This window comes from Pecten maximus, chromosome 8, assembly GCF_902652985.1.
Source record: "Pecten maximus chromosome 8, xPecMax1.1, whole genome shotgun sequence".
Lineage (NCBI taxonomy): Eukaryota > Metazoa > Mollusca > Bivalvia > Pectinida > Pectinidae > Pecten > Pecten maximus.
In genome coordinates, this window is record NC_047022.1 from 21,688,988 (window position 1) to 21,761,076 (window position 72,089).

The 72,089-nt window shown below is 38.3% G+C and overlaps 4 protein-coding genes across 5 annotated transcripts in view; 2 read left to right on the top strand and 2 right to left on the bottom strand.

Moving 5' to 3' along the window:
• LOC117332765 (protein unc-93 homolog A-like) overlaps window positions 1-3,897 on the bottom strand; it is a 65,955-nt gene extending 62,058 nt beyond the window's left edge. Inside the window, exon 1 of the mRNA XM_033891793.1 lies at window positions 3,046-3,897. The gene's annotated coding sequence lies outside the window, so the exon portion shown is untranslated. The remainder of the gene's footprint in view (window positions 1-3,045) is intronic.
• A 6,695-nt stretch (window positions 3,898-10,592) lies between these two features.
• Window positions 10,593-23,592, bottom strand: LOC117332200 (adhesin Ata autotransporter-like). The gene is made up of 2 exons (XM_033891084.1): window positions 22,424-23,592; window positions 10,593-10,764 (listed from the first exon to the last, which is right to left on the bottom strand). Exons 1-2 carry the CDS (start codon window positions 23,590-23,592, stop codon window positions 10,593-10,595), a joined length of 1,341 nt encoding a protein of 446 aa, XP_033746975.1.
• Window positions 23,593-29,097: 5,505 nt separating this feature from the next.
• On the top strand, window positions 29,098-39,121 carry LOC117332766 (L-serine dehydratase/L-threonine deaminase-like). 2 transcript variants are annotated; one of them, XM_033891795.1, is made up of 8 exons: window positions 29,098-29,154; window positions 35,854-36,030; window positions 36,264-36,416; window positions 36,683-36,758; window positions 37,040-37,079; window positions 37,408-37,635; window positions 38,105-38,229; window positions 38,427-39,121. In XM_033891795.1, the coding sequence occupies exons 2-8, from the start codon at window positions 35,869-35,871 to the stop codon at window positions 38,612-38,614; spliced, it is 972 nt and encodes a 323-aa protein (XP_033747686.1). In that variant the 5' UTR covers window positions 29,098-29,154; window positions 35,854-35,868; the 3' UTR covers window positions 38,615-39,121. The 2 variants fall into 2 exon arrangements, with proteins under 2 accessions (XP_033747686.1, XP_033747685.1); XM_033891794.1 differs by having other exon boundaries at window positions 29,112-29,223.
• Window positions 39,122-59,446: 20,325 nt separating this feature from the next.
• On the top strand, window positions 59,447-67,537 carry LOC117332767 (L-serine dehydratase/L-threonine deaminase-like). The gene is made up of 7 exons (XM_033891796.1): window positions 59,447-59,706; window positions 60,361-60,513; window positions 60,824-60,899; window positions 61,166-61,205; window positions 62,423-62,650; window positions 65,926-66,050; window positions 66,312-67,537. The coding sequence occupies exons 1-7, from the start codon at window positions 59,545-59,547 to the stop codon at window positions 66,497-66,499; spliced, it is 972 nt and encodes a 323-aa protein (XP_033747687.1). The 5' UTR covers window positions 59,447-59,544; the 3' UTR covers window positions 66,500-67,537.
• The last annotated feature ends 4,552 nt before the right edge of the window (window positions 67,538-72,089 follow it).

Sequence of the window (72,089 nt, forward strand, 5' to 3'; positions counted from 1 at the left end):
GACGAATTAACACGACTCTCATTGCTAAATACATTGACGAAATAACACTGCTCTCATTGTTAAATACATTGACGAAATAACACGACTCTCATTGTTAAATACATTGACGAAATAACACTGCTCTCATTGTTAAATACATTGACGAAATAACACGACTCTCATTGTTAAATACATTGACGAAATAACACTGCTCTCATTGTTAAATACATTGACGAATTAACACTACTCTCATTGTTAAATACATTGACGAAATAACACGACTCTCATTGTAAGATACATTGACGAAATAGCACGACTCTCATTGTTAAATACATTGACGAATTAATACAACTCTCATTGTTAAATACATTGACGAAATAACACGACTCTCATTGTTAAATACATTGACGAATTACCACGACTCTCATTGTTAAATACATTGACGAAATAACACGACTTTCATTGTTAAATACATTGACGAATTAACACAACTCTCATTGTTAATACATTGACGAAATAACACGACTCTCATTGTTAAATACATTGACGAATTACCACAACTCTCATTGTTAAATACATTGACGAAATAACACGACTTTCATTGTTAAATACATTGACGAATTAACACAACTCTCATTGTTAATACATTGACGAAATAACACAACTCTCATTGTTAAATACATTGACGAATTACCACGACTCTCATTGTTAAATACATTGACGAAATAACACTGCTCTCATTGTTAAATACATTGACGAAATAACACTACTCTCATTGTTACATACATCGACGAAATAACACAACTCTCATTGTTAGATAAATGGACGAAATAACACAACTCTCATTGTTACATACATTGACGAAATAACACAACTCTCATTGTTAAATGCATTGACGAAATAACACTACTCTCCTTGTTAAATACATTGACGAAATAACACTACTCTCATTGTTAAATACATTGACGAAATAACACTACTCTCATTGTAAAATACATTGACGAAATAACACAACTCTCATTGTTAGATAAATGGACGAAATAACACGACTCTCATTGTTAAATACATTGACGAAATAACACTACTCTCATTGTAAAATACATTGACGAAATAACACAACTCTCATTGTTAGATAAATGGACGGAATAACACGACTCTCATTGTTACATACATTGACGAAATAACACAACTCTCATTGTTAAATGCATTGACGAAATAACACTACTCTCCTTGTTAAATGCATTGACGAAATAACACAACTCTCATTGTAAAATACATTGACGAAATAACACAACTCTCATTGTTACATACATTGACGAAATAACACAACTCTCATTGTTACATACATTGACGAAATAACACAACTCTCATTGTTAGATACATTGACGAAATAACACTGCATTGTCAATACCTGGTGACAGGATATATCATTATTAAACACAAAACACAAAATTTAAGCTTCAAAGTATCAACACGCAGAAGCATCCAAAGATAAAATAAACTCCGGCGTCAAATATAGGACAGAAGGAATACACCGTACCATTATCAACACTTATGGATACAAACTAACACACTTGTATCTGATTTACTTAATACATGACATATATGTATTAATAATTCAGATATTAACGTATATATATAATTATTATATAAACCTCGTTTGGTAAGGGGCCGCGGTGACCGAGTGGTTAAGGTGTCCCGACACTTTATCACTATAGCCATCCACATCTGGGATGCGAGTTCGAAACCAACGTGGGGCAGTTGCCAGGTACTGACCGTAGGCCGGTGGTTTTATCCGGGTACTCCGGCTTTCCTCCACCTCCAAATCCTGGCACGTCCTTAAATGACCCTGGCTGTTAATAGCACGTTAAACAAAAACAAACCCAACCAAAATCGTTTGGTAAACATAGTGCTTGGTTAATATAATTGTTGCCATCGTAATTATCTATCTGGAGTAACGCCAACGTCAGCAGGCTTTTCTACACGAGATAAATTTACAACAATAATAACTATTCCAGCTGTTTATAGAAATGTCACATATTAAAAGGGCGTGCCTTAATGTAACGACAACATGCCACACTATACCATAGAACATGTATTGTCAATAATCTAACAAGTGTTTTCTACAATAACTTATATATACATGTATGTAAACATTGTATTGTTGTTTATATATTGCCCATTGTTATATTGTTTAACCATCAAATTGCACGTGTATTTATAATAGTGTTAACATATTAATGGCTGTTGTACATCTAGCAGCTGCTGATAAAGTCATGTTCCATGTCATGTCCTCAGTGACCTCGTGGTGATATCACTACAGAAACCGCTATCTATACGTCATCGTGACTCATTACCTAGCAACGTTGTCGAATCAGATGGTACCACCAATATAAGCATCACAACCAGTGTTAACATACAATGTCACGGCTTTGTCACTTGCGGTGGTAGCAGAATTGTAATTACTTCACAATTCTTCATCAGAGACACAAAACTATACAAAGGTGTAAGTTGAGATACAAAAGGGAGAGGACTTATAGACAATAGCCCATGGCCCATTACCTACCGATTGTTTTCGATATATTCTTCGTGAAATAATTTTAATGAAATACAGAATAGAACAACTCGATTAAACCATATGCAATCCACTAACAGGTTGGCACATACACCATACATCGTGTATAACAGAATATACTACACGGAAAGGATGATACAAACCCAGCATTAAAGTGACACCAGATGACAGGTTTAAATCACCCCACCTCACCTTACAGCTATTACTTACTTTTATCAATACAGTTAACATCATGTAATATAGGTTACACTGGACTTAAAATATTATAACATTTTAAAGATTGAATGCCCTGATGTAATACACAGCTATGGCTGGTTAAACAGTTACTGCTTTTTGCGAAGAACGGTTCGGGATTTACCGATACAACACCCAACATCAGCACGCGCGTGGTCGTGGCGTATTCAGCGACCTGGTGTCTAAATAGAACTTTTTCTTAATCCAGAAACGTTCTGACAAGTGTGCGGCAACAAAACGGGACATGCAATACTTACTGTCTGTGGCAGAAGTTTACAGCATCTGTATCATCACGACTGTCGGACTTTCTCGCCCCACCACACATAACACTGTACATCAATTGTCAGCCAATGTGGCACCCGTCTATACGGCGGGGTATGCTGTAAGAATGCTGACAACCGTTTGTCTAACGTGTTAACAAACAGCACTCAGCCACTAGCTGTCCGTCATCATAAATGATGCTGTCATGGACTTCTCGGCCGATAGCCAACAGCCAAACAGACATGCGTACAACGCTGCCAAATGTAACGGGTATTGGTCACTACGCTGGGATTAAAGTGATTTTACTTCGAAAACATTTCGAAGACGTTTTAACATAGATCCTCAAGACAGTTAGGGTAGTAGATTGTCCAGCTGTTGATTAAATCGTCGTTGCATGTTAAAACATTATATACGTTGTGAAAGTAATTTCGGTTCCAATCTAACATGTATTCCAGTAAAGTTGCTGATGTCCTATTCACCTGACGGACGGCCTGCCTGTGTACGGTAACGATTGAATCGTAGTATCCTTAGGGAGCCAATGTCCTTTGGTCAAACACTCACTCTCCCTCGGCTGCAGCTCCTTTATGCCATCACCAAGCCATTCAATCTGTTTAGCACCGTCCCAAAGGTTACTGACGTCCGGACCGAAGTGCCTGTTTTACTGATAGAAACCGACTGATGGCCTCGTATCCGTTGAGTGAACGTGTATATTCCATTACAGCACAACGCTTACCAGATTCCTGCGATAAAAGCTGACAATTCTTGGCCTTTTCCACATCATCAGCTGAACGCGAGAATCAGGACGAAGTGAGAGAAATTCCGGATACCAAATCCCGTATCCACTCAATGTTTAGTTACAGAGATGGTCTATAAGTCACAGTGGCTGGGCTAGCATCATGGCCTATATGTAATTACAGGAATAACAAACAATATTTAACTGAAAGTCGGTATACATTAGACTACCGCAATAATCAATGACAACTACCGTATCTGCACGGCTGTACTGAAGGCCTGGCCTGCCTGTTGATATAGATCTCGTACACACACATAGCACTCGATTTGTTCATGCCATAGTTTATTGCTGCTTTTGTATTCTAAAAGAGAAAAAACATCCTGTGCTCGAAATTTATTTATAACCACAGCTTTATAATATATCTAACATCAATTTTCTTTATATATCGGTAGATATACCATAACACCAATCATTTCCCTGTGTATCGGTAGATATACAATAACACCAATTATTCCCCGTGTATCGGTAGATATACAATAACACCAATCATTCCCCGTATATCGGTAGATATACAATAACACCAATCATTTCCCCGTGTATTGGTAGATATACAATAACACCAATCATTCCCCGTATATCGGTAGATATACAATAACACCAATCATTTCCCCGTGTATTGGTAGATATACAATAACACCAATCATTTCCCCGTATATCGGTAGATATACAATAACACCAATCATTTCCCCGTATATCGGTAGATATACAATAACACCAATCATTTCCCTGTATATCGGTAGATATACAATAACACCAATCATTACCCCGTATATCGGTAGATATACAATAACACCAATCATTACCCTGTATATCGGTAGATATACAATAACACCAATCATTTCCCCGTATATCGGTAGATATACAATAACACCAACCATTTCCCCGTGTATCGGTAGATATACAATAACACCAATCATTTCCCTGTATATCGGTAGATATACAATAACACCAATCATTACCCCGTATATCGGTAGATATACAATAACACCAATCATTACCCTGTATATCGGTAGATATACAATAAAACCAATCATTTCCCCGTATATCGGTAGATATACAATAACACCAATCATTCCCTGTATATCGGTAGATATACAATAACACCAATCATTTCCCCGTATATCGGTAGATATACAATAAACCAATCATTTCCCTGTATATCGGTGGATATACAATAAACCAATCATTACCCTGTATATCGGTAGATATACAATAACACCAATCATTTCCCAGTATATCGGTAGATATACAATAACACCAATCATTTCCCTGTATACCGGTAGATATACAATAACACCAATCATTTCCCTGTATATCGGTAGATATACAATAACACCAATCACAATCATTTCCCTGTATATCGGTAGATATACAATAACACCAATCATTTCCCTTTATATCGGTAGATATACAATAACACCAATCATTACCCCGTATATCGGTAGATATACAATAACACCAATCATTCCCTGTATATCGGTAGATATACAATAACACCAATCATTTCCCCGTATATCGGTAGATATACAATCACACCAATCATTTCCCCGTATATCGGTAGATATACAATAACACCAATCATTACCGCGTATATCGGTAGATATACAATAACACCAATCATTTCCCCGTATATCGGTAGATATACAATAACACCAATCATTTCCCCGTATATCGGTAGATATACAATAACACCAATCATTACCGCGTATATCGGTAGATATACAATAACACCAATCATTTCCCCGTATATCGGTAGATATACAATAACACCAATCATTACCGCGTATATAGGTAGATATACAATAACACCAATCATTTCCCTGTATATCGGTAGATATACAATAACACCAATCATTTCCCCGTATATCGGTAGATATACCATAACACCAATCATTTCCCTGTATATCGGTAGATATACAATAACACCAATCATTTCCCTGTATATCGGTAGATATACAATAACACCAATCATTACCGCGTATATCGGTAGATATACAATAACACCAATCATTTCCCCGTATATCGGTAGATATACAATAACACCAATCATTTCCCTGTATATCGGTAGATATACAATAACACCAATCATTTCCCCGTGTATCGGTAGATATACAATAACACCAATCATTTCCCCGTGTATCGGTAGATATACAATAACACCAATCATTTCCCTTTCTATCAGTAGATATACAATAACACCAATCATTTCCCCGTATATCGGTAGATATACAATAACACCAATCATTACCCTGTATCGGTAGATATACACTAACACCAATCATTTCCCCGTATATCGGTAGATATACAATAACACCAATCATTTCCCCGTATATCGGTAGATATACAATAACACCAATCATTTCCCCGTATATCGGTAGATATACAATAACACCAATCATTTCCCTGTATATCGGTAGATATACAATAACACCAATCATTTCCCCGTATATCGGTAGATATACAATAACACCAATCATTTCCCCGTATATCGGTAGATATACAATAACACCAATCATTTCCCTTTCTATCAGTAGATATACAATAACACCAATCATTTCCCCGTATATCGGTAGATATACAATAAAACCAATCATTTCCCCGTATATCGGTAGATATACAATAACACCAATCATTCCCTGTATATCGGTAGATATACAATAACACCAATCATTTCCCCGTATATCGGTAGATATACAATAACACCAATCATTTCCCTGTATATCGGTGGATATACAATAAACCAATCATTACCCTGTATATCGGTAGATATACAATAACACCAATCATTTCCCTGTATATCGGTAGATATACAATAACACCAATCATTTCCCTGTATACCGGTAGATATACAATAACACCAATCATTTCCCTGTATATCGGTAGATATACAATAACACCAATCACAATCATTTCCCTGTATATCGGTAGATATACAATAACACCAATCATTTCCCTTTATCGGTAGATATACATAACACCAATCATTACCGATATCGTAGATATACAATAACACCAGCATCCTGTATATCGTAATATACATAACACAATCATTTACCGTATATCGGTAGATATCCCTTCAACACCAATCATGTTTCCTTCTATATCGGAATTATCGATTAGTACATAACACCAACTTACACGCGTATACGGTAGATAACACTAACACCATCATTTCCGTTTTGTAGATACAATAACACAACATTCCGTATATAGTAGATACAATACACAATCATTACCGTAATCGTAGATATCATACACGAATCATTCCTCGTATCGTAGATATACAACCCAACAATTCACCGAAGTGGTAGATTAAATAACACCAGTCATTTCCCGATATCGAGTATACATACACCATCATTCCGTACGGGTATAAACACCATCATTTCCCCGGTAATAGGTCGGTAGAGATACAATAACACAATCGTTTCCTCCCCGTATATCGGTAGTAGATATGACAATAACACCAATCATCATTTCCCTTTATATCGGTAGATATACATAACCCCAATCATTTTCCCCGGATATCGGTAGATATACAATAACACCAATCATTTCCCTGTATATCGGTAGATATACAATAACACCAATCATTTCCCTGTATATCGGTAGATATACAATAACACCAATCATTTCCCCGTATATCGGGAATAATGGATTTAAGTTCGAATTTATTATAGATTTTTTTATCAGAACAGGCTATAAAAACCATACAAAGCAGTTAAAATTTCTTCGAGATATCCTTTATATAAACGATCTGGTACCTTCATATAACAGGACATTTATCGATTGGTTACAACTTAAACGTTGTATACTGAAGACCTAAGACTATACCATTACATCGGTCTTTTAACGAAACTGATTAGTGATCATATTTCAACTTACGTAATGTGAATTTCGAACTCTCGATATTCCTGCTTCCCCAACAGATTCAAGTTCTTTATTAACCTTGAGTCTTCCGACTCATCAGTGTCATACACACCTACGAGGGTTGATTGATATGTTGTGAGCCTGATGTTGAAGGATTTGAATTTTGACAGACATATTATATTATTTTACAACATAATCAGCAGTGTTTAAGGGCATCGATGGCACTTTTATAGAACTTATTTTCTTGGCTGTTCAGAAAGTCATCCACTACATATATGACGTCATCACTGGAATGAAAGTGGGTGCCTGAAATAGCTGTTTTCAGTTTTGGAAAAAGATGAAAGTCTGATGGAGCGAGAATAAGGCGGATGCTCAATTAATTTAAAACCACAGTCGTGAATGGCAGCCATGACAATAACAGACTTGTGAACAGGAGCATTTTCCTGAGGAAATAACACACCTTTATGCCCCTGTCACACTTTACCGGATTGGGCCACCGGACGTGAAACGGATAACATTTTTGGATATCCGGTGATGTTCGTCAATATCCGTTTTATGTCCGTTTTATGTTCGGTTCATTCGTTTCATGTCAGGTGATGTACGGTGCGTCCGGTGGTATCCGTTGTAAAGTTTTGTGCATGCACAAACTTGAAACGGACAGTAACGGATAAGAATATTCGTTGGCTGTCCTGTGCATGTCCGTTTTGTCCTGTATATATCCTGTCATTGTTCGTTTATATGCGGTAGGTGTACGGGGGGCATGCGTTACCCAGTCCGTTGATGGAACTTGAACGCATACGCCACGCATAGACCGGACCTTCAGCGGACACATAACGAACACATAACGGACACATAACGGACAAACACAGGATGCTTGCAGGGTAACATCGGACACGACAAATAGACAAACGGATTGAAAACGGATAACACGCACAGAACGGATGCATACCTACAGGATATCTACAGGGGGGGGGGGGGGGGGGGGGGGAACTGACTACCGACAGAAACTGATTAATTATCGCAGGCATATAAAAAGGTTCTTGGAAGCTTCCAAATAAGATTCACAGACAGTTGTCAGCATGGAATGTCAGAAGTTCACTTCACCTGCATTACAAGTATCAACTTCTACTTCGCCACCTTCAACTGGAATATCATCACCACCTTTATCATGCTCTGTTTCAGTTTCAGTTTCGGTTTCCTGTGCAACAGACAGACACTTCTTCTGTGTCTTGCGCTTTTGCAGGAACGTTTTCTTTTTTATTTTTCTACCGCGAGGCATTTTGGCGAGGCAGTCAGCACTGTAACTTTTTGACAACTGATCGCCGGAGAAATGCATATATCTTGTTTTTTTCTGCACGCTTGCGTTAATGTCCGTTAGGTGTTCGGTTTCCTGTACACGTCCTGATTCACCGGTTTATGTTCGTTTGTTGTTCGTTACTCATTCGGAGACACCCGGTTGGTAGTACGGTAGCCGTATGTACATGTTCGTTATTGGTACGTTTTATCCGTTCCATATTCGGTGCAAGTACGTCGTCAGTTTGGATTTTTCTACCGGACTGACAACTTTGCCACCGTATACCACCGGATAACAAAAAATTCTATCCGTTGATGTCCGGTACACCAATCCGGTCAAGTGTGACAGGGGCATTACTGAGATTTCCGATGCGCTTAAGTTTAATATTTTCCCGTAACTGCCTCAGAAGTAAAGCATGGTATGTGCTATTGATTGTTTGTCCCTTTTGGAGATAATCTATCAGCAGAATACCATCTGCATCCCAGAAAACCGAAACCATTACCTTCCCAGCTGATTGAACAGTATTTGCCTTCTTTGGCGGGGGTGAGCCAGGGTGCTTCCATGGTTTCGATTGTTTTTGGGCTCCTGTTTCATCCATAGTGACAAATCTCTGAAGAAAGTTGGCAGGATCTTCCTCAAAAGGTTAAGATTAGCACGCGATAATGTGCGTCTGGTGTGCTTCTGATCATATAATTAACTGTCAGAAGTCTTGGTTCCCATCGGGCCGAAAGCTTTCTCATTGCAAGATCCTCGGTCAGAATGGAATGTACTCTTTCCTGTGAAATGCCAACTCTACTGGCTATATATCATTCTGTGACTCGTCCGTCAGGCATACCAATAGCATGGACTTTATTGACAATTCTTGGGGTTGCAACATTGACAGGCCTTCCAGGACGGGGGTCAACCTCAACCTCAACCTTTTATCGACCGGGTTAAAATTTCGCCACCTACCTTTTCACTGTAGCATTAGAAGGGGTATCTTTCCCTAGTGTTGCTACCATATCATTATGGATATCTTTAGGTGTTAAACCTTTTTATGCAAATATTGGATCAATGCTGTTTCACCGATTTTGTTCATTTTGTAAAAGCCGCTTATCTTGTTTACTTAAGAATGCTACCTCGTCAATATAAACTAGCCAAATGAGACCAGACCTTGGGTACAAGGCCCTATATAGTAAGAGAATAGTAAGAGCTAAAAACAATATCCTTGAATACCTCATTTCGAGGCTCACAACATATCATTCATCCCTCGTACATAATATACACATTTTATAAAAACCAAAACAAAAAACAAAAACAAAAACAACATTGCCACGATTCTCAAGACTGATGGTGACTGTTGATTAAGGAAATTATTGACGTATGGATTTAAAGGGATTCTTAGAAGTTGATGAAGGGAATGTGTGATGGCTGTTATCTTAAACTCATCGTCTATTGTCTTGTTCGATATGATGATGGATGTATTATAGTATAGTCACGCCATGTAGCCTGATTATCATTTGCGATACCAATGAAACAAAATTAAGACGCTTACTCTCCCAGTACACATGGTCCTATCGTTTAAGGGTATCCGTGTTAATACTTCTTTACTTGTTTTTGTTTTTACGCATGTACACATCAGCATTGTCCTTTTGTTTCCGTACTTTCACCCTACTCGTCAAGATCGTCACTATTACGAGCACAAATATACAATCCTCGTCCACAGAAACATATAATGGTGTCTGGTTATGGGTATTGATCAGTTCTGGTCGTGTGCAGCTACAGAAGAAATACACATATTAAATTAGTGGTATCAAAAGTATTATTGGACGTAACAGTTATAGGTCAATACGCTGTTCTGTCAAAATATATAACTATTTTACTTTGCTGCCAAGTTTCATCTGTAACCATAAACATGTTTGATCGACCTAATCTTTGCGGTTCAGAATATTAAAGAACATTTATTCATTGTATATTCAATTAACATCCCAGTAGATTTGCCGTAAATCTTATTGTCAGTGAAAGGTGGATTCTTAGTGTCGGGATCAATTTTGAAAATAGCATGTGTGATTTATTCCTTGCAATGAATATAATTTTCGGCAATATCGCTTTCAAGGCATTGTATGTTGAAGTATCTCAAAACATTTGAAATAAGTGTACACACCTGTAACAGGTATATAAACCAGTAATAGGTATACACACCTGTAACAGGTATATAAACCAGTAATACGTATACACACCTGTAACAGGTACTGTATATAAACCAGTAATAGGGATACACACCTGTAACAGGTATATAAACCAGTAATAGGGATACACACCTGTAACAGGTATAAAAACCAGTAATAGGTATACACACCAGGTATAGGTATACACACCAGGTATAGGTATACACACCAGTAATAGGTATACACACCAGTAATAGGGATACACACCTGTAACAGGTATATAAACCAGTTATAGGTATACACACCAGTAATAGGTATACACAGCAGGTATAGGTATACACACCAGTTATAGGTATACACACCAGGTATAGGTATACATACCAGTTATAGGTATACACAACAGTTATAGGTATACGCACCAGTTATAGGTATACACACCAGTTATAGGTATACACACCTGGTATAGGTATACACACTAGGTATAGGTATACACACCAGGTATAGGTACATGTATATACACCAGTTATAGGTATACACACCAGTTATAGGTATACACACCAGTTATAGGTATATACACCAGGTATAGGTATATACACCAGTTATAGGTATACACACCAGTTATAGGTATACACACCAGGTATAGGTATACACACCAGGTATAGGTATACACACCAGTAATAGGTATACATACCAGTTATAGGTATACACAACATTTATAGGTATACGCACCAGTTATAGGTATACACACCAGGTATAGGTATACACACCAGTAATAGGTATCCATACCAGTTATAGGTATACAAAACATTTATAGGTATACGCACCAGTTATATGTATACACACCAGTTATAGGTATACACACCAGTTATAGGTATATACACCAGGTATAGGTATACACACCAGTTATAGGTATACACACCAGTTATAGGTATACACACCAGGTATAGGTATACACACCAGTTATAGGTATACACACCAGGTATAGGTATACACACCAGTTATAGGTATACACACCAGGTATATGTATACACACCAGGTATAGGTATATACACTAGTTATAGATATACACACCAGTTATAGGTATACACACCAGTTACAGGTATACACACCAGTTATAGGTATACACACCAGTTACAGGTATATACACCAGTTATAGGTATACACACCAGTTATAGATATACACACCAGTTATAGGTATACACACCAGTTATAGGTATACACACCAGTTACAGGTATACACACCAGTTATAGGTATACACACCAGTTATAGATATACACACCAGTTACAGGTATACACACCAGTTATAGGTATACACACCAGTTACAGGTATACACACCAGTTATAGGTATACACACCAGTAATACGTATACACACCAGTTATAGGTATACACACCAGGTATAGGTATACACACCAGTTATAGGTATACTCACCAGTTATAGGTAGACACACCAGTTATAGGTATACACACCAGGTATAGGTATACACACCGGGTAAAGGTATACACACCAGTTATAGGTATACACACCAGGTATAGGTATACACACCAGTTATAGGTATACACACCAGTTATAGGTATACTCACCAGTTATAGGTATACACACCAGTTATAGGTATACACACCAGTTACAGGTATACACACCAGTTTTAGGTATACACACAGTTATAGGTATACACACCAGTTATAGGTATACACACCAGGTATAGGTATACACACCAGGTATAGGTATACACACCAGTTATAGGTATACACACCAGGTATAGGTATACACACCAGTTATAGGTATACACACCAGGTATAGGTATACACACCAGTTATAGGTATACACACCAGTTATAGGTATACACACCAGTTATAGGTATACACACCAGTAATAGGTATACACACCAGGTATAGGTATACACACTAGTTATAGGTATACACACCAATTATAGGTATACACACTAGTTATAGGTATACACACCAGTTATAGGTATACACACCTGTAACAGGTATATAAAACAGTAATAGGTATACACACCAGGTATAGGTATACACACCAGTTATAGGTATACACACCAGTTATATGTATACACACCAGTAATAGGTATACACACCAGTTATAGGTATACACACCAGGTATAGGTATACACACCAGGTATATGTATACACACCAGGTATAGGTATACACACCAGTAATAGGTATACAAACCAGTTATAGGTATACACACCAGTTATAGGTATACACACCAGGTATAGGTATACACACCAATTATAGGTATACACACCAGTTATAGGTATACACACCTGTAACAGGTATACACACCAGTTATAGGTATACACACCAGTTATAGGTATACACACCAGTTATAGGTATATACATCAGTTATAGGTATACACACCAGTTATAGGTATACACACCAGTAATAGGTATACACACCAGTTATAGTTATACACACCAGTTATAGGTATACACACCAGCTATAGGTACATTGTTTGTATATACACCAGTTATAGGTATACACACCAGTTATAGGTATACACACAAGTTATAGGTATACACACCAGGTATAGGTATACACACCAGGTATAGGTATACATACCAGTTATAGGTATACACACCAGTAATAGGTACACACACCAGTTATAGGTATATACATAAGTTATAGGTATACACACCAGTTATAGGTATACACACCAGTTATAGGTATACACACCAGTTATAGGTATACACACCAGTTATAGGTATACACACCAGGTATAGGTATACACACCAGTTATAGGTATACACACCAGTTATAGGTATACACACCAGTTATAGGTATACACACCAGTAATAGGTATACACACCAGGTATAGGTATACACACTAGTTATAGGTATACACACCAATTATAGGTATACACACTAGTTATAGGTATACACACCAGTTATAGGTATACACACCTGTAACAGGTATATAAAACAGTAATAGGTATACACACCAGGTATAGGTATACACACCAGTTATAGGTATACACACCAGTTATATGTATACACACCAGTAATAGGTATACACACCAGTTATAGGTATACACACCAGGTATAGGTATACACACCAGGTATATGTATACACACCAGGTATAGGTATACACACCAGTAATAGGTATACAAACCAGTTATAGGTATACACACCAGTTATAGGTATACACACCAGGTATAGGTATACACACCAATTATAGGTATACACACCAGTTATAGGTATACACACCTGTAACAGGTATACACACCAGTTATAGGTATACACACCAGTTATAGGTATACACACCAGTTATAGGTATATACATCAGTTATAGGTATACACACCAGTTATAGGTATACACACCAGTAATAGGTATACACACCAGTTATAGTTATACACACCAGTTATAGGTATACACACCAGCTATAGGTACATTGTTTGTATATACACCAGGTATAGGTATACACACCAGTAATAGGTATACACACCAGTTATAGGTATACACACAAGTTATAGGTATACACACCAGGTATAGGTATACACACCAGGTATAGGTATACATACCAGTTATAGGTATACACACCAGTAATAGGTACACACACCAGTTATAGGTATATACATAAGTTATAGGTATACACACCAGTTATAGGTATACACACCAGTTATAGGTATACACACCAGTTATAGGTATACACACCAGTTATAGGTATACACACAAGTTATAGGTATACACATCAGTTATAGGTATACACACCAGGTATAGGTATACACACCAGGTATAGGTATACATACCAGTTATAGGTATACACACCAGTAATAGGTACACACACCAGTTATAGGTATATACATCAGTTATAGGTATACACACCAGTTATAGGTATACACACCAGTTATAGGTATACACACCAGTTATAGGTATACACACAAGTTATAGGTATACACAACAGTTATAGGTATACACACCAGTAATAGGTATACACACCAAGTATAGGTATACACACCAGGTATAGGTATACACACCAGTTATAGGTATACACACTAGGTATAGGTATACACACCAGGTATAGGTATACATACCAGGTATAGGTATACACACCAGTAATAGGTACACACACCAGTTATAGGTATATACATCAGTTATAGGTATACACACCAGTTATAGGTATATACATCAGGTATAGGTATACACACCAGTTACAGGTATATACACCAGTTATAGGTATACACACCAGGTATAGGTATACACACCAGGTTATAGGTATACACACCAGTTATAGGTATACACACCAGGTATAGGTATACACACAAGTAATAGGTATACACACAAGTAATAGGTATACACACCAGTAATGGTATACACACCAGTTATAGGTATACACACCAGTTATAGGTATATACACCAGTTATAGGTATACACACCAGTTATAGGTATACACACAAGTTATAGGTATACACACCAGTTATAGGTACACACCAGTTATAGGTATACACACAAGTTATAGGTATACACACCAGTTATAGGTATACACACCAGTTATAGGTATACACACCAGTTATAGGTATACACACAAGTTATAGGTATACACATCAGTAATAGGTATACACACCAGTTATAGGTATACACACCAGGTATAGGTATACACACCAGTTATAGGTATACACACCAGGTATAGGTATACACACAAGTAATAGGTATACACACAAGTAATAGGTATACACACCAGGTATAGGCATATACACGAGCATTTTATACATTGGATACTTGTTTTGCCGGTACATTAATAAGTTAACTTTCGTGATGTCTAATGTTTCTTCAAGAATAGTTTTATTGATGAATCAGCGATTTCGTTCAGCGTAACCTTACACGATTTATGTCACTTTTCTTTGTTTAAAAAAACATCACAAAGCAATACAAAAGTATTTTGTAATTATCCGAACTATTGATTACAGATAAAATGTCGCCAGAAGTTCTACAATTAGGGGACAGTTCCGCGCTATTCCTCTCTACGAATCAAGGTTACATTTCGTAAAAACTCCTGTTTGTTACCAAATCTATATTGATTAATGCATTTTATCACCAGGCAAAAATCTTGAATTGGAACGCAGATTTTCTGTTTCATTAACGGAAGGTTGTTAGACACTGATCACTTTTCGAAATGAATCATAGAAACCAATTCCATCTCAATGTTAAAAACCACGTGATTAAATAAATTTGTAATCACGGCTGGATGGTATAATTAAAACATGAAAATGCTTACTCTTCATCAACGTGATTAATAATACAGTGTATGTATAATTTAATTATTGTATCAAGTCATGTGATACTTGTGACAGTACATATATAATAAACGTACAATGTATTGCGGATACTTATCAACAACCGCTGTTTCTTGACGTTTCATTGGTTGGTTTAAACAACTCAGGGTATTTGATCCTGGATTATGCTTAGCTTTGTACAATGTATGGAAATCTGCTGAAACTGAAATAATTAATGGCGTATTGAAAGCATCAAATTAGCTTACGAGAAAGTAAAACGTTACTTGTCTTCCCCAAAGAAACAGCGAAGGAACGGCGAAAAAACGAACGACTTATAAACGGTGAGAATGCAGTGTGGTCCTACGAACAGTGATTTAGTGTAGCGTCCATAACACAGGAGAGAAAGTGATGATACAGGACAAGTAGATCTCTGAAAGGTGCTCTTATATCGTTAGAAATAGTAAAATATCGCGAGAGTAAGAACACAAGTAGTAACAAAGAAATAGTGATATATCGCGAAGGAAATACGACAAGTAGTTATTTTCTGTGTATTTCAAGATAAAAATCATTGTTCCATTAATTACTATACATGTCGCCTGCAGCAGTACATTGTCTCATTGCGTAACATTGTGATTTTCCAATGGGGGATTGCAGTAAGCTAGTTTGTCACTTTTCTGTATTCATTTTTAGACGTGTTATGTCCGTTTGTTTTTGGTTTTAGGTGTTTAGCGTCCTCGCAACGGCCAGGGTCATACGAGGACGGGTGTCAAGGTCACAACAACAGCCAGGGTCATATGAGGACGGGTGTCAAGGTCACACCAACAGCCAGGGTCATATGAGGACGGGTGTCAAGGTCACACCAACAGCCAGGGTCATATGAGGACGGGTGTCAAGGAGACACCAACAGCCAGGGTTATATGGAGACGGGTGTCAAAGTCACACCAACAGCCAGGGTCATATGAGGACGGATGTCAAGGTCACACCAACAGTCATGGTCATATGAGGACGGTGTCAAGGTCACACCAACAGCCAGGGTCATATGAGGACGGGTGTCAAGGAGACACCAACAGCCAGGGTTATATGGAGACGGGTGTCAAGGTCACACCAACAGCCAGGGTCATATGAGGACGGGTGTCAAGGTCACACCAACAGTCATGGTCATATGAGGACGGTGTCAAGGTCACACCAACAGCCAGGGTCATATGAGGACGGATGTCAAGGAGACACCAACAGCCAGGGTTATATAGAGATGGTGTCAAGGTCACACCAACAGCCAGGGTCATATGATGACGGGTGTCAATGTCACACCAACAGCCAGGGTCATACGAGGACGGGTGTCAAGGTCACAACAACAGCCAGGGTCATATGAGGACGGGTGTCAAGGTCACACCAACAGCCAGGGTCATATGAGGACGGGTGTCAAGGAGACACCAACAGCCAGGGTCATATGAGGACGGGTGTCAAGGTCACACCAACAGCCAGGGTCATATGAGGACGGGTGTCAAGGAGACACCAACAGCCAGGGTTATATGGAGACGGGTGTCAATGTCACACCAACAGCCAGGGTCATATGAGGACGGGTGTCAAGGAGACACCAACAGCCAGGGTTATATGGAGACGGGTGTCAAGGTCACACCAACAGCCAGTGTCATACGAGGACGGGTGTCAAGGATCCATTTTGGTCTCTTTAGTCCCCTAAATATAAGTCAAGGAAGAAAATACATGGTTCAACATTCATTGAGATACTGCAGGCATAGTCTTGACTCTTGACCCTTGACCCTCTCCTTGTCCCTCTCCTTGACCCTCTCATTGACCCTCTCCTTGACCCTCTCCTTGACCCGCTCCTTGACCCTCTCCTTGACCCTCTCCTGCACGGGTTTACATCCGCTGGTCTTGATCGACTCCATTACACAAATGTAAACATGAACAGCTTGTAATATTTCCACGGGATAATAATGTTGAGAAAGATGGATTTAAACGGAGTGGATTGGAACTGATTCACCTCGTAATTAAACTGGATAGTGATCACTGGTACATAGGCATTGGTACTCCAGGACAGTAAACGTAGCCCCTGGTAACTCAATAGTATAAACGCCACGGTTTTACGTTGTAGGTATAAACGTTACGGTTTTACATTGTAGGTATAAACGTCACGGTTTTACATTGTAGGTATAAACGTTGTAGGTATAAACGCCACGGTTTAACATTGTAGGTATACACGTTACGGTTTTACATTGTAGGTATAAATGTTGTAGGTATAAACGTTACGGTTTTACATTGTAGGTATAAACGTTGTAGGTATAAACGTTACGGTTTTACATTGTAGGTATAAATGTTGTAGGTATAAACGTTACGGTTTTACATTGTAGGTATAAACGTTGTAGGTATAAACGTCACGGTTTTATATTGTAGGTATAAACGTTGCGGTTTTACATTGTAGGTATAAACGTTGTAGGTATAAACGTTACGGTTTTACATTGTAGGTATAAACGTTGCGGTTTTACATTGTAGGTATAAACGTTGTAGGTATAAACGTCACAGTTTTATATTGTAGGTATAAACGTCACGCTTTTACATTGTTCATTGTAGGTATAAATGTCACGGTTTTACATATGTACATTGTAGGTATAAACGTTGTAGGTATAAACGTCACGGTTTTACATTGTAGGTATAAACGTTACGGTTTTACAATGTAGGTATAAACGTCACGGTTTTATCTTGTAGTTATAAACATTACGGTTTTACAATGTAGGTATAAACGTCACGGTTTAAGGATTGATTGTCAATTTTGTTGCTTGCATGGACTGATGAAGGGAAGTGAACCTCGTGCAAATGAAGTGAACTGCGAAGCAGTTCATGTACCATTTGCACGAGGTTCACTTCCCTTCATCAGTCCATGCAAGCAACAAAATTGACAATCAATCCTTATATTTACGTTAACCAAATTTAAAACTTCGCCACCAGATTGCAAAATTCGGTCGCAACAGTGTGACGTAAGTGCGTCACTTTGTAACATTGTTATACTTGTCGTACATGTGTGCACAGTAGTGGAACAGCAGACAGTCAACTATTCTAGTCGCCAAGGCAACGCAAAATATAGTGCCATACACGTTTTGATTATTACGATGTTGATACACATAGATACGATATTTTCAAGGTGAAATATTCATTTATAATAAATATTTATGATATTGTATAATAAAAACTTAGTAATACCTATATAAATACGAATTTAAAGTGCAGTGTTGACAGTATAGTTAGTGTGTGATTTGGTCACTCGAGACACAGGGACTCGGTTAAAAAAATGATGTGATGCAGTCTAATAGCCGGGATATTCAGAGCTCGGGAAAAAGTGTAACAATGTGGATTTTAGTCGCAGGTTAGCTGGTGATATACAAGGTGTTCTTGAAATATTGGATTTCATTGTCGCACTGGAGTTTTGGGATGTAAATTCTGGTAATAGTAAGTAAAGAAACATTGATTTGAAAATAGGCGGTATTCGACGGCCGGAAACTTGTGTCCTCCATATGTTTAGATTGAGTCAAATTACGACAATAATGTGTCCCTGTTCTCGATATAGCATACTTCTGCTGCCAGTCTGTTTTGTGTTGTTAAATAGTGTTTAAATTGAGGTTTATTTTCTGTGACCACTGAAATGGTATTAAGCATGACATTCGAGATACAGCTAACGTTAGACCTACTGCGCTACGTAGGTCATGAGCTCGGTGCTATCGAGAGTGTCAGTGTTCTGTCAGATCCTGTTTTCTAAACTGTCTGCATTATACTGGCATTTTTATTAACACATAAAGCGGCTATTCCACTTGTGTTCATATATGTTTATAACAATGTTACACAATTCACAAAGTGAAAGTGTATTCAAGTCTGAGGCGGTACAGAACTCGATCGCCATTGTAAACTCAGTGAATGTATTCACACGCCGGCAAGAAAGTGATTCGTCTCTCAGAACAGAAGCACGCGACCCAAAATCTTCAACGGGAAATGAAGTGATCTGAGTTTACTATGTTCATTGAGGCGGAGCGAAGTGAAAATGTAAATATTTTACAATGTAGGTATAAACGTCACGGTTTTACATTGTAGGTATAAACGTCACGGTTTTACATTGTAGGTATAAACGTCACGGTTTTACATTGTAGGTATAAACGTCACGGTTTTATATATGTACATTGTAGGTATAAACGTTGCGGTTTTACATTGTAGGTATAAACGTCACGGTATTACTTTGTAGGTATGAAGTATAACTGTTAAACGTCACGGTTTATATATGTACATTGTAGGTATAAACGTCACGGTTTTACATTGTAGATATAAACGTCACGGTTTTACATTGTATGTATAAACGTCACGGTATTACTTTGTAGGTATAAACGTCACGGTTTTACATTGGAGGTATAACATTGTAGGTATAAACGTTGCGGTTTTACATACTTTTGTTTGGACAGAATGGTTTGGCGTACGACCAGAAGGACTTGCTATTAAAAAAAACCACCAGCTACCACAAAGAGACCCCACCTCGAAATAACCCCTGGCTATTCAAGAGGGGATAAACCATACAAACTGAGCGGATGACCAGATGGCGTGTACTGACCCATCACGTGACTTTGGAAAATCACGGACAAACAACACAGCGGTAATATATTATATGATGTCAATAAATACAGCCAATAGAGAATGTAAAACTGTAACATACAGCTGACCCGCCGTCCCATGGCTTACAATCAGTGATACAAATGTACTGGATCGGGTCGATCATCCTCGACCAGGTAGCTCACAATTGGTAAAACATCCGGCTAATGTCCAGAGGTCCGGGTTCGAACCCCGTCCTGGCCGGACATTTCCCCACTCCTCTTACACACAAGTATGGAAACTCAGAACGGAAGTCGGGCCAGGAAAATCAAAACTAACATAAACACGTGTTAACAATAGGAGAAGATATGCGGAAGGACATCTAGACTAATGCAATCGTGATGTTTACAATGTAAGGTTATAGAGCGGTCGAATATATTCTGTTTTCTAGAATGAAAGTGATATAGAAATGCCATTCACATTTCCCTGTTCAAATGACTACTCGCTGTATATCTCTAGTTAGACATCCAGCAAAGACACACAAACCATCAACTGATCATCTGATGGCTATCTTCACCTGCTACTTTGTGTAGTTGATATGTGTTCCGTTGTCGTTTATGCGTTACTGATGTCGTTGATATGTGTTCCGGTGTAGTTGATATGTGTTCCGGTGTTGTTTATATGTGTTCCGGTATAGTTGATATGTGTTCCGGTGTTGTTTATATGTGTTCCAGTGTCGTTGATATGTGTTCCGGTATAGTTGATATGTGTTCCGGTATAGTTGATATGTGTTCCGGTTTAGTTGATATGTGTTCCGTTGTCGTTGATATGTGCTCCGGTATAGTTGATATGTGTTCCGGTGTAGTTGATATGTGTTCCGGTACAGTTGATATGTGTTCCGATGTCGTTGATATGTGTTCCGGTATAGTTGATATGTGTTCCGGTGTTGTTTATATGTGTTCCGGTGTTGTTTATATGTGTTCCGGTGTCGTTTATATGTGTTCCGGTGTCATTGATATGTGTTCCGGTACAGTTGATATATGTTCCGGTGTTGTTTATATGTGTTCCGGTGTTGTTTATATGTGTTCCGGTGTCGTTTATATGTGTTCCGGTATAGTTGATATGTGTTCCGGTACAGTTGATATGTGTTCCGATGTCGTTGATATGTGTTCCGGTGTAGTTGATATGTGTTCCGGTATAGTTGATATGTGTTCCGGTGTCGTTTATATGTGTTTCGGTGTAGTTGATATGTGTTCCGGTGTCGTTGATATTTGTTCCGGTGTAGTTGATATGTGTTCCGATGTCGTTGATATGTGTTCCGGTATAGTTGATATGTGTTCCGGTACAGTTGATATGTGTTCCGGTATAGTTGATATGTGTTCCGGTATAGTTGATATGTGTTCCGGTGTTGTTTATATGTGTTCCGTTGTCGTTGATATGTGTTCCGGTACAGTTGATGTGTTCCGGTACAGTTGATATGTGTTCCGGTGTAGTTGATATGTGTTTCGGTACAGTTGATATGTGTTCCGGTACAGTTGATATGTGTTTCGGTACAGTTGATATGTGTTCCGGTATAGTTGATATGTGTTCCGGTATAGTTGGTATGTGTTCCGATGTCGTTGATATGTGTTCCGGTATAGTTGATATGTGTTCCGGTGTAGTTGATATGTGTTTCGGTACAGTTGATATGTGTTCCGGTACAGTTGATATGTGTTTCGGTACAGTTGATATGTGTTCCGGTACAGTTGATATGTGTTCCGGTATAGTTGATATGTGTTCCGGTACAGTTGATATGTGTTCCGGTGTCGTTGATATGTGTTCCGGTACAGTTGATATATGTTCCGGTGTTGTTTATATGTGTTCCGGTGTTGTTTATATGTGTTCCGGAGTCGTTTATATGTGTTCCGGTATAGTTGATATGTGTTCCGGTACAGTTGATATGTGTTCCAGTGTCGTTGATGTGTTTTCCGGTGTCGTTGATATGTGTTCCGGTGTCGTTGATATGTGTTCCGGTGTTGTTTATATGTGTTCCGGTGTCGTAGATATGTGTTCCGGTATAGTTGATAGGTGTTCCGGTGTCGTTGATATGTGTTTCGGTGTTGTTTATATGTGTTCCGGTGTCGTTGATGTGTGTTCCGGTGTCGTTGATATGTGTTCCGGTGTCGTTGATATGTGTTTCGGTGTTGTTTATATGTGTTCCGGTGTCGTTGATGTGTGTTCCGGTGTCGTTGATATGTGTTCCGGTATAGTTGATATGTGTTCCGGTGTCGTTGATATGTGTTTCGGTGTTGTTTATATGTGTTCCGGTGTCGTTGATATGTGTTCCGGTGTCGTTGATATGTGTTCCGGTGTCGTTGATATGTGTTCCGGTATAGTTGATATGTGTTCCGGTATAGTTGATATGTGTTCCGGTACAGTTGATATGTGTTCCGGTACAGTTGATATGTGTTCCGGTACAGTTGATATGTGTTCCGGTGTTGTTGCTATGTGTTCCGGTGTCGCTGATATGTGTTCCGGTGTTGTTTATATATATTACTGATGTCGTTGGTTTTGTCCAAGCATTTTCCTGACAGCAGGCCAGTCCACTGACAACGTAAAACATCAGATGACATTTAAACATGTCTGAACAGCTCCAACTATCTAAAAAATGGAGATTTTGTAGCCTCATTTAGTTTAGAATTGTCATGAGAGCCAGCGTGGTAAAATATGTCTGCTAGCGTCTGTAGTAGAGTCTATACGTGTTGGTAGTAAATCTTATGTAATCTGCTTCCATATATCTACTGTCACAAAGACAGAACGTGGTTAAACTTGATCGATTTTGATGTTTTGTTTTCATCAATATTTCACAGAGAAAGTATAACGGTATATATGGCTTCAAATACTGGAGAGTAAAGTGATGTTGAGGTCCAATACACGAGGGTTGTTTTACTCTAATTTACCATCTTCGCTTTGCCAGTCAAGGCTTACATGTACGATCCATTTACTGTCCAATAGTAGGCGGATCGTGACCCCTATTCCTCATACAGGAGTTGGCTGAATTTTTCCCTTATTCATCAGAGAGGAGTAGGCGGATCGTGACCCTTACTCCACATACCGGAGTTGGCGGATCGTGACCCCTATTCCTCATAAAGGGATAGGCGCATCGTAACTATTATTCCTCATAGAGCAGTTGGCGCATCGTTACCTTTCTCTTCATTGCGAAGTTAGCGGATCGTTACCTTTTTTCATCACAGAGGAGTTGGCGGATCGCTACTCTGATACATCATAGAGTAGGCGGATCGTTACTCTGATACATCATAGAGTAGGCGGACCGTTACTCTGATACATCATAGAGTATGCGGATCGTTACTCGGATACATCATAGAGTAGGCGGATCGTTACTCGGATACATCATAGAGTATGCGGACCGTTACTCTGATACATCATAGAGTATGCGGATCGTTACTCGGATACATCATAGAGCAGTTGGCGCATCGTTACCCTTTCCCTTCATTGCTACGTTAGCGGATCGTTACCCTTATTCATCATAGAGTAGGCGGATCGTTACCCTTATTCATCATAGAGGAATATGCGGATCATTACTCTTCATTGCCATTATTCCTAATAGAGGAGTAGGCGGATCGTGACCCTTATTCCTCATGAGAGGTTGGCGGATCGTAACCCCTATTTCTCATAGAAAAGTTGGCGCATCGTTACCCTTTCTCTTCATTGAAATGTTAACGGACCCTTATTCATCATAGAGGTGTAGGTGGATCACTACTCTGATACATCATAGAGTAGGTGGATCACTACTCTGATACATCATAGAGTAGGTGGATCGTTACTCTGATACATCATAGAGTTGGCGGATCGTTACTCTGATACATCATAGAGTAGGTGGATCGTTACTCTGATACATCATAGAGTAGGTGGATCGTTACTCTGATACATCATAGAGTAGGCGGATCGTTACTCTGACACATCATAGACTAGGCGGATCGTTACTCTGATACATCATAGAGTAGGCGGATCGTTACTCTGATACATCATAAAGAAGGCGGATCGTTACTCTGATACATCATAGAGTAGGTGGATCACTACTCTGATACATCATAGACTAGGCGGATCGTTACTCTGATACATCATAGAGTAGGCGAACCGTTACTCTGATACATCATAGAGTAGGCGGATCGTTAGTCTGATACATCATAAAGAAGGCGGATCGTTACTCGGATACATCATAGAGTAGGCGAACCGTTACTCTGACACATCATAGAGTAGGCGAACCGTTACTCTGATACATCATAGAGTAGGCGGATCGTTACTCTGATACATCATAGAGTAGGCGGATCGTTACTCTGATACATCATAGAGTAGGCGAACCGTTACTCTGACACATCATAGACTAGGCGGATCGTTACTCTGATACATCATAGAGTAGGCGGATCGTTACTCTGATACACCATAGAGAAGGCGGATCGTTACTCTGATACATCATAGAGTAGGCGGATCGTTACTCTGATACATCATAGAGTAGGCGGATCGTTACTCTGATACATCATAGAGTAGGCGATCGTTACTCTGATACATCATAGAGTAGGCGGATCGTTACTCTGATACATCATAGAGAAGGTGGATTGTTACTCTGATACATCATAAAGAAGGTGGATCGTGACCATTATTCATTATAAAAGAGTGAGTAAATCGTAACCATTACTCCTTACTCAAAGAGGAAGAGACGGGTCGTTAATCTAGCTCTTTTAGAGTCGACAGCGGATTGTAAGCCTTACTCCACATACAGAAGTTGGCGGATCGTGACCCTTACTCTACATACAGAAGTTGGCGGATCGTGACCCTTACCCAACATAGAGGAGTAGGCGGATCGTGACCCTTACTCCACATAGAGTAGTAGGCGGATCGTGACCCTTACTCCACATAGAGTAGTAGGCGGATCGTGACCCTTACTCGACATAGAAGAGTAGGCGGATCGTGACCCTTACTCCACATAGAGGAGTAGGCGGATCGTGACCCTTACTCCACATAGAGGAGTAGGCGGATCGTGACCCTTACTCCACATAGAAGAGTAGGCGGATCGTGACCCTTACTCCACATAGAGGAGTAGGCGGATCGTGACCCTTACTCCACATAGAGGTGTAGGCGGATCGTGACCCTTACTCCACATAGAGGTGTAGCCGGATCTTGACCCTTACTCGACAGAGAGGAGTAGGCGGATATTGACCCTTACTCGACAGAGAGGAGTAGGCGGATCTTGACCCTTGCTCGACAGAGAGGAGTAGTCGGATCTTGACCCTTACTCCACATAGAGGTGTAGGCGGATCGTGACCCTTACTCCACATAGAGGTGTAGGCGGATCGTGACCCTTACTCCACATAGAGGTGTAGGCGGATCTTGACCCTTACTCGACAGAGAGGAGTAGGCGGATCTTGACCCTTACTCGACATAGAGAAGTTGACGGATCTTGACCCTTACTCGACAGAGAGGAGTAGGCGGATCGTGACCCTTACTCTACATAGAGGTGTAGGCGGATTGAAAATCTTGGTTAGGAAAGATGAAGTTTATCCTCATTAATGTTTTTTCTCCCTGCAAACGTTATCATCTAGAAATAAGCTGATGAATTAATGCAGCCAAGAAGAGGTTGAACACTAATTTACCATCAAAAACAATCGCAAACATAAATCTGTAACAAGTACTAATTGTAATGGGAAACCATTACAGAAGTCCCCCAAACGCCCACGCAGTCGTACCATTATGTTCGGCATCTCTCAATATACCTATATACCAAATTTTATTGAAATCGAACAACATCTAAAATTCGACCAATCAGAAGCCTCCGCCTCCGTATGGTTGCTATGGCAACGCAACTCATTCAGTTGATTTTGCAGTCCCCTAATACCCCTTACATACAATGTACCAAAATTCATCAAAATCGGACAATATCTAAATTTAGACCAATCAGAGGCCAGGAAATGGCGGCCATTTTGTTGAAATATGAAAGTGAGGTTACAAGAGTGACCGGTGTCCTATGATGTACCTACATACTAAATTTCAATAAAATCAGACAATATGTAAATTTAGACCAATTAGAGACCAGGAAGTGGCGGCCATTTTGTTAAAATGTGGAAATGAGGTTACGGGAAGAAGAAGAAAAAGAAGAAGAAGAAGAAACTGAGCAAAACAAATAAGTCCCCCACTTCGTTTGGGGGACTTAATGAGGCTTAGGATGCACATCATTTCCTCATTCAATACCACTTTAGTCACTGTTTTTCTTTATTACAACTTTAGATTGAATCGCTATGATACATGTTATTTCTTCACTGTCTGTGTGTTTTCATGTGTACATAAAACTCGGAACGATCAAATTGCTGATATTTACTTTAGATTTCAGAAATACATTTGCATACAAAATTAAGACGTCTGCGTGAGACTATTTTTCATGACGTTAGGGGTGAAATTGGAGCACTATACATATTGCTGTTAATATGTAATAATATATTTCATGAGCTCGCGCGCGTGTTTGTGCTGGGATAGAGGGTGTGAGGAAGGGTGTGATTGTGTGTTGGGAGAGAGGGTGTGAGGGAGCGTGTGATTGTGTGGTGAGAGAGAGGGTGTGAGGGAGGGTGTGATTGTGTGTTGGGAGAGAGGGTGTGAGGGAGGGTGTGATTGTGTGTTGGGAGAGAGGGTGTGAGGGAGAGTGTGATTGTGTGTTGGGAGAGAGGGTGTGAGAGAGGGTGTGATTGTGTGTTCTGAGAGAGGGTGTGAGGGAGGGTGTGATTGTGTGTTGGGAGAAAGGATGTGAGGGAAGGTGTGTTTGTGTGTTGGGAAAGAGGGTGTGAGAGAGGTTTAGTTTGTGTGTTCGGAGAGGGTGTGGGAGAGGGTATGTTTGTGTATTGGGAGAGATCATGTGAGGGAGGGTATGTGTTTGTGTGATGAGAGAGTGTGTGAGGGACGATGTGTCTGTGTGTTGAGAGAAGGTGTGAGGGAGGGTGTGTTTTTGTGTTGGGAGAAATCATGTGAGGGAGAGTGTGTTTGTGTATTGGGAGAGAGAGTGTGATGAAGGATGTGAGGGAGGGCATGATTGTGTGTTGGGAGAGAGGGTGTTAGAGATGTTGTGTTTGTGTGTTGAGTGAGTGTGTGGGTGACGGGTGTTTGTGTATTGGGAGAGAGGGTGTGAGGAGGGGTGCGTTTGTGTGGTATACATATCTATTGGGTTTATATATGATGGTATCGTACCTCACATACACTTGAGAGAATTGGAAAAGAAGATTATTTCTAAGATAATGTAGAGCCTTGCTAGGTATTTACAACACATTTACAGTAAAGAAATGTTTACAAGAATCTTTATTTTATGATGTATATCAGTTAATTAGAGACGTTCTTTTCCTTTGAGGTATTGATTGGTGTCAATGATATAGTTTCTTATCGGAAACTAGATCGCATATGGAGCACATGCATACAGTACGTACCTTACCGACGCTTGCGAGTACGTCTAATGGTACAGTATAAACAAGATCGCTATATATAGCCGTAGTTTTATGACTTATTTTATCTGATGATTTATTGTAGTAAATTGAGTTTATTGAAATTTCAGTGTTGAGAGATGTTGGCTTAATTGATCGAGCCGATTTCCTGATATGCAAACATTGAATTGCTGGTTTAATGAATGTATTGATCCGTTTTCTGGAGTTGTCCTAATTCACCGCGTCACCACTGAAAATACCTTGGAAAATTTCCGAAGAAAAGTGAATGGTTTACATTTGAATTTAACATAAATTTCACTCGTATGACAGAATATTTCGATATTTTTCACTCGTGCTTGGCACTCGTTAAAATATGATGAAACGATGTTATATTCAACGGAAAACCATTCAATATACTCCAGATATATATATCACTGGCAAAAATGCAATAAACATATATGGATATGTACGTAACTGAGAAAGGAATTGAATGACAGTTGTCAAAAATTCCGATTCAATATTGTCAAGAAAATCAAACAAAACAAAATAAGCAAACAAATCAAAAACTTTGGCACCACAACATGTATAGTAAAAGAGAGATAACTCCAACAAAACTTTGGCACACGAGTACACACCTCCAGAATCAACCAATCAAATTAGTCGTTACAAAAAATCGTCGTAACACATATGGCTCACACTTGGACATGTATATCACCTTGTAAGAGGTAAGCAGCTATATCTTTGCGGTAAAATATATAGAGACAGGCAAGTCGTCCACCATATATATTCCGTTGGTAAGTTGTCATTCAGTATGCAAAATAACAATAGTTATAGATCAACTGATTACTGACGAGGACAATTTGGACATACTTATCGTTATTTTAGTTTGACGATCACTTTCAAGAATTTTGTTTGATCAAAGAACAAACCCTTATATAAGTAACATTTCATTTACATTATATTGTGTTCAATTCGAAAATACAGAAACTAGTGTAGTATAAATACAGGTTTGGTTTGATTTATTTTGTTTAACGTCCTATTAACAGCCAGGGTCATTTAAAAACCACCGGCCTACGAACTCGCAACCCAAAGGTGAAGGGCTAGTGATAAAGTGTCGGGACACTTTAACCACTCGGCCACCGCGTACTATACAGTATGTAGTCTACTGTCATGCATGTGTATAGATTGTGTAAGTGCAATGTTAATGAATGTACAGGTAATCTGATGCATCCAATATGAACATCTGTATGTACATGTGTATAAGAATAGCCTACATGTACCTCATTTTGACTGCGTATACCTTAGTATGCCCGCAGTTGCATTGACAACGAACATTTCCATATGGTTAGCGCTTTAGCCCTCCATAGGATATGTTCGTTGGCAACTGCGGACATACTAATATAAAGTATACGCAGTCAAAGTGAGGTATTATCCTTATATTTACACCAGACAAATCGTTTAAGTACAATACGAAGAAAATACAATTCAGGATGTGTTGCAACGTTGGTAACTACGGCAGCCGTGGTTGCTAAGATGGTATAATTCCAGTGAATCTTCGCAAAGACACCGGTATTGTTAATAAAATTAAAACAAACAAATCAACATTTTTGTTTAATACCCTTTGCGTTTTTGATAAATTAATATATTCACAATGCACAATTTTAACCTAGTTGTGACGTGGTCAAATGTTCTCTTGTTAGCTTACCTCGTGGAGAAGTTAAATATGCACCAATTCTGCAATATTCAGTTTAGTTTTTGACAAAATACTCACTTGAAGTTAGCTTTTTGTGCAGAGATCATCGGGTTACAGGAGAAAACGCTAAAATTGCGTTTATCAATCCTTTCAAAATGGCGCCGTCTAGTTGACGTTCCGGTAACGTCACAAATAGACGACGTCATTGCCGATTCCCACGCTTATTAATCCGGGATCTGCCGAGGCTTTTTTCACTGCATATACGCTAATTTAAAGAGGCTTGCCCGCAGAGAGATCAGAAAAATTGGCTAATAGAAAAAGATTTTTTACACATGACAAATTGTTGGAATTGTTGAGTTTTTCATTTTATTTTCGTTATAAAACGCTGAAAAGTGATATTAAACCTCATTTTTTAAATATTATTTATTTAATCGCAACCCGCAAATAAGTCCCCGCTATAAAGTGGAGTCTAATTTGATTGACACATCAAAGAAACAAGCACGTGCACAGTGCCGCATAGTGATAACTTCAAAGGCAGCGGCGATTTACAAAGAAGATTTGCCGTTATATTCCATACATTTCCCTCTCAGGTTGAGTTTTAAAACGTCTTTTAAATATATATTCTGTAATTGATTTCAAGAAATAAAGTCAGAAAGCCTCTAATTTTGTCACATAGAAACGTGTACTGAAGTTTATTTAGTGATCGGAGATGTGTCGTTTACCGGTCCGTCTGCGGGTAAGCCTCTTTAATGGTAGTCCGAGTTTACTAAGCCGAAGAGGGGATGAGATATAAATAATGACAATTCGAGTGCTAGAGAGGTATATGTATAGAAGTACATGAAAGGCTAATATACTGTAAGGATTAGGCAGATTTAAAGAATGAAGTAGATGTGTTAGATAAAATAGTGCCTATTGGGGAGAATTACCATCAGAAATTGTTCGTGGGAAGACAGATTTGTTCGCACCTTTATATGAGTTCTACAACACTGTGCCTATGTACTGGTGTGAATGTGCGGAGGGGTGAGGGGTATGTGTACTGGTGTGAATGTGTGGAGGGGTGAGAGGTATGTGTACTGGTGTGAATGTGCGGAGGGGTGAGGGGTATGTGTACTGTTGTGAATGTGTGGAGGGGTGAGGGGGTATGTGTACTGGTGTGAATGTGCGGAGGGGTGAGGGGTATGTGTACTGGCGTGAATGTGTTGAGGGGTGAGGGGGTATATGTACTGGTGTGAATGTGTGGAGGGGTGAGGGGTATGTGTACTGGTGTGAATGTGTGGAGGGGTGAGGGGGTATGTGTACTGGTGTGAATGTGTGGAGGGGTGAGGGGGTATGTGTACTGGTGTGAATGTGCGGAGGGGTGAGGGGTATGTGTACTGTTGTGAATGTGTGGAGGGGTGAGGGGGTATGTGTACTGGTGTGAATGTGCGGAAGGGTGAGGGGTATGTGTACTGGCGTGAATGTGTTGAGGGGTGAGGGGGTATATGTACTGGTGTGAATGTGTGGAGGGGTGAGGGGTATGTGTACTGGTGCGAATGTGTGGAGGGGTGAGGGGGTATGTGTACTGGTGTGAATGTGCGGAGGGGTGAGGGGGTATGTGTACTGGTGTGAATGTGTTGAGGGGTGAGGGGGTATATGTACTGGAGTGAATGTGTGGAGGGGTGAGAGGGTATGTGTGCTGGCGTGAATGTGTGGAGGGGGTGAGGGGGGTATATGTACTGGTGTGAATGTGTGGAGGGGTGAGGGGATATATGTACTGGTGTGAATGTGTGGATGGATGAGGGGGTATGTGTAGTGGTGTGAATGTGCGGAGGGGTGAGGGGTTATGTGTACTGGTTTGAATGTGTGGAGGGGTGAGGGGGTATGTGTACTGGTGTGAATGTGTGGAGGGGTGAGAGGGTATGTGTACTGGCGTGAATGTGTTGAGGGGTGAGGGGGTATGTGTACTGGTGTGAATGTGCGGAGGGGTGAGGGGTATGTGTACTGTTGTGAATGTGTGGAGGGGTGAGGGGGTATGTGTACTGGTGTGAATGTGCGGAGGGGTGAGGGGTATGTGTACTGGCGTGAATGTGTTGAGGGGTGAGGGGGTATATGTACTGGTGTGAATGTGTGGAGGGGTGAGGGGTATGTGTACTGGTGTGAATGTGTGGAGGGGTGAGGGGTATGTGTACTGGTGTGAATGTGTGGAGGGGTGAGGGGGTATGTGTACTGGTGTGAATGTGCGGAGGGGTGAGGGGTATGTGTACTGTTGTGAATGTGTGGAGGGGTGAGGGGGTATGTGTACTGGTGTGAATGTGCGGAGGGGTGAGGGGTATGTGTACTGGCGTGAATGTGTTGAGGGATAATGGGGGTATATGTACTGGTGTGAATGTGTGGAGGGGTGAGGGGTATGTGTACTGGTGCGAATGTGTGGAGGGGTGAGGGGGTATGTGTACTGGTGTGAATGTGCGGAGGGGTGAGGGGGTATGTGTACTGGTGTGAATGTGTTGAGGGGTGAGGGGGTATATGTACTGGAGTGAATGTGTGGAGGGGTGAGAGGGTATGTGTGCTGGCGTGAATGTGTGGAGGGGTGAGGGGGTATATGTACTGGTGTGAATGTGTGGAGGGGTGAGGGGATATATGTACTGGTGTGAATGTGTGGATGGATGAGGGGGTATGTGTACTGGTGTGAATGTGCGGAGGGGTGAGGGGTTATGTGTACTGGTTTGAATGTGCGGAGGGGTGAGGGGTATGTGTACTGGCGTGAATGTGTTGAGGGGTGAGGGGGTATATGTACTGGTGTGAATGTGTGGAGGGGTGAGGGGTATGTGTACTGGTGTGAATGTGTGGAGGGGTGAGGGGGTATGTGTACTGGTGTGAATGTGTGGAGGGGTGAGGGGGTATGTGTACTGGTGTGAATGTGCGGAGGGGTGAGGGGTATGTGTACTGTTGTGAATGTGTGGAGGGGTGAGGGGGTATGTGTACTGGTGTGAATGTGCGGAAGGGTGAGGGGTATGTGTACTGGCGTGAATGTGTTGAGGGGTGAGGGGGTATATGTACTGGTGTGAATGTGTGGAGGGGTGAGGGGTATGTGTACTGGTGCGAATGTGTGGAGGGGTGAGGGGGTATGTGTACTGGTGTTAATGTGCGGAGGGGTGAGGGGGTATGTGTACTGGTGTGAATGTGTTGAGGGGTGAGGGGGTATATGTACTGGAGTGAATGTGTGGAGGGGTGAGAGGGTATGTGTGCTGGCGTGAATGTGTGGAGGGGTGAGGGGGTATATGTACTGGTGTGAATGTGTGGAGGGGTGAGGGGATATATGTACTGGTGTGAATGTGTGGATGGATGAGGGGGTATGTGTAGTGGTGTGAATGTGCGGAGGGGTGAGGGGTTATGTGTACTGGTTTGAATGTGTGGAGGGGTGAGGGGGTATGTGTACTGGTGTGAATGTGTGGAGGGGTGAGAGGGTATGTGTACTGGCGTGAATGTGTTGAGGGGTGAGGGGGTATGTGTACTGGTGTGAATGTGCGGAGGGGTGAGGGGTATGTGTACTGTTGTGAATGTGTGGAGGGGTGAGGGGGTATGTGTACTGGTGTGAATGTGCGGAGGGGTGAGGGGTATGTGTACTGGCGTGAATGTGTTGAGGGGTGAGGGGGTATATGTACTGGTGTGAATGTGTGGAGGGGTGAGGGGTATGTGTACTGGTGTGAATGTGTGGAGGGGTGAGGGGGTATGTGTACTGGTGTGAATGTGCGGAGGGGTGAGGGGTTTGTGTACTGTTGTGAATGTGTGGAGGGGTGAGGGGGTATGTGTACTGGTGTGAATGTGCGGAGGGGTGAGGGGTATGTGTACTGGCGTGAATGTGTTGAGGGGTGAGGGGGTATATGTACTGGTGTGAATGTGTGGAGGGGTGAGGGGTATGTGTACTGGTGCGAATGTGTGGAGGGGTGAGGGGGTATGTGTACTGGTGTGAATGTGCGGAGGGGTGAGGGGGTATGTGTACTGGTGTGAATGTGTTGAGGGGTGAGGGGGTATATGTACTGGAGTGAATGTGTGGAGGGGTGAGAGGGTATGTGTGCTGGCGTGAATGTGTGGAGGGGTGAGGGGGGTATATGTACTGGTGTGAATGTGTGGAGGGGTGAGGGGATATATGTACTGGTGTGAATGTGTGGATGGATGAGGGGGTATGTGTACTGGTGTGAATGTGCGGAGGGGTGAGGGGTTATGTGTACTGGTTTGAATGTGTGGAGGGGTGAGGGGGGTATATGTACTGGTGTGAATGTGTGGAGGGGTGAGAGGGTATGTGTACTGGCGTGAATGTGTTGAGGGGTGAGGGGGTATGTGTACTGGTGTGAATGTGCGGAGGGGTGAGGGGTATGTGTACTGTTGTGAATGTGTGGAGGGGTGAGGGGGTATGTGTACTGGTGTGAATGTGCGGAGGGGTGAGGGGTATGTGTACTGGCGTGAATGTGTTGAGGGGTGAGGGGGTATATGTACTGGTGTGAATGTGTGGAGGGGTGAGGGGTATGTGTACTGGTGTGAATGTATGGAGGGGTGAGGGGTATGTGTACTGGTGTGAATGTGTGGAGGGGTGAGGGGGTATGTGTACTGGTGTGAATGTGCGGAGGGGTGAGGGGTATGTGTACTGTTGTGAATGTGTGGAGGGGTGAGGGGGTATGTGTACTGGTGTGAATGTGCGGAGGGGTGAGGGGTATGTGTACTGGCGTGAATGTGTTGAGGGGTGAGGGGGTATATGTACTGGTGTGAATGTGTGGAGGGGTGAGGGGTATGTGTACTGGTGCGAATGTGTGGAGGGGTGAGGGGGTATGTGTACTGGTGTGAATGTGCGGAGGGGTGAGGGGGTATGTGTACTGGAGTGAATGTGTTGAGGGGTGAGGGGGTATATGTACTGGAGTGAATGTGTGGAGGGGTGAGAGGGTATGTGTGCTGGCGTGAATGTGTGGAGGGGTGAGGGGGTATATGTACTGGTGTGAATGTGTGGAGGGGTGAGGGGATATATGTACTGGTGTGAATGTGTGGATGGATGAGGGGGTATGTGTACTGGTGTGAATGTGCGGAGGGGTGAGGGGTTATGTGTACTGGTGTGAATGTGTGGAGGGGTGAGGGGGTATGTGTACTGGTGTGAATGTGTGGAGGGGTGAGAGGGTATGTGTACCGGCGTGAATGTGTTGAGGGGTGAGGGGGTATGTGTACTGGTGTGAATGTGTGGAGGGATGAGGGGTATGTGTACTCGTGTGAATGTGTGGAGGGGTGAGGGGTATGTGTACTCGTGTGAATGTGTGGAGGGGTGAGGGGGTATGTGTACTGGAGTGAATGTGTTGAGGGGTGAGGGTTATGTGTACTGGTGTGAATGTGCGGAGGGGTGAGGGGGTATATGTACTGGTGTGAATGTGTGGAGGGGTGAGGGGATATATGAACGGGTGTGAATGTGTGCAGGGGTGAGGGGTTATGTGTACTGGTGTGAATGTGTGGAGGGATGAGGGGGTATGTGTACTGGTGTGAATGTTTGGAGGGGTGAGGGGATATATGTACTGGTGTGAATGTGTGGAGGGATGAGGGAGTATGTGTACTGGTGTGAATGTTTGGAGGGGTGAGGGGATATATGTACTGGTGTGAATGTGTGGAAGGTTGAAGGCGCTGAGCCTCAGTTGTCAGTTTCTGGGCCGTTATACTCTTTATGTTGTAACATTTAAATTTCAATTTGAATGAACACTGACAATAGCTCTACTCACAGAAGATACAGAACAAAATGGCTGACTCAGGAGATGGCGATCTAGACCTTGTCATTAGGACACCTTGTATAAACAGTATCCCGATGTCCAAGGGACGCTACTCTGTTTACCTCAAACTGGAGAACCTTCAGATACCAGGCTCTTTTAAACAAAGAGGAATCAGTCACTTCTGTAAAAAGGTGGGTAGTTTTGATTACATATCTAGACAAGATGAAGTTAGATAACCTATATTAGCTAATCTAGCTGTGTCATTCGTTACATTGATAGAACATTATCAAAAAAAGTCCCATCAGTCCAGATACATGAAGAGGGAATTGGAGAAATGCATTTAAACCTGAATAGAGCTATACAGAATGTGTGTATCAGATATAGAGAAACCCTGTTAACATTTAAATAACTTATTCCTGTATAGGCAGTAAAGAATGGGGCCACCAGGTTCGTTTGTGCCTCTGGTGGAAATGCAGGACTGGCTGTTGCCTACACCGCTCACTGTCTGAAAGTGCCAGCAACAATTATCCTTCCTACCACAACGCCAGAGTTCGTCGCCAATAGAATCAGGGACATGGTAACGATTGCTTCTTCTGTCGTCACGGAAAGTATTGTATTCTATTTCTGTTGCCATGGTAATGTAACAATTGTCTTCTCTGACGTTATAACATATTCAAGAGATAAGTTTGGATATATTTTTTATACAATTTCTTAATAACAATTCATAAAGTCAGAACTTTATCTTTGTATAAGCCAATATAAGTACTGGAATGTTCTGGATGCTAATGATTGCATTTAACATTAGATAAGTCATTGAATTCTATCTAAAATCTTGCAACTCAGGGAGCCATTGTTGAAGTACATGGAGATGTCTGGGATGAAAGTAACGAATATGCCCAGACACTGACAAAAGACTCAGGTAAGTCTCGGTTGCCTCCCTTGATGAATATCACTACATAAAGGGGTGATTACAATGTTCTGTTTAAAGTGTCAATTGGGCCATATGTCCTTAACATAAAATGCTTATGCAATGGAATATTTTGATGAAATTTATGACTATTTATAGATAATCATAGGAAGATAGTTCATTGATTCATTAAGGTCACATGTAGATTGTCCGAGGTCAAAGGGCGAAGTTTAATTTTAAGGAGCATTATTTCCTTTAGCGACAAATAGTAACGGGTATTTGCTATTTTTCAGGCTGTGTACATGTACACCCAAGTGATCACCCAGATGTTTGGTAAGAAACCTGCAGGTTCATCTGTACTCGAAGTGAAATGTTGATATTAAGTGTTAAATATAAGAATTATAACCAGGAGATTATGATTTACTTGTAAATTGATGATTTCCGGGAAGGTCACAGCCCAATGATTTTATTATTAATGAGTATTTCAGGGAAGGTCACAGCCCAATGATTTTATGATTAATGATGATTTCAGGGAAGGTCACAGCCCAATTTTAGTATTAATGATGATTTCAGGGAAGGTCACAGCCCAATGATTTTATGATTAATGATGATTTCAGGGAAGGTCACAGCCCAATGATTTTATGATTAATGATGATTTCAGGGAAGGTCACAGCCCAATGATTTTAGAAACAAAGGAACAGATGCCTTGTCAGCCAGACGTGGTTGTGACATCAGTTGGGGGCGGGGGACTGCTGACAGGGGTAGTGCAGGGTATGTGGAAAGCGGGGTGGAATGATGTTCCTGTGGTCGCCATGGAAACCGAGGGGGCAGAGAGCTACAAAAAGGCAGTAGAAGCAGGGAAACTTGTGACCTTACCAGCCATTACCAGGTAAAATTATGCCAATGGTACTGTAACCAGGTAAGATAAATTGGAAAGTCAGCTTGATCAAGTTCAAAGTCACCGAAGATCAATATAAAAAATGTTAAACTATTGTATGAATCAAATTTGATCAATAGTCATGGTCACCAACTAAAAGTTAATGGTAAAATTTTCTGTCTTTTAATTTGTACATATATGTTTTGACTTTAGTAAAACAAAGATAACTGGAGTCAAATAGGGTTAAAATGACCAATCAAGGCACTTGCATATGGGTCAAAGTTCAAGTTCAAATAATTCATCTCTTATATCTTGGTGTTAGTATTAAATGGGCCAAACGTTTTGGAATATACCTGTATCTTTTTCACATATTTGTAAAATATTTAATTTTTTGTACTTACATAAGATAGATGTCATCAGAGTTAAGTATATCTATTTATGTTTACTTAATATAAAGGAAATCATGTTTCATGTTCTTCAGTGTTGCGAAATGTCTAGGAACATTGACTGTGTGTGCTGCATCCCTTGAAAAGTCCACTCAACATAAAATCTATCCTGCATTAGTAACAGATGAACAGGCTGTGGATGCCTGTATTAAATTCGCAGGTGGGTAACAACATTCTCTTGATGACAAATAAGAAACAATCTCTTGTCTAGTCCTGACTCCGTATCATTCTGCGATATGTAAAATGTTAGTGCTTGTAACACATCCTCCTAATTACTGAGAGTAAATATTGTTTCCTTTGACTGATTTAGAGAAGGATTGGCTGTTGCATTATATAACAATCTGGCTATGATTACAGATGACCACAGGATGTTAGTGCAGCCCGCTTGTGGTGCTAGTCTAGCAGCGGTATACAGTGAGGTAATTCCTCGTTTACAGAAGGAGGGAAAACTAGGCGTGGTGAACTCCGTCCTGGTCATCGTGTGTGGAGGAAGTGCAGTTACTATCGACAGACTCCAACAAAAATTTGGACTACAAGTTGTTTGATAATGTGGATAACAGATATTGAAATTTGATTCAGCCACAAAATTCTATCACATTTTTAATTATACATAAATGTATATATTGTTTGCTTTTCGAACCATATCAATGTATTTCTGTATCTTGTTTTATTGACTTGGAGACAAAGTGAGATGATTATTGTGAGTAGTGATATACATGTACTCATGTACTCTACAGACGCTACAATAGTTACGATGTCCAGTATGTAGCCTTAATTACAAACAGGTGGTGGCACTTTTATCAATTTTATATCATCACAGTTGACGAGTTATATAACTCGGTGTATATAAACCCCAACCTTTTTCTGTAAAATAACCTAGTTTCTGGAACTATATTCGTGCTGCTATATCGCTTGTTCTCTGTACAACATTACAAGTTTGTTAGCCTTGAAATCCCATCACACCAAAGAGATATCAACGCTATACTTTTTGTCGTTTAACATCATCGAAAATAAGGTACGTATAATCTTTTTGAAAATAAACATAAGCTTTATGTTGAAATATTTATTTTTTTATCACAATTGTATTATGATTATTTACTTTTTTGCGTTGAGAAAATAGCCCGAATGGAAATTCATACCACTTATTGATATCTTTACATGTATGACTTATTATATTTATCATGTATACAATGTATATACGGTGTATATGATATTTGCGTATCGGTACTTCTTTATATTCAACAGAGAAAATGGCATTTACATCTGCAAAAACCGTAAAAGAATTTTGCTGGGTACTGGAAGGGTAATCCAGGGACGAGGAGGGATCGCCTGTCTTTATATGTCGTTCAAAGGATTGGTTCTTGAGCGAAGTGGAATGTTTTAAAGACTTCCAGAACTTCAAAATGAGTGAGGAGCTGTCTACGTGACCCAGTCGCGGGAATTAAGGAAACCCTTTCTCGGGGAAGTTGAGCAATCAGACCGGGAAAAGGCAATAGACATTCTAAACATAATGTGTGTAGAAGCAATATTAAGTCTAGTGGAACCAACTTTACAGAAACACTGCCAGGGATGTAAAATTGACTATTCGTCCCAGACGAAGCATGACTGATGATAAAAGGATATCTAATTTATTTATTGAAGTTTACATGCAGTGACTTGGTAAAATAGACTTCAAAAATGAAGAATGTCACGAACAGTTGCTTGATATGTGTATACAAATGTATCTGTCTATACAGCTGATGAAGTGGAATTCAGATAGGCGAATCAATGAAGATGATGATGATGATGATGATGATGTCCAGATGATGATGATAAAAAATTGAAATGTTTACAATTGCCTGTTTTTGTTTTGATCACATGATAATAGGGAGTATTAAAGATAGGATAAATAATACATGTAGACTAGTAAACAACAAACCAGACGAAACGGCGGACAATGTCGACAAGTACCTGAAGAAAATTCACCAAAACCCTGAAAATGGTTTTAATGGAGGCGAAGGTCTTTATCTGAAAGCAATAAAAGACGGTAAAGAGGTTACGCTTTATAAAGTTATACATTTCTACACTACCAAGTTTCTTGCAGCTTGCAGAGAAGAAAATTCAAACGTAACAGAGTTATTATTGATGGTATTGACGCTCAGTCGGATGTAGATCTAATGTCAGTTGAAAATATACAGAATACAATGAAGGCAGTAGGTATCTACTTATTGTCATAGATTTTCCCCCCATGTATATCTGGGTTAGGCCGGTTAAAAAAAGGCTTGGCCCTACTATAGTTGATGCTTTTCAAGATATACTGAAGAAAGGTAGAATTCCTTTAAATATAATAACTGTTCCCATTAATGCTTCTGAGGATTTTGAGAAGAGAATTCATGGTGCTTCTGAAAAGGATATTGTACACTCTGGGTTAGAATACACAATGGAAAGATCGACAAGGAACATTATGAGGACAGCTATGAAGTACAACCTCGGCCTGGATCTGAGAACAGCTGCATTCATCACAGCCATTGAGAAAATCTTCAAAGTGTATGAAGAGGCTGGTCTCACTTTCACATAGACCTACTGTGGGACTTTGATATATCCTGTGATATCTGGCGATACAATAACAGGACTGAGAAATACCAGTGTTAGTAGAGCAGTTTTAATGTAGCTGTTTACTGTCGTTTTAATCGCAGGGAAGTTAAATGAACAATAGTTAGTATATTTTATCAAATCAATGGTTTATTTATTAACATACATGTGATCCCATCAGGATTCTCGCAGAAATCAAGTATAGATCCTGGGATTGACTAAAAAGACTTGTAATTCTCTTCTGTCTCAAATTTAACTCCATGAACATCCCTTTTGGGAAAAATACAGGCTTAATTAACATGGGTTATCTTTCATAATAGTTGGGTTGAAAAAAATGATCCATCTAGAATTTCCCTTTAAAAGATTCAAAAGTCGGCAAGTACATACTCGATTATCAAATATGTAACTGAATTAAAAGCACAATTTATCTTATAATCATTACTAGAGTAAAAATATGTCTAAAACACTGAGAAGTTTAGTGCTGTACAGAAAATCTTCAGGTTATCTTCTCCAAAAGCCAGGGCATTTGAGTCACATTAGGGAGAGTGGGAGATTACATGTATGTATGGGAATATATCTTAAATTTAGATCTGTAGAAAGTACTGTTACATGCAATATGTTGTCTCTGTATGGTTTGTATGATACATGTATATATTTGATATGTAGTACAGTGTTAAACCTTGATATTAGTGGCATATATTGGTATTTTGGATTGAGAAAATGCATGGTTTAAATTTGTGGTAAATATACAGCGGCGCCTTGTATTGCCAGAAAACTGCCAGACTCCCCATTCAGGAAACTGTTCTGATGCATATGTTTGTGTTGGTTTGTTGTCCAACTGTTAAAAAGGGTCCAGTGTAAACGCATGTATAAAAGTAGGGTGAAGATGTGTTAACTTGTTTGATAAAAGTGTATCTGAAGTACTATATACTGAACATCAGTCAAACAAAAATTCTGGAATGTCCTGATGTATTTAATTAAAAATAAGATCAGCAGGCCAGTTTGAAAAAAACCCCACACCATTCAGAAACTTCATTTCCTGCAGTCTTTTTCTACCAGATTTCTATAGTGTACTGTCTACTTCATTCCATTCCATGTGGACCTGTGCTGGTACTTGTCAGGAAGTAATCCCTATTTGTCATATTGTCCCACTGATATCATTGCTAGAGATTCTGAGTTTGAAGTGTAACTTGCTGATTTAGTGCTGTTTTCCTCTAAAACTTATATCTTGCACACCTGTTGATTTATGTTTTTACACCATTTTAAGTTTTTCATATTTTTCTACTCCACAACTTTGTAATCTGCAGTGTTTATTTTGTGTCAATATCACAAATAGAACACATATTAACTCTTTGCATTTATCTATACGTTTTTTTCATTTACACTTATAAATAATGCTGTTAATGAATTGTTTGGCATGTGTCAATATTCATCAGATAATAAAGATTGAGTACATGGGAATTATATATATGTTCCTTACAATCGAAGTGGCAGCATTTGTTGTTTCAATATCTATGAATATGAAAAATAACCGTTTCATTGAAAAAAAATAATCTAATAACTGATAAAGGTACTGAGTTTGAAGAATCGTCATTTCAAAGTACTCATGGAACAGTTTTTAATATATCATTTCGTGACACAAAACCAGGAAACCAAAACACATTATGCTGAGCGCTGTATTGGTACGTTTCGGAATATGCTTCATAGATATTTCACTTTTAAGGGTTCATATAGATATGTAGATGTTCTACAGATATTCGTCAGTAATTATGATGATAAAACTCCCAGATCATTAAGAAAATCATTTCCGTCACAAGTCAATAAAACAATGAAAGTCCACTGTGAAAAATTATATGTCTACCAGTTAAAAATAAGAATTTAGGAACTGATAAAACCAGAGCTAAGAAACGACACCATTTCCGGTTTAAGGCTGGTGCTCTCGTGCGATTTTGGCATATGAATAGGACATTTGAGAAAGAGTATCAACATAAATGGAGTGAGGAGCTACTAGTATTCAAAGTTAGAGATATTTAAATGAAGGAACACAAATTCATAAGCTATCGGATTTAGCAGATGAACAACTTTTCTGAAGATTATATTCCAGTGAATTACAACGAATCACTGAAAAAGGCGATAACACTATTTGGAGAAAAGAAAAATATATGAAAACACGCAAAACAAAAAAGGGAGTAACAGAGTGTTTAGTTCGTTGGCAAAGTTATCCGAAAAAAAATCGATTCTTGAATATTGAAAAATAGCGTAAAGTTATACCTTAAGGATACATACGTAGTTTTGAAAACGGATACAAATCAGGAGCATTTCCGCGATAACTTGCCGTACGATTTTATCACACAACTACCATTTCAGCAGGTGTGTGTCAGAAGTGGGATTAACGGACGTTACGATACAAAATGTATTGACTTCCGCTTTGGCAATGAACGAATGGTACGTGTGTTCAAACTTGAATCCATCGTGGGGCATACTCAAATGCGACTCTTACGATGAGTGTGCACATTACATAGATTGTACCTGGTGTTGAGGCAGTCAACGAAATATACGCCGCGTCATATTCTCTACCAGCGCGTTTGAAAAACACAAAGACTATCCAAATTGTTGGGGAAACATTCAACGGTGATTTCGCCACATTTTTAACTGGGCCTGTGACTGTTACGGTGGATTCCTATCAGAGAAACATTTCGTGTGTATTTCTCACAATAAGTTTGAACTGTCATTATGTTGTATCATTTAAATGTCTCGGTGACAAAAAACAAATTTATGTGTGTGGATCTCAAGTTTTCCCGAATTGGATTTCTTTAAAGACGCTTTCGAGAAACCAGCCAGAAAACCGGATATTTATTGGTCGATATTAGTCCACATTCGAGAGACAGGACCTATCAATTACGGTCAAATATTTTTGATAAAGAAATGACTGTATATGTACCGAAACGATAGGAGATACAGAATAATACAGAATCAGAAATCTTTTGATTTCGACGCAAAGCAACGGACGGCAATTTTACAATCAATGACCAACAGCAGCTACAAATGCTGAATGAGCTTGTCCTTAATGTTTACATGGGGACCGTTCGTTCAGCGTATAAAACCAGAATATGTCTGCGTTTTTGCAGTTCCACGCTTGCGGAGCCGCCATTTTGAATGGACTGTAAAACCCGCCGTTGCATTGTGGGACTAATTTTCAGAGAAACATGGTCCGGCAGCCACAGTTATTATTTTTGGGAATTCCCCGTGTACTTTCATAAATACACATTTTCTTTCAGTTTCTGATTCACGATAATCTGTTGGGTACATTGTATGTATCAAGTCCGAAAACTGTAAAAAGCTCAAAATGTAAACATTGATATACAGTATGTTTCTTCGTGAGTGTGTGGCTTTAAAGGATAGCATTGCTATCTAACAAAATGTAAATGTTAAAGGATAGCATTGCTATCTAACAAATTGTCTATGTTAAAGGATAGCATTGCTATCTAACAAATTGTCTATGTTAAAGGATAGCATTCTACATAAGTATCTAACAAAATGTAAATGCTAAAGGATATAAAGGAAATAATGAGTCCCAGTTTATTTAGTTTAATTTATTTATTTAACGGTTTTTACGTCCGCTATTACGGCATTGCGGCCTTTCAGCTGACGAGTTGAGTCCCAGTTGATTTTTGTCTTATTTATAGTTGTTTCAATATGTGAATCCATTTTCAGGCATCAGATTTGCCGACGTCGGACATAGTAATTCTACGTGGATTAAAACAACATAATCGTGCAAATTTTGTCCTCATTCTGTATTTTAACACAATACCCATGTTTTTCAACTGATACATTTTAATAGGGTCTATTGATATGACAGGGAAGTGTCGATGATTATGTAATAATCACTGAATTTACATAGCCTATATGAGTCCTTGGCCATGCTGATAATTTTGTCATGCTGGAAGGCAGCATCAGAACCAAATTAGGATTAAATTTCTGGATTGTTAGCACCTCAGATTTTACCTAAAGGAGGGACCATGTCTTGTTTACATTACTTGCGTTTTTAAAGTAATGGCGATACTGTCAAGACGACTTTCATTTAGAATTTAAGAGCTGATATTCTTCTGAAAATAACGTAAATCCAGTCGATAGAAACACAAGTGTTCCCGAGGAATCGAGTCTGTCCTGAACAATATCCGTTCAACGCCGTATCACTCCTAAATGTTAACCTTTTATCATTGAGCCGAAAAACGGCTTTGATTTTAACCAATAAGAAATTATGCAACTGTGGACAATTTGACGATATCTACAAACGTATTTGAAATATAATATAAAGCCAAATTTGTGCAAAAACATTATATGTGATTGCTATTAATATAGGGATTGGATTTCACTTTTATGTTAACCATGCTTTTATGGAGCAATTCCTCTAAGAATATATTCTAAGCGCCCCATTTAGAATATATTCTGAGAGGAATTGCTCCATAAAAGCATGGTTAACATAAAAGTGAAATCCAATACCTATATTTACACTTACGGATGTTGTTTCTATAAGTCTTTGTGATTACAATATTTTTTCTTTGTAAATAATAAAAAAAAATCATATAACAGTCGGACACATTGGGAGGAGTCAATTATTAGAACAGCCAATGGTGACGCTTCACAACAAATTGAGACTTTTTTTCCGCGGTAAAAAATAGTTCTGTTTTATATTATGATATTAACATAAATAACAAAAACATTTTGATAGATTATCATATTTAATATTGTCAAACATGTTATTTTTATACATTTACAATGGTAAACAAAGTGTGTGTTGTTTTATTTTAAGAAACATTTCATCACGCGTTCATCGAGAGTAACAGAAAGCAGACCGCGACCGAAGCACTCGCTACCCGCTCAGCCGCTGACACGTGTGATCATTGAGGAGTTTACAGTTTTCCGAAGTTAAATGTGCACCCGTGGAATACGCTGTTTGTCATCAACCCAGAGTTTAAACAGCTGGAAGTGTTAGATATGGATGTTTGACTCTGTGATGCCGTTGTTAGGCCAACATCCATAGAAACTGAAGGTGTGTCGTGATCAATGCTCCCGAAAGGAACGACATGTTTTGACGGTTGATCGCACACAGTTACGGGAGGGCAAAGGGCCGGCGGCTCGGAACGACAGCTATCTACTCGTGGACCACTGGTACAGGCAACCGATGATAAAGTTAAGTTTTCAAATTAAAAAATAACCCTTTGTAACTTAAATTGTAAATGTAAACAAAGCCATGTGCTTGGCAAAAGTAGTTCCCGTACCCTGTCATATTTTCATACGCAAGTTCAAAGGTCAATGTTGCCATGCAAGAATGGTAAACAAATCGGTCTGGTATTGTTATATAGTGACAAAACTTTGCAAGTGTAAATATAACGACATGAGGGACTATATTATTCCTTCTGGAAAGTTCGGCTGTTCCGTTATTCGAACTTTATGACGTCAGTGATAGGGGAAGCGGCAAATTTAAACGCGTCTTAAACTACGATAAATAAATGAAAAATTATGAATGTAAATATAAGCATTGAACTGTTACCAAATGGTAGTATACAGTCGATATGAATACAATTTGGGTGACAGATAAATATTTCATGACGCCCTAACGGAAACCCCATTCGCTATGGAAATCAGGTCGTCGGTGTAAACAAACAAAAAACATGATGAAAGTAATATGCGTCCGTGGTATGGCGCGGGAAGGATGTCATAATTAAATATTTTTGCCTAGGCAAAAATCGAATATTGCTTAGGCAAAAATATTTCAGTCTAGGCAATATTCGATTTATGCCTAGGCAGAAATCGAATTTTGCCTAGGCAAAATTATTTTTGCTTAGGCAGAAATATTTTTGCCTAGGCAAAAATCGAATTTTGCCTAGGCAATAATATTTTTGCTTAGGCAATATTTTATTTTTGCCTAGGCAAAATTCGATTTCTGCCTAGGCAAAAATATTCAATTATGACATCCTTCCCGCGCCATACCGTGGTGGTCTGAAAGCAAATTACACAAACCACAGTGGCAAGCGCACATGCGCTACACAATTGTACATGGCGGGTGTTGATGAACAAAAAATAATGCGGCGAACTGGACACAGGTAGGAAAAGGGTGTTCGGAAATATAAAATTGCCGGTGCAAGTCTTTTGGGAAAAGTTTGGACTATCTTGGACCCTCCCCAAAGTTCGACACCAAAACGTAAAAGTGAGCAGGAATCCGTGGGGAGGGAAACAAACATCAAACTGTGCAAACTGAGGATCAACCCGTCCCAAACCATTTTCATGACATAACAAACCGTTCATTCTTTACCAACTGTCAGATTTCTTTCAGTTTGAATTAATGACTGAAACAATTTTGAAGTTTCCACCAAAAACTTTTAACGTGTAAAGTGTTACATCATTCGTTATGGTAAAGTTGTGCTGTGTTTTTGTTTCATGATTTACTGCATACGTTTTTGTATAAATTTGGGATCCAATAACATCCAAATTTGGAAAGGTCGTGTACACTTTGGTGTACAACAACTTCCGAGTATGGGAAGTTATTGGACAGCTAAGCTCCGCCTCTTACATTGGGTATTGGAATTTATTGTACACGCAAAGGAAAAATAGACAGACCATGATACAATGATCATCATCGTGACTGACAAAGTATACATTATTTCGATACATCCACAACTAACACAACCGGCATTTTAGTACAGCTTTCATAATTATGTCAAGAGCTACAATGTAACCGACAAAGGACATGCATGTTACTTTGTTTCATCACCATCTAATACAACTTGCGTTATAATACAGATTTCATAGTTACATCAACAGCTGATGTAACCGACAATGTACATGTTACTTTGTTTTTGACATAGCTTCACGCTTAACGATCAAATACTAGAAATTGTAGACTGCTTCACATATTCAGGTGTTACTTTTAAATCGAACGGTAACTTGCTAGACGTAAGCTTATCGAACAAGCACAAAAGTCTATATTCTCTTCTTTTTTTTTTTTTTTTTTTTAGAAAAATACGAAATCAGGGAATTCCTTTTGATTTGCAACTAAAACTTTTAGATTCGCTAGTTGAACTGATTTTGTTATATGGAGCAGAAATCTGGCCAGGATACGAAGATCTGAAGTCTCTAGAAATAACACATCCTAAGTTTTGTAAAAGAATATCAAATGTTAGATCTAATACGCCAAATCGTTATGATTTACGGAGAGTTGGGAAGATATCTATAAGAACTGAAAGTCAAGATAAGAATGTTAAATTTGGAATCAACTTTTGACAAATGAAAATAAATTAAGCAATATATTATATAGAACCTAGGCTAATGTCGAGTTTGAATCGCAGCGGACGAATGAGATTTAAATGGTTAGATCATGTAAAACAGATATCAATGATACTAGATACAGATTTATATTTGACAATGAACTACACATGAATGCAAGTTTTTATAAGCATGAAGTCGAACTACGTTTACGTGATATATTTATACAAAAATGGTTTGCAGATCTAGAAACTTCTTCAAAATGTCAGTTTTACTCACAACTAAAAAAAGAATTCACATTTGAAAGTTATTTAACAAAGTTGTCAGATCATAATAGAATCACTATCACAAAATTGCGTACTTCAAATATCAAATCCCGCCCCCCCCCCCCCCCCCCCCCCCCCCCCCCCCCCCCCCATTGAAACTGAACGATGGCATGGTATTCCAAGAGAAGATAGGCTGTGTAATTTATGTTCTAGTACAGTATCGAGGACGAATTTGTTTAAATGTCAAAATGAAGAAATCACTTATATTAGAAAAAAAAGCATGTAGCTCACTACTTTCTCAAAAATCCAACTATGCTGAAATTAGAACGTCTGCTAAAAATTTGCAATGTCCAAATTATGAACAATCTAGCACTGTTTCTAAGAAAGGTGATGCTTTTGATTTGAATATATATTTTTTGTACTACATGTATTTAAAGCATCTACATGTGTAGTTACTTGTATTATGCACTGTATGTATCCATCTTGTCTTGCTTATTTCTTTTGTTTGTCACAAATGTCCTCATGTAACACATTTTCAAGTGTCTGAGAGTATCAATAAAAATCTTGAAATCTTGTTTCATCACCAGAAAGGCCCGAGTGGTTTTCGAATTGTATGTAAACAAAGTGCGTGCGTACAGGCTTGCAAGGTTCAATAATTTAACAGGGCATCCAGTAAGATTTAAATCGCAAGAGTCAGTGACTCTCATCTGTGAAATCCTGAGAGTCAAATTAAAAACCTGAGAGTCAAAATATATAATGCGCAAAAACTTGACGGTCAACGATTTCTCGTTTTCAAACGTATACTGATATCAAATATAATACATGTACATGCATTTTTAAAAAATTAGTTCAATTGAATTTACCTTCCAATGTTTCAATATATTCAATTCATAATAAAAATTTAAACTTAAAAAAACTTAGTTGTAATTTTATTTATCCTTTTTTATTTATATTGAAACAGTATGATAATTAAAATGAATTAAAACTATAGTATATAGAACCTGTATCTGCCTAAAATTCTATCTTTATTTGTTAAATTCATCAAGCATGATTTTGAAAACCACCTGTTACTTTTTTAACCCATCCTTAAAATCTACTGGAATGGCAATATATACTTTAAAAAGAAAATAATCTAAATATAATAATTCCATCTACAATAAAGACCCTTGTTTTTATCAGAGACGTATACATGTATATAAGTCTCCGTTTTATAATATATACGACTCTGTTTTTATATAAAATCCGTGTTGATAAGTTTCTTTTGAATAAAAAGAAAATTAAAGATCTTGCTTTTTTTTTATTATAATTAAACACTAGTGCAAGGAATTGGTGGAAAATTGTAAATAACTTCATGTCTAACTCTTTTAAAAAAAAGCTCAATTCCCCCTATCACTGTAAACAATAGCATTATATATGACGATCTGGAAAAAGCTAATGCATTCAACAATTTCTTCTCCTCTCAATCTACCATTAATGACACAAATATTCACCTCCTGACCTACTTCAACCTCCTCACACCCTTGCTAACATTGTTATCTCTCGACAAGACGTTCTCGACGCAATACACTCTCTAAACACCAGAAAGGCGGCTGGTCCTGACTTGATAAGTCCTCGATTGATAAAGGAAGCCGCCGATATTTTAAGTTACCCTCTACAACTATTGTTTAACCTTTCACTTACCTCATCTACATTTCCGTCTCCCTGGAAAAAAGCACATGTCACACCTGTTTTTACAAAAGATGGCCCCTCTGTTATCAGTAACTACCGTCCAATATCTTTATTGTCTATTATTGGCAAATTAATGGAAAGATGTGTGTATAAATATGTCTACAATTTCCTTATCAATAAATCACTTCTAACCCCGTACCAATCTGGCTTCAGATCTGGTGATTCTACCATCAATCAACTTCTATCAATTTCCCACGATATTTTCTCTAATCTTGATAAGGGTAACGAAATCAGATTGATATTCTGTGACATAAGCAAGGCGTTTGACCGGGTTTGGCATCGAGGCCTACATGTACTATCTAAATTAAAATCTTTCGGAATAACTGGAAATCTCTTTTTATGGTTCACAAATTATTTACGTAATCGTTGCCAAAGTGTAGTTATCAACGGTAAGCAATCCAACTTAGCCTATATTACAGCGGGTGTTCCGCAAGGTTCAATCCTTGGCCCACTACTTTTCTTAATTTTCATAAATGACATTGTTAATAACATTAGCTGTGCCATAAAACTGTTTGCTGATGACACATCTCTGTATGTCATCGTTGAATCTCCACATCTTAGCGCTAACCTGTTAAATGATAACCTTAGTAAAATTAACGAATGGTCTAAACATGGCTTGTTAACTTTAACCCTTCTAAAACTCTAACAATGACCGTAAGCAAAAAAAACTAACAAACCGATCCACCCCTCCCTATTCATGAATAACACCATACTTACGGAAGTCACTTCATACACACATCTAGGTATCACACTCTCAGCTAACGGAAACTGGACTGATCATTTACAGCACATTATAAGTAAAGCCTCTAAAAAACTTGCTGTCCTTAGAAATCTCAAATTTAGCATTTATGGAAATCCCTTCAAACTTTATACTGTTCATTTATTAGACCTTTACTAGAATATGGAGACATTGTCTGGGACAATATAACATTAGGCCAAAGTAAATTATTGGAAAGTATACAACTTGAAGCTGCTAGGATCATTACCGGGGCTACAAAACTTACAAGTCACGACCGCCTATATTTAGAGTCTGGTTTAGATACTCTTGTTAACAGAAGAAGAAAACATAAAATTATTAAATTTCATCAGATGGTTCATGGCCAATGCCCTACCTACTTAACAAACTTGCTTCCAGCTCGCCACTCCAATATCCACTCCTACAACACAAGAAGTGCCAACTCCTTCAAATTAATTCCCTGCCGAACTAATCTCTTCAAAGACTCTTTCCTTCCCTCTTCTGTTGTTCTGTGGAACGCACTCCCTGAGGTCATAAAAACTAAACCCTCTATTATTAATCTTAAAAAATTCCTCAATGCTGGCACTGAAACCGTACCCCTATATTACTATCGTTGTAAAACTAGACACAGTCAGATTCACCACGCACGACTCAGGATGCATTGTAGTTCTCTGAACAGTCATTTATATATACGCAATCTAGTTAACAGTTTCCTTGTGTTCATGCAACTTATCTGACGAAACTACAGAGCACTTCCTTCTTCACTGTCCAAACTACCAGCACATAAGAATTCAATGTTTTAGAAACCTCCCGACTACAATGTTAACATTTTATTATATGGTAACCCTGATATGCCAGACCAGTATAACGAAAATATCTTTGATATTGTTCAAATATTTATTATACACTCTAAAAGATTCTAGAGTCACTGGTACACGTATAACATCACATTCTAATAATGTGTGCTTTTTATATGCGCAATATCTATACGTACCGAAAACACCATACGATTCCATACCGCAGACCTGGTTACCGATATAAGGTTGTAAGGTTGTAATACAATTATTTCGGTTAATACATGTGCAAATATATTTATATATATATTAACAAAATAATCCTATCGGTAAATCCATGTAACAGTTTCCTCTTCTCAACCCCACACGCTTTCCTCCCCTCCCCCGCACCCCCTCGCTTCCTGTATTATTAATGTAGTCCACTTTGTCAGTAGTGAGTACCGTCATTTTGCCAATATCTTACAACTATGGAGACAGATTAATTTAAGTACACTGTACTTGTTTCTGAATCCGACCATTTTCATTTATGTTGCTGTACTACATGTTGTATTGAATCACAAATAAAATACAATTTAAACGAAATGTTTAAAATCGGGAGAGAGAGAAAAAATATATTGATTTTTAGAATACTCATCACAACAACCATGGTCGCCGCCAACAGCATAGTGTCGAGTTTTGTGAGAGACTATCCCAATATTCTTAAATCAATTGAAATATACTGATTTGTTAGCAAATATTGGTAGTTCGGGTTTGGTATAACTTCTTTTGAAAAATCTACGTTGCAAATAACATAATTTCACTTCAGGGAAAGTTGGTAATTGGAGACTTCACCTGTGACCCAATTTGGCGACTGTCGGACTTTGTCACGGTTGACTAACTCTCGTAATTAGCCCCTAAGGGTGGGGCGGGGTGTTTACATAGGTTTTAAGGTGTGTTGATAGAGAGCTATAGTCAAATGTTCTCAGTGTAAGAACACAGGTAAATCAGAACACAGGTAAATCAACTCACCTGTTGGGTGATCAGAAAATCATTAGCTGCTAATAAAATATTATTGTATTTCATTGTATTGTATTGATGATTGTCAAACTGTTTCAGAAATAGTGCATAAATCTGAAGCACACTTTGAAAAATCATCATATTTTGCTTTGATATTTGATTTATCAACATCTCGACATACATATGTACTTACTGAATCTTGAATTGTAAAACAATTGTATCGTTGGAAACTTGATCAAACTCTAACATTTTGTTAAAGAGGCTTACCCGCAGACGGACCGGTAAACGGCACATCTCCGATCACTAAATAAACTTCAGTACACGTTTCTATGTGACAAAATTAGAGGCTTTCCGACTTTATTTCTTGAAAACAATTACAGAATATGTATTTAAAAGACGTTTTAAAACTCAACCTGAGAGGGAAATGTATGGAATATAACGGCAAATCTTCTTTGTAAATCGCCGCTGCCTTTGAAGTTATCACTGTGCGGCACTGTGCACGTGCTTGTTTCTTTGATGTGTCAATCAAATTAGACTTATTGCGGGTTGCGATTAAATAAATAATATTAAAAATGAGGTTTTAATATCACTTTTCAGCGTTTTATAAGGAAAATAAAATGAAAAAACTCAACAATTTCAACAATCTGACATGTGTAAAAAATCTTTTTCTATTAGCCAATTTTTCTGATCTCTCTGCGGGCAAGCCTCTTTAAATTTTGTGTCGTATTGATTTAATTTGTGTTTCTTTTCAGATTTAGTGTAAATATTTAAAAATACTTAAATGCGATTGTTTAATTTACATTCTTTTATATTATTTCAGCAAATTCAGCCTGGTATCATTTTTCATTGATGATGTAAATATATATCTGATTATCAACATTTAAATTGGCATTTAAATTGGCATAATTACGGAACTTAAATTCATACTTTTTCACTGTAAAGCAATATTAGTTAGACTTTGTATTTTTTTTCTTATTGATTAACTTTATGTTTTTCAGATTTGTATAGATAATTAAGTTATTGAAGAATTAATGCAATATTCTTTTAAAAGTTATATCTGTTTCATGTTTATATTTAGTTAGCAGTAACATTTTTGTTTATATTTTATCTTACTAAGAATAGCTATACATGTACATTTGTATTGTATTGGATTTTTTTATATATATATTTGTTATTATATAACACAATATGAATCAGTAACTGCAGAACTATTGTAATATTCTTGTGATATCTGTTTCAGGTTTAATTAGCACTGGTTTTCTTCAAATAGCTATACATATATTGCTTTTTTTCCAGATTTGTTTAGATTATCATATACTTACTTTATAGATCAGTTCTTGCAGAACAATATTCTTGTGTGTATCTGTTTCAGTGTTAGTAAATAAAATTAGTTTTTGTTTATCATACTCGGAATAGCGAATGCACAGGTCAACGTTATAGCTTCATCATCAACAGATATTGTCATTATTAATAGTTAACATCTAAAATTAGTGCTTTGAATTTTGAAAACAATTTCCAATTTTATTTATTTTTTATTTGTATATTTAATCTGATATTGTCATTATCAATAGCAAAATATATAATTAGGCATAGTGCTTTTAAAATTAGATTATTTATTTATTTTATATAGAGTCTATATTTATTGATTTAATATTGTCATTTCAATATTACTAGTAAGATATTCCATATGATAGTGCTTTGAATTTAGACAGCTATATCTGATTCATATACCTGAGTTGACCCTATTTTTTTTTTACCTGAGTTGGTATTTCATATTGAAACAGACTATAACTAAACTTCAAAGAACTTCCTACATAAACACATTCCTTTGTCTTTACCAGAGTTGGTGTTCGGGGAATGAGCCGCTAACATACCCTTTGTTGAGTCTGTATATTGCAATTGGACAACGTATAGATTTACACGCACGGGTTAGTCAAAATTTGAAGCGTCAAATTGACGCGCGGCATCCAAAACTCATGCGTCAAATTAAAGGTTTCTGCGTCAATGCACTGATTCAAGACATGGAAATAATTATAAAATCATATTTGCAAATGAGTTAGGCTACGAAAAGATTGTGCTAAATATATCGTTAGGCCTACTGTAGAGCTTAGCCTATTACTGTTGTTTGTGTTAAAAGACCATTTACATTCCGAGCAAATATAAATTGTAATAACTAAAAACACATACACTTTGTATGTGAATATCTATGCCTGTTCTAAAAAATATAGATAAGATAGATCAGAGACCTACATACTAGGTCTCTGGATAGATGGAAAAAAAAAAAAAAAAAAAAACGGCAGTGGGAGTTGAATCATGGCCTCAACGGTGGTCGGCATTTACTGAATTTGCCGTTATACAATGGTGGATATTTTATAAATAAAAGGCTATTCAGTCTTATATTAGTTTTATCAGAGACATATATATATGTCTCTGGTTTTATTTTCTTTCAAAATTCATCTTTATACTATATTTTTATTGCAAAATAAGTTAACAGAAACATAATGATGACAAACCTTATAGTTTTGCATATATGTGTTTTACAAAGCTAGCCGGGGGTTGGGGAGTAAAAAGCGCGTTGCGTGCTCATTTCTCAAAAGCGGCGACAAAAGCGATGCTTTATTTGATTGACTGTGATAATAGAAGAGAGATAACTCCGACAAAACATTGGCACACGAGTACACACCTCCAGAATCAACCAATCAAAATAGTCGTTACAAAAAATTCTTCGTAACACACATGGGTCACACTTTGACACATTCGCTGCTCGCCAGGTAGACTGCATAACTATATCACCTTGTAAAAGGTGAAGCAAAGAGATATTTGCAAGATATAGAGACACATCACAAATCTGGCAAGTCGTCAACGACATTAATTTCGTTGGTAAGTTGTCAGTCAATGCCGCAACACTGAACAGGTTCAGGGGTCAATAAGATCCATATATGTGTTATATCAGCTGGTTATAGGTAAACTGATTAGAGGTGAGGACACTTTGTATAATTAACTTATCAATCAGTATTCAAGTTTGACGACCATTTACAAAAATGATGTCTTGTTGAGGGGCATGCCCTTACCATTTTATTTGTATTATAATATAGATTGTGTTCAAATCGAAAGTAGCATATACATTGTATAATGTACAGTAGATCTACACTGTGCAGTTAACTGTCATATCAAATTTTACATGAATGAACTTAAACTTATAATCATACGTTATCTCATATGAAATTGACATCAACGTCTATATAACATTGACCTCCTTTAAAGATGTCATTTGGGGAGGTGATTAAGATTAGGGGGAAGAGTGGTGGGGAAGAGCTACATGTAGCCCGAGTTTTCTCTGGCCCTGTCACCATGTCTGGTGTAGTCTACACCAGACATGGTGACAGGGCCAGAGAAAACTCGGGCTAGGGAAGAGCTAGAATGCCAATCATAAATTGTGGGAAGAAAGACTTTTTATATACCTGAGTTCTAAATGACTGTTCATTAAAGGTGAACTGGTGTGTATGTCTATAAAGGATATTTCAAATTTGTTATGGATAATTTTATGTAGAGTGTGTGAGTCACACGTCTTCTGGAGAGAGCGGCATATATCAGATGTTGGAATATATGTCTATTTTAAAAGTTCAATAATTGACACACAAATGCATTTAATCAGAGAACTGAATACTTGGCTGTAGAGGTCCTCAGTAGTCATATGATATGTATACTGGGCTGTAGATGTCCTCAGTAGTCATATGATACTAGTATACTTGGCTGTAGGGGTCCTCAGTAGTCATATGATACTAGTATACTGGGCTGTAGGGGTCCTCAGTAGTCATATGCTACTAGTATACTGGGCTGTAGATGTCCTCAGTAGTCACATGATACTAGTATACTTGGCTGTAGGGGTCCTCAGTAGTCATATGATATGTATACTGGGCTGTAGATGTCCTCAGTAGTCATATGATACTAGTATACTGGGCTGTAGGGGTCCTCAGTAGTCACATGATACTAGTATACTGGGCTATAGATGTCCTCAGTAGTCATATGCTACTAGTATACTGGGCTGTAGGGGTCCTCAGTAGTCACATGATACTAGTATACTGGGCTGTAGGGGTCCTCAGTAGTCATATGATACTAGTATACTGGGCTGTAGATGTCCTCAGTAGTCACATGATACTAGTATACTTGGCTGTAGATGTCCTCAATAGTCATATGCTACTAGTATACTTGGCTGTAGGGGTCCTCAGTAGTCACATGATACTAGTATACTTGGCTGTAGATGTCCTCAGTAGTCATATGATACTAGTATACTGGGCTGTAGGGGTTCTCAGTAGTCACATGATACTAGTATACTGGGCTGTAGGGGTCCTCAGTAGTCACATGATACTAGTATACTGGGCTGTAGGGGTCCTCAGTAGTCATATGATACTAGTATACTGGGCTGTAGATGTCCTCAGTAGTCACATGATACTAGTATACTGGGCTGTAGGGGTCCTCAGTAGTCATATGATACTAGTATACTGGGCTGTAGGGGTCCTCAGTAGTCATATGATACTAGTATACTGGGCTGTAGGGGTCCTCAGTAGTCATATGATACTAGTATACTGGGCTGTAGATGTCCTCAGTAGTCATATGATACTAGTATACTGGGCTGTAGGGGTCCTCAGTGGTCATATGATACTAGTATACTGGGCTGTAGGGGTCCTCAGTGGTCATATGATACTAGTATACTGGGCTGTAGATGTCCTCAGTAGTCATATGATACTAGTATACTTGGCTGTAGGGGTCCTCAGTAGTCACATGATACTAGTATACTTGGCTGTAGAGGTCCTCAGTAGTCATATGATATGTATACTGGGCTGTAGATGTCCTCAGTAGTCATATGATACTAGTATACTTGGCTGTAGGGGTCCTCAGTAGTCATATGATACTAGTATACTGGGCTGTAGGGGTCCTCAGTAGTCATATGCTACTAGTATACTGGGCTGTAGATGTCCTCAGTAGTCACATGATACTAGTATACTTGGCTGTAGGGGTCCTCAGTAGTCATATGATATGTATACTGGGCTGTAGATGTCCTCAGTAGTCATATGCTACTAGTATACTGGGCTGTAGGGGTCCTCAGTAGTCATATGATACTAGTATACTGGGCTGTAGATGTCCTCAGTAGTCACATGATACTAGTATACTGGGCTATAGATGTCCTCAGTAGTCATATGCTACTAGTATACTGGGCTGTAGGGGTCCTCAGTAGTCACATGATACTAGTATACTGGGCTGTAGGGGTCCTCAGTAGTCATATGATACTAGTATACTGGGCTGTAGATGTCCTCAGTAGTCACATGATACTAGTATACTTGGCTGTAGATGTCCTCAATAGTCATATGCTACTAGTATACTTGGCTGTAGGGGTCCTCAGTAGTCACATGATACTAGTATACTTGGCTGTAGATGTCCTCAGTAGTCATATGATACTAGTATACTGGGCTGTAGGGGTTCTCAGTAGTCACATGATACTAGTATACTGGGCTGTAGGGGTCCTCAGTAGTCACATGATACTAGTATACTGGGCTGTAGGGGTCCTCAGTAGTCATATGATACTAGTATACTGGGCTGTAGATGTCCTCAGTAGTCACATGATACTAGTATACTGGGCTGTAGGGGTCCTCAGTAGTCATATGATACTAGTATACTGGGCTGTAGGGGTCCTCAGTAGTCATATGATACTAGTATACTGGGCTGTAGGGGTCCTCAGTAGTCATATGATACTAGTATACTGGGCTGTAGATGTCCTCAGTAGTCATATGATACTAGTATACTGGGCTGTAGGGGTCCTCAGTGGTCATATGATACTAGTATACTGGGCTGTAGGGGTCCTCAGTGGTCATATGATACTAGTATACTGGGCTGTAGATGTCCTCAGTAGTCATATGATACTAGTATACTTGGCTGTAGGGGTCCTCAGTAGTCACATGATACTAGTATACTTGGCTGTAGGGGTCCTCAGTAGTCATATGATACTAGTATACTGGGCTGTAGGGGTCCTCAGTAGTCATATGATACTAGTATACTGGGCTGTAGGGGTCCTCAGTAGTCACATGATACTAGTATACTGGGCTGTAGGGGTCCTCAGTAGTCATATGATACTAGTATACTGGGCTGTAGGGGTCCTCAGTAGTCATATGATACTAGTATACTTGGCTGTAGGGGTTCTCAGTAGTCATATGATACTAGTATACTTGGCTGTAGGGGTCCTCAGTAGTCATATGATACTAGTATACTGGGCTGTAGGGGTCCTCAGTAGTCATATGATACTAGTATACTTGGCTGTAGGGGTCCTCAGTAGTCATATGATACTAGTATACTGGGCTGTAGGGGTCCTCAGTAGTCATATGATACTAGTATACTGGGCTGTAGGGGTCCTCAGTAGTCATATGATACTAGTATACTTGGCTGTAGGGGTCCTCAGTAGTCATATGATACTAGTATACTTGGCTGTAGGGGTCCTCAGTAGTCATATGATACTAGTATACTGGGCTGTAGGGGTCCTCAGTAGTCATATGATACTAGTATACTTGGCTGTAGGGGTCCTCAGTAGTCATATGATACTAGTATACTTGGCTGTAGATGTCCTCAGTAGTCATATGATACTAGTATACTGGGCTATATAGGTCCTCAGTAGTCATATGATACTAGTATACTTGGCTGTAGGGGTCCTCAGTAGTCATATGATACTAGTATACTTGGCTGTAGGGGTCCTCAGTAGTCATATGATACTAGTATACTTGGCTGTAGATGTCCTCAGTAGTCATATGATACTAGTATACTGGGCTGTAGGGGTTCTCAGTAGTCATATGATACTAGTATACTGGGCTGTAGGGGTCCTCAGTAGTCATATGATACTAGTATACTGGGCTGTAGGGGTCCTCAGTAGTCATATGATATGTATACTGGGCTGTAGGGGTCCTCAGTAGTCATATGATACTAGTATACTTGGCTGTAGGGGTTCTCAGTAGTCATATGATACTAGTATACTGGGCTGTAGAGGTCCTCAGTGGTCAGTTACTGGGCTATTATTCTCTTCATGTTGTAATGTTTAATTTAAATTTGAAGGAACAAAGTAGATACAGAACAAAATGGCTGACTCAGGAGATGGAGATCTAGACCTTGTCATTAGGACACCTTGTATAAACAGTATCCCGATGTCCAAGGGGCGCTACTCTGTTTACCTTAAACTGGAGAACCTTCAGATACCAGGCTCTTTTAAACAAAGAGGAATCAGTCACTTCTGTAAAAAGGTGAGTATACACATACATGTTTTATTACATATTTTAAGACATGAATGAAAAACAGTATGTTGTTAATATCAAGGTATGAAAGAAGAGCAGCAACTCCAGAGTCCAGGTTTGAAAATAATCCTGCTGACATGTTTCGGCCTGCTAGGCAGGGCGTCATCAGGGCACAATTTATTAGTGTGACTGTTACATTTTGAAACTAAATAACAATAGAGGTCATGTGACTATCAATGGACAACATGATGACGTCATAATGTTACCACGGAAGTATTGTAAGGGAGCAACAAGGCATCAACATGATGATTGGTCTAAAGATTGTTACAAGAATTAGGTAGATAATGGTAAAGTTCGAGTCCTTGTTGAGAAGTATAAGAGCCTAAATTACAAGATGTGTTTAGAATAATAATAATAAAGCAATAATTATACGATACAAAGTATTAAAATGCATGATAAGTATGAAAATGTTCAAGTGATTTCTAGAGGCATAAAGTTAAAGGCAACAGTATGTTGTTAAATGAAGAAAATCTAGCTTTATTGGTTAATCCAGCTTGCTGAGTGTCATATGTTACATTAAATCTGAGAAGGGCTATACAGAATGTGTGTATATTAAGATATAGAGAAACCCTGTTAACATGTAGATAACTTATTCCTGTGCAGGCAGTAAAGAATGGGGCCACCAGGTTCGTTTGTGCCTCTGGTGGAAATGCAGGACTAGCTGTTGCCTACTCCGCTCACTGTCTGAAAGTGCCAGCAACAATCGTCCTTCCTACAACAACGCCAGAGTTAGTCGCCAATAAAGTCAGGGACATGGTAACGGTTGCTATTTCTGTTGTCACGGAAAGTATTGTATTCTATTTCTGTTGTCATGGTAATGTACATTGTAGCAATTGACTTTTCTGACATTAAAACATGTTCAGGACATAATAAGTTTGGATAAAATTTTCTATACTTTAATACTCAATAGCAGTTCAGGAAACAAACTATTAAGTACATAATAGTTAGTTATTACTTAATCAGAACTTTATCTTTGCATAAATTGACTGAAATGTTCTGGATGTTAGTGCTTGCAATTAACATTAAAAATGCCATTGAATTCCATCTAAAATCTTGGTTAACTCAGGGAGCCATTGTTGAAGTACATGGAGATGTCTGGGATGAAAGTAACGAATATGCCCAGAAACTGGCCACAGACCCAGGTAAGTCTTCATTGTCTCCCTTGATGAATATTATCACATCATGTGGTGATTACCTTGTTCTACCATATATACATAAATGTCAATTGTGTCATCTGTCTCTAACATAAAATGCTTATCTATGAAAAATTCTGATGAAATATGATAATTTGTAGACAATCCTAGGAAAGTAGAAGATATTTTAAATAAAAAGGTGACCGACTGCCAGAGGTCAGAGGAACATTATTTCCTTTAACGACAAATAGTAACGAATATTTGTTATGTTTCAGGCTGTGTGTATGTACACCCATTCGATCACCCAGATGTTTGGTAAGAAACCTGCAGGTCTATCTGTACTCCTGCAGACTCTATGTAAAATGTTGATATAAATAAACATAAACATCAAAATCATATTAACTAGTAGATATAAAACCTGATAAAACTACACATGTAGTCTTTTTACTAACTCACATCCAAATGAATACATAATTAATGATGATTTCAGGGAAAATTATAGTCCAATGATTTCATTTTTAATATGATTTCAGGGAAGATTATAGCCCAATGATTTTATTATTAATGATTATTTCAGGGAAGATTATAGTCCAATGATTTTATTATTAATGACGATTTCAGGGAAGGTCACAGCCCTATGATTTAAGTATTAATGATGATTTCAGGGAAGATTATAGCCCAATGATTTTATTATTAATATGATTTCAGGGAAGATTATAGCCCAATGATTTTATTATTAATATGATTTCAGGGAAGATTATAGCCCAATGATTTTATTATTAATGATGATTTCAGGGAATATTATAGCCCAATGATTTTAGTATTAATATGATTTCAGGGAAGATTATAGCCCAATGATTTTATTATTAATGATGATTTCAGGGAAGATTATAGCCCAATGATTTTAGTATTAATGATGATTTCAGGGAAGATTATAACCCAATGATTTTATTATTAATATGATTTCAGGGAAGATTATAGCCCAATGATTTTAATATTAATGATGATTTCAGGGAAGATTATAGCCCAATGATTTTATTATTAATGATGATTTCAGGGAAGATTATAGCCCAATGATTTTATTATTAATGATGATTTCAGGGAAGATTATAGCCCGATGATTTTATTATTAATGATGATTTCAGGGAAGATTATAGCCCAATTTTAGTATTAATGATGATTTCAGGGAAGGTCACAGCCCAATGATTTTAGTATTAATGATGATTTCAGAGAAGTTCACAGCCCAATTTTAGTATTAATGATGATTTCAGGGAAGGTCACAGCCCAATGATTTTATGATTAATGATGATTTCAGGGAAGGTCACAGCCCAATGATTTTATGATTAATGATGATTTCAGGGAAGGTCACAGCCCAATGATTTTATGATTAATGATGATTTCAGGGAAGGTCACAGCCCAATTTTAGTATTAATGATGATTTCAGGGAAGGTCACAGCCCAATGATTTTAGTATTAATGATGATTTCAGGGAAGGTCACAGCCCAATGATTTTAGTATTAATGATGATTTCAGGGAAGGTCACAGCCCTATGATTTTAGAAGCAAAGGAACAGATGCCTTGTCAGCCAGACGTGGTTGTGACATCAGTTGGGGGCGGGGGACTGCTGACAGGGGTAGTGCAGGGTATGTGGAAGGCGGGATGGAATGATGTTCCTTTGGTCGCCATGGAAACCGAGGGGGCAGAGAGCTACAAAAAGGCAGTAGAAGCTGGGAAACTTGTAACCTTACCAGCCATTACCAGGTAAAGTTATGCCAATGGCACAATAACCAGGTTAGACAAATTGGAAAGTCAACTTGATCAAGTTCAAAGTGACCGAAGATCACTTTCAGAAATTGAATATTTAAACTATTTTATGAACCAAAGTTGATCAATAGTCATGGTCACTAAGTTAATGTTAATAGTAAAATTTTCTGTCTTTTAATTTGCATATATGTCTCTTACCTCCTGGTCTTAGTATTAAACGGCCAAACTTTTTGGAAAATACCTGTATCTATTCCACATCTTTGTTTTGATTGTACTTTGGATTTGTGTAAAATGTTAAATATTTTGTACTGACATAAGATAGATATGTCATCAGAGTTAAGTATATCTATTTAGGTGTACTTAATATAAATCAAGTTCAAAGTCACCGAACTAAAGATAACTGTCAGAAATTGAATATTTTTTGACACATTATGAACCAAAGACCAAAGTTGATTAATGGTCAAGGTGACCAAGTCAAAGGTAAAAGTGAAATTTTCTGTCTGTAAAATATTTGTTTGGACATTATTGAAAAAAAGGTAGTTGAAGTCAAATAAGGGATCACATGGCCAATCAAGGCACTGGCATAAGGGTCAAAGTTCAAGGTCAAATAACTCATGTCTTAACTTGTTTACTAAGTAAAACATCTCTTACCATTTTTTTTTAGACCTCAGGTAGCAGTGTACAGTAAAAATGCCAAATTCTGAAAAATATGGCACATGCTTTAGATATGTAAACATTGCCAGTTAACCTTACATATAACCTCTAATAAAGTATATATATTTGAAATCTGTACAACATTTGCAATTTTAATAGAGCTCTGAAGGATAAGTAAACTGATATTTTCTGTGATTTTTAGAGCTGTGAATACCATGGTAACAGCTTAAAAAATTCTCAAAAATTGCAAAATATTATGATATTTGACCCAAAATGGCACAATTCTCTACACAATTTTTTTTCTGAAACCTATTTAAAATTAGATATCTCTATCCCAAAGACAGAATTAATCTTGTTTGGACATATGTTGTAAATTAAGTTTTTCCGCTATCTTACCTTTTCTGTGGGCTTCCATTTTGCGCTGTAGGCGAAACTAAATTTCCTGTGTAAACACACGTTCGGAAAATCCGGATATTTAAAATCCGGAACCAATTTATTGATTTTTGTTTTAATAAATGTGAAGCCTGTATGTACTACTTCATACTGGATATACCAATTATAGTGTACATTTATTTTTTCATTTTTTATACATATCATAATACAGGAGTTATTTGCTTAACAAAAAAATTGCCCATGGCCAGGCTGTCTTACTGTGGTGTGCTACCTTATACATCACTTTTGTTAACTCTAATTTTACTAAAAACCCCATGAATGTCTAGAATATGTTCCGACGAACAAAACGACATATCGGGTTACTGTGTATCTTTAATAGTCACCGAGTATTGCTGATTTCCCTGAGAGGTGTATTTTGACAACTTTTTCTCCCAATCCAGTAATAAGGGGAGGTAATTTTAAAGATGAAAACTCCCATAATTCTGTATATCTCTTGAATAAAGTTGTGTTTTGAGTTGAATGTGGTACTTTGAGTCTCTGTGCATGTAATCAAGCAAAAAATACTATACAACTATCAAATTTAGCCTTGTAATATGACGTCATAGTTACCATGACGTCATCAGTAACTATGACGTCATCAGATGGTATCTATGACGTCATAAATACTCAATGGTGTCATAATAAATAACCAAATTCCTTTCCAAACCTCAGCTTAGCAACACATGCAATATTCTAACTGATAAATCATGACATGACATCCAAGATTTCAAAATGTCATGCCTATGACATCACAGTCATCTGTTTCCACCCCGGTAATTCAGATATGTACCAATGATCATATGAAAGTGTCCGCTGATCCCATTTTATGCGGAAAATGCTATTTTTTCTGCTTTACCGAAGGAAGTGACAATAATTGACAATATTGTATCAACCGTACACTCCATCAATTGAAATTACATGCTTACCAATGTATAAATAAATTGAAAATAATGGTTTCACCAAATATTTAAAAAAATAACACTTACTGTAATAGTTTCCATGGATACGGGGTAATAAATCAGGTAAAACAAACCAGAATTCAGTCTATATGGTTTGTTAGATACCCAATAAGTTATTTTGGGTTTGTTATAAAACATAGAATATCTTTTCAATTTACACTGACTCATTAACATTATGCTTAATTAATCCACCCTTAAAATGGGTAAATATGCGAGTTACCTCCCTTGATTCCTCTAATATGACAAGCCTGATAATAAACAAGTTTTAAATTGTTTTTATGCATTTTTGAGCAATAATGAACTAAAATGAAGCTTAATCAAGCATAATTAAGCACAATTTCCAAAAAATAACATTTTTCAGCCCTTATAAGGTAGCAGTGTACAGTAAAAATGCCAAATTCTGAAAAATATGGCACATGCTTTAGATATGTAAACATTGCCAGTTAACCTTACATATAACCTCTAATAAAGTATATATATTTGAAATCTGTACAACATTTGCAATTTTAATAGAGCTCTGAAGGATAAGTAAACTGATATTTTCTGTGATTTTTAGAGCTGTGAATACCATGGTAACAGCTTAAAAAATTCTCAAAAATTGCAAAATATTATGATATTTGACCCAAAATGGCACAATTCTCTACACAATTTTTTTTCTGAAACCTATTTAAAATTAGATATCTCTATCCCAAAGACAGAATTAATCTTGTTTGGACATATGTTGTAAATTAAGTTTTTCCGCTATCTTACCTTTTCTGTGGGCTTCCATTTTGCGCTGTAGGCGAAACTAAATTTCCTGTGTAAACACACGTTCGGAAAATCCGGATATTTAAAATCCGGAACCAATTTATTGATTTTTGTTTTAATAAATGTGAAGCCTGTATGTACTACTTCATACTGGATATACCAATTATAGTGTACATTTATTTTTTCATTTTTTATACATATCATAATACAGGAGTTATTTGCTTAACAAAAAAATTGCCCATGGCCAGGCTGTCTTACTGTGGTGTGCTACCTCATGGTCACAGCCCAACTTTTTGGAGTATACATGTATCTTTGTCACATCTTTGTTTCAAATGTATTTTGTAGTTGTGTGAAATATTGCATGTTCTGTAGATATGTCATCAGAGTTAAGTATATCGAAGTGTTTAGGTGTACTTAATATAAAGGAAATCATGTTGGAGAGATGTAAGTACAATGACACTCTGATTTCATGTTCTTTAGTGTTGCTAAAAGTCTAGGATCATTGACTGTGTGTGCTGCATCCCTTGAAAAGTCGACTCAACATAAAATCTATCCTGCATTAGTAACAGATGAACAGGCCGTGGATGCCTGTATCAAATTCTCAGGTGGGTAACAACATTTTCTTGATGAGACATAGAAATAAATCCCAGATCCCATCTTTATCCCATCATAAGTCTGGTTGCAATATGTAAATATGTAAATGCTAATGCTTGTTATACATACACCCCCCCCCCAACCCCCACCCCCTCCTTTGTGTGTATGTGTGTTTGTTTTTTGACAAAACTCACACCAATCACCTGATTTGTCTCCGAGAGGGAGTGGCTGTTAGGCTGTTATACTATATAACTAACTGGCTGTGATTTCAGAGGACCACAGGATGTTAGTGGAGCCCGCTTGTGGTGCTAGTCTAGCAGCAGTATACAGTGAGGTCATTCCTCGTTTACAGAAGGAGGGGAAACTAGGCGTGGTGAACTCCGTCCTGGTCATTGTGTGTGGAGGAAGTGCAGTTACTATCGACAAACTCCAACAAAAATTTGGACTACCAGTTGTTTGATGATATGGATAACATAGAAATTCTCATAAAAAATTTCAACCACAAAATTATGTATAAATTATGCATTGTTTGCTTATTGAACCATATCAATGTATTTACTGTATCTTGTTTTATTGACTTGACACAATGTTAGATGATTATTGTGTACCTAAGCTTTAAAATAGGTATAGATGATAAGTTTCTACTTGTTTGTTTGTTTTTGTTTAACGTCCTATTATCAGCCAGGGTCTACTATTATGTATAATTTCTATTAAGAAATGTGAAAAAGTTAAAGGATAGCATTGCTATCTAACAAAATCATTAGTCCCAGGTGATTTTTGATAAAAATTGTTTTAATAATTATGTGAAATCAGTATCAGGTAACTAGGTAGCCATGTTTTGCAAATGATTTATTTTTACACTGATTTATTTTACAGGGTGTGTTCATGTGGCTGGGGAGTGTTGATGATTTTGTATTAATCACTGAATTAGAGGCTGTGCCATACCATTAGGATTAGATTACTGGATTGTTAGCACCTCAGTCTTAACCTAAAACAGGGACCATGTCTTGTTTACTATAATTGCATTTTTATGAGGAATTTTACTGATTTATCAGATGTGGAATTTTATTGTTTTATTAGATGTGGAATTTTAGTGTTTTATTATCAGATGTGGATTTTACTGATTTATCAGATGTGGAATTTTGCTGATTTATCAGAAGAGGAATTTTACTGATTTATCAGATGTGGAATTTTACTGGTTTTATCAGAAGAGGAATTTTACTGATTTATCAGATGTGGAATTTTACTGGTTTTATCAGATGAGGAATTTTACTGTTTCAGATGATGTATAACTTGTCTTGTTTCACATTTCAACACTTTAATAGCTTGTTGAACAGTATCATTCCCGGTCATGTTTTAAAGGCAATTTCTTTTTACCCATTCAGCCGATGTTTAATACTTTGTCTTGATATTATTTTCTATATACATTGTAAATCCGGTGTTCACATCATACATGGTATCATTCTCCAAATAAAGGGAACACAATGAAAAAAACTTTTTTTTTTTTCTTTTTTTTTTCTTTTTTTACAAAATATCCGTTTTGCTGTCTAATTAGGCCAGTATAGTAATCACTGTCATTGCCTTATATGGCTATAACTTCAGTATTTATAGACCGATTAACATGAACTTTAGTCAAGATATTCTCTTCACAAAAATTTACACTTGGGTTAAAAAGTCAAGGCCAGAGTTATAAAACAAATTTTGCATCTTTTTACTGATGAAAATTTTGTCATGATATGATGAAGCGATGTTCTTCAGAATTAAACAAGGACTATACTGGTCTATAGGCTGAGTTTTCTCTGGCCCCTGACACCATGTCTGGTGTACCAGACATGGTGTCGGGGTCAGAGGAAACTCGGGCTAACTGGTCTACTGACCAAAGTCAAAGTCACCAGGTCAAAGGTCAAGGTCAAATATGTATATTTTCCTTTGTGAACATTTCGTAATAACACCTTGAAGTAATGTTGGTCAGAATTAAGCAAGGAGTCAACCTATCAAAGGTCAAGATCATTGGGTCAAAGGTCGAGGTCAATTTAGTAGTTTTTCACAGATGAACATTTCATTATGACACTACAAAACAATGTTAACTTTGCCTGGGTTTGAACAAGCAGACAACTTACCAAAGATCAAGGTCACTTGGTCAAAGGTTAAGGTCAATTTTGTGATGACATTAAAGCAAAGTTGGTCAGAACTTAGCAAGGAGTCAATCGACCAAATGTTAAGATCACATGGTCAAAAGGTTGAATGTCAAGGTCCACTTCAGTATTTTTTCACTGATGAGCATTTTGTTATGACACTATGAAGCAAAACTGGTCTGAATTAAAGGATTTTTCAATTGACCAAATGTCAAGGTCACTGGATTATAGTTTGTTGGGTTTATTGCGCCGTTCACACCTATGGTCATTTTGAGTAAGTATATCCTTTAGTAGCTTGTGGCTACCCCACAACATAGGGGAGACCCTTTGCGTGTCATTTCGAGCAATTGGGGTAAAGTGTATTTCTAAAGTGACATTTCCTAGCTTCTCAGAAACGCAAACCGTCACGGGGAGGGAGTGCCGAATCACTCACCTCGGATATTCACCCTGAGTTTATGTGGGCGACGCTGTAATCAACTGAGCTACTGTATTGCATTAATGATCAAGGTCATTTGGGTGCAAAGGTCAAAGCGGATCTCTGACTTTGACCCTTGCTCTGGATGGGGAGGTTTTGTAATAAAACAAATCAAAATCATAAATAAAGATTGCACCAGTATTTACATTTCTGTTAGTCTAGCAAATATGGAGGTGAAAGGAAACAAGATTCACATCATACAAAAACATATTTTGCTTCATTGCGATTGTTTTTGAAGTCCAAATGTCAAACATCAACTTCTGTGGTATGGACAGATATCTTCTTGATGATTATGGGGAACATATTGCCACAAGACGGGGCCCATGCTGACTTGTCTGTGAACTAGTTATATCTAAAATGGCTCTATAGGAACAACAGGACGTACATTGTAGTTCATGCACATTAAATTCCATCATTGAGTCTTATAAGAAAAACATTATTGAAGTTTCAATCTTCCCTGGAGAATAACATAGATAACGCCATACAGGCTCTCCATTTTTCTATCATGGCGGTAAAACATGTTTAAGTTGTTTTTTATGGAGGCGTTTACGCCTGCCATATTGCGATCACCTTCGAGTTGTGACATCACAATCTGTCACTTTCGTTTTCGTTATATTTCCTTTCACAGTTCATTTTGCAGTTTCTTTCGCTTCATTTATGATGTAGTTGAACTATATATGCATTTATGAAAACTATCAAGACTACGAATAAAGCGCTATTACATGAAAAAAGAGACCCATGGGCCTTAACGGTCATCTGATTTTTGAAATATTTCAGTAAATTTGATTGACACTTTTTGTCCTGACCCATCAGTCTACGGGATCAGTCAGGGCCAACATGTGCATACCATTAAGCAGTCATCCCATGCTGATAATGTTAACAAATTTAGAATGAATTTCAAAACAAATAAAACAAATGATAGTCAAAAATGTGATTTCCCTATAACTATAGTAAAGTTTATCCCCTCCCATGGGGCAAACCTAAGACCCCAGGGCTAGGGAGTTCACACTTATGGTAAAGCACCTTAAGACCCTTCCATCTGTGAAGAGTATTTGATTCTACCTTATTTGGGTTGTAAGTAGAAGATTTTTAAAATTTCAGTTAATTTGACCCTTTTTGGCCCCGCCCATCAGCCCCTGGGGGTAAGTCAGGGCCAATATGTACATACCATCAAACTGTCATCCCAAGCTGATAATATCAACCAGGTTAGAATGAATTCCAATAAAAATTCAACAAATAATAGTCAAAAATGTGATTTCCCTACATAAACAATAGTAAAGTTTACCCCCTCCCCAGGGGCAAACGTGAGACCCCAGGATCATGAAATTCACAATTTTCGGAAAGCACCTTAAGAACCTTCCATCTATGAAGAGTATTTAATTTACCATATCTGAGAGTAGAGAAGAAGATTTTTAAAATTTAAGTCAATTTGACCATTTTTGGCCCCGCCCACCAGCCCCTGGGGGTCAGTCAGGGCCAACATGTGCATGCCATCAAACTGTCATCCCATGCTGACATTGGTTACAAAATTAGAACGAATTCCAATAGAAATAAAACAAATAAAAGTCAAAAATGTTATTTCCCTATATAAACTATAGTAAAGTTTAGCCCCGCCCCAGGGGCAAACTTGAGACCCTAGGGTCATGAAATTCACAATTTTGGTAAAGAACCTTCAAACCCAGCCATCTATGAAGTGTATTTGATTCTATCATATCTGAGAGTAGAGAAGAAGATTTGTGAAATTTCAGTCAATTTGGCCCTTTTTAGCCCCGCCCATCAGCCCCTGGGGGTCAGTCAGTGCCAACATGTGCATGCCATCAAACTGTCATCCCATGCTGACAATGTTTACAAAATTAGAATGAATTCCAATAGAAATAAAATAAATTAAAGTCAAAAATGTAATTTCCCTATATAAACTACAGTAAAGTTTAGCCCCTCCCCAGGGGCAAACGTGACACCTCTGGGTCATGAAATTTACAATTTAGGTAAAGCACCTTAAGACCCTTCCATCTATGAAGAGTGTTTGATTCCAGCATATCTGAGAGTAGAGAAGAAGATTTTTGAAGTTTTAGTCAATTTGACCCTTTTTGGCCCCGCCCCTCAGGCCCCTGGGGGGTGGGGACCATATAATTTACAATTTTGGTTGACCTTTAGCCATAGAAGCTTCCTGCCAAATTTTATAGAATTTGGTTTGTGGGTTTTGGAGAAGAAGTCGAAAATGTAAATTGTTTACGGACGGACGACGGACGACGGACGACGCACGACGACGGACAAAAGGGGATTAGAATAGGTCACTTGAGACTTTGTCTCAGGTGACCTAAAAATCTCAAATTGGGTTTATTTTTTTTCATTTCATGTAAAAGAACATAGTCAACTGAAACAAAATGTGCATATTTTATTGTCATCAGATGGAAAATAACAGAGATGGCATTTTTTCCAGCCAAAATTAAAAAATAATCCAAAATTGCAGATAAAAGGTTTCTGCTCTTTTATCTATATACACATGAAGGCTTGATGTTTGGCACATCAATAACATGTATGGCTGGCTACAAATGTTCATTCAAGGTCACAGGGGTCAAATGATGAAAAAAAATATCAAAATTCTTTCAAAATTATCAATTTGGGTCACATTTTAAAGAACCTGCTCTTTTAAAGGTGTGTGCAATGTATCAAGGTCAAATAAACAAAATAACTCAGATATGGCACTTTGAAAAAGAAATTCCAGCCAAAATTAAAAAAATCACCCAAAACTGCACATACACATGAAGGCTGGATGTTTGGCATACAGATACATGTAGTATGTGTGACTGGCTACACATATTATGTTTATCTTTGACGTTGACCTTCATTCACATTTTAAAGAACCTGCTCTTATGAAGGTGTGTGCAAAGTTTCAAGGGCAAATTATCAAATAAAATGCAGATATGGCTCTTTGAAGAATGTTTTTGATGGGAATTGAACAATATTTGACTGGTAGGATCATTATGGGGATGGGACTAGAAATTGTACAAATGGTGGGGCTGGCTGAGGTATGGGCTCAAAGAGAGTCAATTTGGCTTAATTGATATAAACGACTATTCTGTACTAAGCATTGGATATCGCTCATATTTATCTGATAGTATTCCTGTGGGGTAGGGATTCGGAATTGTACAAATGATGGGGCTGATCCCCCGGGGGCAAGATAGTGGGGCCAAAATGTGTCACTTTGGCTAAATTGATATAAACGACTTCTTCTCTGAAACTAAGCAATGTATATCACTTATATTTGACAGGTAGCAGCCTTATGGGGTAGGGATACAAAATTGTACATTTGGTGAGGCTGACCCCCTAGGGGCCTCAGGGGCAGGACCGAAAGGGGTCAGTTTTGCTAAGTTGATGTAAACAACTTCTTCTCTGGATCTAAGCAACGGATATCACTCATAGTTTTCTGGTAGCATCGT

Bases quoted from the DNA above. Each gene is read 5' to 3' on its own strand.
- LOC117332766 (XM_033891795.1), top strand. From the start codon at position 35,869: ATGGCTGACTCAGGAGATGGCGATCTAGACCTTGTCATTAGGACACCT. The intron at 36,031-36,263 runs GTGGGTAGTTTT...ATTCCTGTATAG, and splicing joins TCAGTCACTTCTGTAAAAAG to GCAGTAAAGAATGGGGCCAC. The intron at 38,230-38,426 runs GTGGGTAACAAC...CTATGATTACAG, and splicing joins TGCCTGTATTAAATTCGCAG to ATGACCACAGGATGTTAGTG.
- LOC117332200 (XM_033891084.1), bottom strand. From the start codon at position 23,592: ATGTTTAAATGTCATCTGATGTTTTACGTTGTCAGTGGACTGGCCTGC. The intron at 10,765-22,423 runs GTACCGGAACAC...TTTCTTCTGTAG, and splicing joins TGTACCGGAACACATCAACT to CTGCACACGACCAGAACTGA.
- LOC117332767 (XM_033891796.1), top strand. From the start codon at position 59,545: ATGGCTGACTCAGGAGATGGAGATCTAGACCTTGTCATTAGGACACCT. The intron at 60,514-60,823 runs GTAACGGTTGCT...TGGTTAACTCAG, and splicing joins CCAATAAAGTCAGGGACATG to GGAGCCATTGTTGAAGTACA. The intron at 62,651-65,925 runs GTAAAGTTATGC...CATGTTCTTTAG, and splicing joins ACCTTACCAGCCATTACCAG to TGTTGCTAAAAGTCTAGGAT.